Below are 61096 nucleotides of genomic sequence, written 5' to 3' on the forward strand. Positions count from 1 at the left end.
AGTGCTGTGCTCTACTGATGGTATGTCGATCAGGTTATTGAAAGGTTTCATCTATGAACTAAAATGTCTACCGAAGCTGACTCCAAGAGAGAACTACACCTAATTAGCTAGGTGCTCAGTCCTTGCCGAAACCCGGGATTGAACCAGGGACCTTTAGATCTTCAGTCTAACGCTCTCCCAACTGAGCTATTTCGGCCAGTTGTCAGAGAATACCTTCCTGATGATTCTTAATCATTGTAGGCAACAAGTGGGCATCTGATCAATCACTAGGAGGGTACATCTATGTGTTAAAGTATGCTGTATCCTTCTGCAGCTAACTGGGCACAATTAGTCAATTTATTTTTTATTGCGCAAGCTAGGTATTTCTTTTTTTCTAAACGCTAAATAGGCTAGCAATCTAATACACAGAAATGTGTGGCATGAGGAAGCAAGCTATATCATCTGACACTTTGGTCCAAAGTTAGATGGAAAATGATGCAGGCTACAGTTTACCCTAAAATCGAGATAGAAACGGCAAATAATGGAAGTCAAAGCTGAAGGCAAGAGAGGTGGAATCCATTTTGAAAGGAAGATAGAAAACAAGTACTGTCTTGTACTGATGGTCAATTAGGTTGATGAAAGGTTCTATTAATTAAATAAAACGTCCCCGGAAGCTGACTCCAAGAAAGAAACACGCCTAACAAGCTGTCTTCTGAGTCTTTGCCGAAACCCGGGATTGAACAAGGGACCTATAGATCTTCAGTCTAACGCTCTCCCAACTGAGCTATTTCGGCCACTTATTGCGGAGGTCCCTCCGTATTTTTCTTAATCATTGTAGACAAGACATACACCCCGAAATCATTCACTTTGAGGGTACAGCTATGTCTTAAACTTCCGGTATCCTTCTGCAGCTAACTGGGTGCAATTACTCATTTACTTTTTTGGTGCGCAACCTAGGTACTTCTTTTATTCCAAACTCTGAATAGGCACACAAATGTGTGGGATGAGTAAGCAAGCTATATCATCTGACAGCTTGGTTCATGGGAAAATGGAAGATGATGCAGCCTAAGCTTTACATTAAAATCAAGATAGAAACTGGAAATAATGGAAGTCAAAGCTGAAGGCAACAGAGGTGGAAGCCATTTTGAAAGGAAGATAGAACGCAAGTGCTGTGCTCTACTGATGGTATGTCGATCAGGTTATTAAAAGGTTTCATCTATGAACTAAAATGTCTACTGAAGCTGACTCCAAGAGAGAACTACACCTAATTAGCTAGGTGCTCAGTCCTTGCCAAAACCCAGGATTGAACCAGGGACCTTTAGATCTTCAATCTAACGCTCTCCCAACTGAGCTATTTCGGCCACTTATTTCAGAGGTCCCTCCGTATTCTTCTTAATCATTGTAGACAAGACATACACCTCGAAATCATTCAATTTGAGGGTACAGCTATGTCTTAAACTTCCGGTATCCTTCTGCAGCTAACTGGGTGCAATTACTCATTTACTTTTTTGGTGCGCAACCTAGGTACTTTTTTTTTATTCCAAACTCTGAATAGGCACACAAATGTGTGGGATGAGTAAGCAAGCTATATCATCTGACAGCTTGGTTCATGGGAAAATGGAAGATGATGCAGCCTAAGCTTTACATTAAAATCAAGATAGAAACTGGAAATAATGGAAGTCAAAGCTGAAGGCAAGAGAGGTGGAAGCCATTTTGAAAGGAAGATAGAACGCAAGTGCTGTGCTCTACTGATGGTATGTCGATCAGGTTATTAAAAGGTTTCATCTATGAACTAAAATGTCTACTGAAGCTGACTCCAAGAGAGAACTACACCTAATTAGCTAGGTGCTCAGTCCTTGCCGAAACCCGCGATTGAACCAGGGACCTTTAGATCTTCAGTCTAACGCTCTCCCAACTGAGCTATTTCAGCCAGTTGTCAGAGAATACCTTCCTGATGATTCTTAATCATTGTAGGCAACAAGTGGGCATCTGATCAATCACTAGGAGGGTACATCTATGTGTTAAAGTATGCTGTATCCTTCTGCAGCTAACTGGGCACAATTAGTCAATTTATTTTTTATTGCGCAAGCTAGGTATTTCTTTTTTTCTAAACGCTAAATAGGCTAGCAATCTAATACACAGAAATGTGTGGCATGAGGAAGCAAGCTATATCATCTGACACTTTGGTCCAAAGTTAGATGGAAAATGATGCAGGCTACCGTTTACCCTAAAATCGAGATAGAAACGGCAAATAATGGAAGTCAAAGCTGAAGGCAAGAGAGGTGGAATCCATTTTGAAAGGAAGATAGAAAACAAGTACTGTCTTGTACTGATGGTATGTCAATTAGGTTGATGAAAGGTTTTATTAATTAAATAAAACGTCCCCGGAAGCTGAATCCAAGAAAGAAACACGCCTAACAAGCTGTCTTCTGAGTCTTTGCCGAAACCCGGGATTGAACAAGGGACCTTTAGATCTTCAGTCTAACGCTCTCCCAACTGAGCTATTTCGGCCACTTATTGCGGAGGTCCCTCCGTATTTTTCTTAATCATTGTAGACAAGACATACACCCCGAAATCATTCACTTTGAGGGTACAGCTATGTCTTAAACTTCCGGTATCCTTCTGCAGCTAACTGGGTGCAATTACTCATTTACTTTTTTGGTGCGCAACCTAGGTACTTCTTTTATTCCAAACTCTGAATAGGCACACAAATGTGTGGGATGAGTAAGCAAGCTATATCATCTGACAGCTTGGTTCATGGGAAAATGGAAGATGATGCAGCCTAAGCTTTACATTAAAATCAAGATAGAAACTGGAAATAATGGAAGTCAAAGCTGAAGGCAACAGAGGTGGAAGCCATTTTGAAAGGAAGATAGAACGCAAGTGCTGTGCTCTACTGATGGTATGTCGATCAGGTTATTAAAAGGTTTCATCTATGAACTAAAATGTCTACTGAAGCTGACTCCAAGAGAGAACTTCACCTAATTAGCTAGGTGCTCAGTCCTTGCCAAAACCCAGGATTGAACCAGGGACCTTTAGATCTTCAATCTAACGCTCTCCCAACTGAGCTATTTCAGCCACTTATTTCAGAGGTCCCTCCGTATTCTTCTTAATCATTGTAGACAAGACATACACCTCGAAATCATTCACTTTGAGGGTACAGCTATGTCTTAAACTTCCGGTATCCTTCTGCAGCTAACTGGGTGCAATTACTCATTTACTTTTTTGGTGCGCAACCTAGGTACTTCTTTTATTCCAAACTCTGAATAGGCACACAAATGTGTGGGATGAGTAAGCAAGCTATATCATCTGACAGCTTGGTTCATGGGAAAATGTAAGATGATGCAGCCTAAGGTTTACATTAAAATCAAGATAGAAACTGGAAATAATGGAAGTCAAAGCTGAAGGCAAGAGAGGTGGAAGCCATTTTGAAAGGAAGATAGAACACAAGTGCTGTGCTCTACTGATGGTATGTCGAACAGGTTATTAAAAGGTTTCATCTATGAACTAAAATGTCTACTGAAGCTGACTCCAAGAGAAAACTACACCTAATTAGCTAGGTGCTCAGTCCTTGCCAAAACCCGGGATTGAACCAGAGAGCTTTAGATCTTCAGTTTAACGCTCTCCCAAATGAGCTATTTCGGCCAGTTGTCAGAGAATACCTTCCTGATGATTCTTAATCACTGCAGGCAACAAGTGGGCATCTGATCAATCACTAGGAGGGTACATCTATGTGTTAAAGTATGCAGTATCTTTCTGCAGCTAACTGGGCACAATTAGTCAATTTATTTTTTATTGCGCAAGCTACGTATTTCTTTTTTTCTAAACGCTAAATAGGCTAGCAATCTAATACACAGAAATGTGTGGCATGAGGAAGCAAGCTATATCATTTGACACTTTGGTCCAAGGTTAGATGGAAAATGATGCAGGCTACAGTTTACCCTAAAATCGAGATAGAAACGGCAAATAATGGAAGTCAAAGCTGAAGGCAAGAGAGGTGGAATCCATTTTCAAAGGAAGATAGAAAACACGTACTGTCTTGTACTGATGGTATGTCAATTAGGTTGATGAAAGGTTTTATTAATTAAATAAAACGTCACCGGAAGCTGACTCCAAAAAAGAAACTTGCCTGACGAACTAGCTCCTCAGTCTTTGACCAAACCAAGGATTTAACCAGGGACCCTTAGATCTAAAGTTTGACGTCCTCGCAACTGAGCTCTTTCAGCCCGTTTTTTCACAGTGCCTTCCTTATTATTGTTAATCATTGTAGACAAGAAATATAAGTCGCAATCATTCACTGTGAGGATACAGCTATGTGTTACACTTTGCTGTATCCTTCTGTAGCTAACTGGGGGCAATTACTCCTTTACTTTTTTGCTACGCGAGGTAGGTACTTCTTTTTTTCTAAACTCTGAATAGGCTACCACTCTCATAAACAGAAATGTGTGGCATGACCAAGCAAGCTATATCATCTGACAGTTTGGCTCATGGGAAAATGGAAGATGACGCCGGCTACGGTTTACATTAAAATCAAGATAGAAACGGGAAATAATGGAAGTCAAAGCTGAAGGCAAGAGAGGTGGAAGCCATTTTGAAAGGAAGATAGAAAATAAGTTCTCTTTTGTACCGATGGCATGTCGATCAGGTTGATGCAAGTTTTTATCAATGAAATAAAATGTCACTTGAGAGTGACTCCAAGAAAGAAACATGCCTAACAAGCTGAGTGCTTGGTCTTTGGCACAACCCAGGATTGAACCAAGGACCTTTTTTATCTTTAGTCTAACATTATCCTAACTGAGATATTTTAGCCTGGTGTCATGAAAAGCTTTCCGTATCATTTTTAATCATTGTAGACAAGACACAGAAGTCTAAATCATTCACTGTGAGGGTACAGCTATGTCTTAAACTTTGCTGTATCCTTCTCCAGTTAACTGGGTGTAATTAGGGAATTTGTTTTTTATTCTGCAAGCTAGGTATTTCTTTTTTTCTAAACTCTAAATAGGCTAGCAATCTAATGCACAGAAATGTGTGGCATGAGTAAGCAAGCTATTTCATCCGACACTTTGGTTCAAGGGAAGATGGAGACTGATGCAGACTGCGGGTTACCTAAAAATCAAGATAGAAACAGTAAATAATGGAAGTCAAAGCTGAAGGCAAGAGAGGTGGAATCCATTTTGAAAGGAAGATAGAAAACAAGTACTGTCTTGTACTGATGGTATGTCAATTAGGTTGATGAAAGGTTTTATCAATTAAATAAAACGTCACCAGAAGCTGAATCCAAGAAAGAAACACGCCTAACAAGCAGCCTTCTGAGTCTTTGCCGAAATCCGGGATTGAACCAAGGACCTTTAGATCTTCAGTCTAACACTCTCCCAACTGAGCTATTTCGGCCAGTTATTTCACACGTCCCTCCGTTTTCTTCTTAATCATTGTAGACAAGACATACACCTCGAAATCATTCACTTTGAGGGTACAGCTATGTCTTAAACTTCCGGTATCCTTCTGCAGCTAACTGGGTGCATTTACTCATTTACTTTTTTGGTGCGCAACCTAGGTACTTCTTTTATTCCAAACTCTGAATAGGCACACAAATGTGTGGGATGAGTAAGCAAGCTATATCATCTGACAGCTTGGTTCATGGGAAAATAGAAGATGATGCAGCCTAAGCTTTACATTAAAATCAAGATAGAAACTGGAAATAATGGAAGTCAAAGCTGAAGGCAAGAGAGGTGGAAGCCATTTTGAAAGGAAGATAGAACGCAAGTGCTGTGCTCTACTGATGGTATGTCGATCAGGTTATTGAAAGGTTTCATCTATGAACTAAAATGTCTACTGAAGCTGACTCCAAGAGAGAACTACACCTAATTAGCTAGGTGCTCAGTCCTTGCTGAAACGCGGGTTTGAACCCGGGATCTTTAGACCTTCAGTCTAACGCTCTCCCAACTGAGCTATTTCGGCCAGTTGTCAGAGAATACCTTCCTGATGATTCTTAATCATTGTAGGCAACAAGTGGGCATCTGATCAATCACTAGGAGGGTACATCTATGTGTTAAAGTATGCTGTATCCTTCTGCAGCTAACTGGGCACAATTAGTCAATTTATTTTTTATTGCGCAAGCTAGGTATTTCTTTTTTTCTAAACGCTAAATAGGCTAGCAATCTAATACACAGAAATGTGTGGCATGAGGAAGCAAGCTATATCATCTGACACTTTGGTCCAAGGTTAGATGGAAAATGATGCAGGCTACAGTTTACCCTAAAATCGAGATAGAAACGGCAAATAATGGAAGTCAAAGCTGAAGGCAAAAGAGGTGGAATCCATTTTCAAAGGAAGATAGAAAACACGTACTGTCTTGTACTGATGGTATGTCAATTAGGTTGATGAAAGGTTTTATTAATTAAATAAAACGTCACCGGAAGCTGACCCCAAAAAAGAAACATGCCGGACGAACTAGCTGCTCAGTCTTTGACCAAACCAAGGATTTAACCAGGGACCCTTAGATCTAAAGTTTGACGCTCTCGCAACTGAGCTCTTTCAGCCCGTTTTTTCACAGTGCCTTCCTTATTATTGTTAATCATTGTAGACAAGAAATATAAGTCGCAATCATTCACTGTGAGGGTACAGCTATGTGTTACACTTTGCTGTATCCTTCTGTAGCTAACTGGGGGCAATTACTCCTTTACTTTTTTGCTACGCGAGGTAGGTACTTCTTTTTTTCTAAACTCTGAATAGGCTACCACTCTCATAAACAGAAATGTGTGGCATGACTAAGCAAGCTATATCATCTGACAGTTTGGCTCATGGGAAAATGGAAGATGATGCAGGCTACGGTTTACATTAAAATCAAGATAGAAACGGGAAATAATGGAAGTCAAAGCTGAAGGCAAGAGAGGTGGAAGCCATTTTGAAAGGAAGATAGAAAATAAGTGCTCTTTTGTACCGATGGCATATCGATCAGGTTGATGCAAGTTTTTATCAATGAAATAAAATGTCACTTGAGAGTGACTCCAAGAAAGAAATATGCCTAACAAGCTGAGTGCTTGGTCATTGGCACAACCCAGGATTGAACCAAGGACCTTTTTTATCTTGAGTCTAATACTTTCCCAACTGAGATATTTTAGCCAGGTATCACGAAAAGCTTTCCGTATCTTATTTAATCATTGTAGACAAGACACAGAAGTCTAAATCCTTCACTGTGAGGGTACAGCTATGTCTTAAACTTTGCTGTATCCTTCTCCAGTTAACTGGGTGTAATTAGGGAATTCGTTTTTTATTGTGCAAGCTAGGTATTTCTTTTTTTCTAAACTCTAAATAGGCTAGCAATCTAATGCACAGAAATGTGTGGCATGAGTAAACAAGCTATTTCATCCGACACTTTGGTTCATGGAAAGATGGAGACTGATGCAGACTGCGGTTTACCTAAAAATCAAGATAGAAACAGTAAATAATGGAAGTCAAAGCTGAAGGCAAGAGAGGTGGAATCCATTTTGAAAGGAAGATAGAAAACAAGTACTGTCTTGTACTGATGGTATGTCAATTAGGTTGATGAAAGGTTTTATCAATTAAATAAAACGTCACCAGAAGCTGAATCCAAGAAAGAAACACGCCTAACATGCTGTCTTCTGGGTCTTTGCCGAAACCTGGGATTGAACCAGGGACCTTTAGATCTTCAGTCTAACGCTCTCCCAACTGAGCTATTTCAGCCATTTATTTCACAGGTCCCTCCGTTTTCTTCTTAATCATTGTAGACAAGACATACACCTCGAAATCATTCACTTTGAGGGTACAGCTATGTCTTAATCTTCCGGTATCCTTCTGCAGCTAACTGGGTGCATTTACTCATTTACTTTTTTGGTGCGCAACCTAGGTACTTCTTTTATTCCAAACTCTGAATAGGCACACAAATGTGTGGGATGAGTAAGCAAGCTATATCATCTGACAGCTTGGTTCATGGGAAAATAGAAGATGATGCAGCCTAAGCTTTACATTAAAATCAAGATACAAACTGGAAATAATGGAAGTCAAAGCTGAAGGCAACAGAGGTGGAAGCCATTTTGAAAGGAAGATAGAACGCAAGTGCTGTGCTCTACTGATGGTATGTCGATCAGGTTATTGAAAGGTTTCATCTATGAACTAAAATGTCTACTGAAGCTGACTCCAAGAGAGAACTACACCTAATTAGCTAGGTGCTCAGTCCTTGCCGAAACCCGTGACTGAACCAGGGACCTTTAGATCTTCAGTCTAACGCTCTCCCAACTGAGGTATTTCGGCCAGTTGTCAGAGAATACCTTCCTGATGATTCTTAATCATTGTAGGCAACAAGTGGGCATCTGATCAATCACTAGGAGGGTACATCCATGTGTTAAAGTATGCTGTATCCTTCTGCAGCTAACTGGGCACAATTAGTCAATTTATTTTTTATTGCGCAAGCTAGGTATTTCTTTTTTTCTAAACGCTAAATAGGCTAGCAATCTAATACAGAGAAATGTGTGGTATGAGGAAGCAAGCTATATCATCTGACACTTTGGTCCAAGGTTAGATGGAAAATGATGCAGGCTACAGTTTACCCTAAAATCGAGATAGAAACGACAAATAATGGAAGTCAAAGCTGAAGGCAAGAGAGGTGGAATCCATTTTCAAAGGAAGATAGAAAACACGTACTGTCTTGTACTGATGGTATGTCAATTAGGTTGATGAAAGGTTTTATTAATTAAATAAAACGTCACCGGAAGCTGACTCCAAAAAAGAAACTTGCCTGACGAACTAGCTCCTCAGTCTTTGACCAAACCAAGGATTTAACCAGGGACCCTTAGATCTAAAGTTTGACGTCCTCGCAACTGAGCTCTTTCAGCCCGTTTTTTCACAGTGCCTTCCTTATTATTGTTAATCATTGTAGACAAGAAATATAAGTCGCAATCATTCACTGTGAGGGTACAGCTATGTGTTACACTTTGCTGTATCCTTCTGTAGCTAACTGGGTGTAATTAGGGAATTTGTTTTTTATTCTGCAAGCTAGGTATTTCTTTTTTTCTAAACTCTAAATAGGCTAGCAATCTAATGCACAGAAATGTGTGGCATGAGTAAGCAAGCTATTTCATCCGACACTTTGGTTCAAGGGAAGATGGAGACTGATGCAGACTGCGGGTTACCTAAAAATCAAGATAGAAACAGTAAATAATGGAAGTCAAAGCTGAAGGCAAGAGAGGTGGAATCCATTTTGAAAGGAAGATAGAAAACAAGTACTGTCTTGTACTGATGGTATGTCAATTAGGTTGATGAAAGGTTTTATCAATTAAATAAAACGTCACCAGAAGCTGAATCCAAGAAAGAAACACGCCTAACAAGCAGCCTTCTGAGTCTTTGCCGAAATCCGGGATTGAACCAAGGACCTTTAGATCTTCAGTCTAACACTCTCCCAACTGAGCTATTTCGGCCAGTTATTTCACACGTCCCTCCGTTTTCTTCTTAATCATTGTAGACAAGACATACACCTCGAAATCATTCACTTTGAGGGTACAGCTATGTCTTAAACTTCCGGTATCCTTCTGCAGCTAACTGGGTGCATTTACTCATTTACTTTTTTGGTGCGCAACCTAGGTACTTCTTTTATTCCAAACTCTGAATAGGCACACAAATGTGTGGGATGAGTAAGCAAGCTATATCATCTGACAGCTTGGTTCATGGGAAAATAGAAGATGATGCAGCCTAAGCTTTACATTAAAATCAAGATAGAAACTGGAAATAATGGAAGTCAAAGCTGAAGGCAAGAGAGGTGGAAGCCATTTTGAAAGGAAGATAGAACGCAAGTGCTGTGCTCTACTGATGGTATGTCGATCAGGTTATTGAAAGGTTTCATCTATGAACTAAAATGTCTACTGAAGCTGACTCCAAGAGAGAACTACACCTAATTAGCTAGGTGCTCAGTCCTTGCTGAAACGCGGGTTTGAACCCGGGATCTTTAGACCTTCAGTCTAACGCTCTCCCAACTGAGCTATTTCGGCCAGTTGTCAGAGAATACCTTCCTGATGATTCTTAATCATTGTAGGCAACAAGTGGGCATCTGATCAATCACTAGGAGGGTACATCTATGTGTTAAAGTATGCTGTATCCTTCTGCAGCTAACTGGGCACAATTAGTCAATTTATTTTTTATTGCGCAAGCTAGGTATTTCTTTTTTTCTAAACGCTAAATAGGCTAGCAATCTAATACACAGAAATGTGTGGCATGAGGAAGCAAGCTATATCATCTGACACTTTGGTCCAAGGTTAGATGGAAAATGATGCAGGCTACAGTTTACCCTAAAATCGAGATAGAAACGGCAAATAATGGAAGTCAAAGCTGAAGGCAAAAGAGGTGGAATCCATTTTCAAAGGAAGATAGAAAACACGTACTGTCTTGTACTGATGGTATGTCAATTAGGTTGATGAAAGGTTTTATTAATTAAATAAAACGTCACCGGAAGCTGACCCCAAAAAAGAAACATGCCGGACGAACTAGCTGCTCAGTCTTTGACCAAACCAAGGATTTAACCAGGGACCCTTAGATCTAAAGTTTGACGCTCTCGCAACTGAGCTCTTTCAGCCCGTTTTTTCACAGTGCCTTCCTTATTATTGTTAATCATTGTAGACAAGAAATATAAGTCGCAATCATTCACTGTGAGGGTACAGCTATGTGTTACACTTTGCTGTATCCTTCTGTAGCTAACTGGGGGCAATTACTCCTTTACTTTTTTGCTACGCGAGGTAGGTACTTCTTTTTTTCTAAACTCTGAATAGGCTACCACTCTCATAAACAGAAATGTGTGGCATGACTAAGCAAGCTATATCATCTGACAGTTTGGCTCATGGGAAAATGGAAGATGATGCAGGCTACGGTTTACATTAAAATCAAGATAGAAACGGGAAATAATGGAAGTCAAAGCTGAAGGCAAGAGAGGTGGAAGCCATTTTGAAAGGAAGATAGAAAATAAGTGCTCTTTTGTACCGATGGCATATCGATCAGGTTGATGCAAGTTTTTATCAATGAAATAAAATGTCACTTGAGAGTGACTCCAAGAAAGAAATATGCCTAACAAGCTGAGTGCTTGGTCATTGGCACAACCCAGGATTGAACCAAGGACCTTTTTTATCTTGAGTCTAATACTTTCCCAACTGAGATATTTTAGCCAGGTATCACGAAAAGCTTTCCGTATCTTATTTAATCATTGTAGACAAGACACAGAAGTCTAAATCCTTCACTGTGAGGGTACAGCTATGTCTTAAACTTTGCTGTATCCTTCTCCAGTTAACTGGGTGTAATTAGGGAATTCGTTTTTTATTGTGCAAGCTAGGTATTTCTTTTTTTCTAAACTCTAAATAGGCTAGCAATCTAATGCACAGAAATGTGTGGCATGAGTAAACAAGCTATTTCATCCGACACTTTGGTTCATGGAAAGATGGAGACTGATGCAGACTGCGGTTTACCTAAAAATCAAGATAGAAACAGTAAATAATGGAAGTCAAAGCTGAAGGCAAGAGAGGTGGAATCCATTTTGAAAGGAAGATAGAAAACAAGTACTGTCTTGTACTGATGGTATGTCAATTAGGTTGATGAAAGGTTTTATCAATTAAATAAAACGTCACCAGAAGCTGAATCCAAGAAAGAAACACGCCTAACATGCTGTCTTCTGGGTCTTTGCCGAAACCTGGGATTGAACCAGGGACCTTTAGATCTTCAGTCTAACGCTCTCCCAACTGAGCTATTTCAGCCATTTATTTCACAGGTCCCTCCGTTTTCTTCTTAATCATTGTAGACAAGACATACACCTCGAAATCATTCACTTTGAGGGTACAGCTATGTCTTAATCTTCCGGTATCCTTCTGCAGCTAACTGGGTGCATTTACTCATTTACTTTTTTGGTGCGCAACCTAGGTACTTCTTTTATTCCAAACTCTGAATAGGCACACAAATGTGTGGGATGAGTAAGCAAGCTATATCATCTGACAGCTTGGTTCATGGGAAAATAGAAGATGATGCAGCCTAAGCTTTACATTAAAATCAAGATACAAACTGGAAATAATGGAAGTCAAAGCTGAAGGCAACAGAGGTGGAAGCCATTTTGAAAGGAAGATAGAACGCAAGTGCTGTGCTCTACTGATGGTATGTCGATCAGGTTATTGAAAGGTTTCATCTATGAACTAAAATGTCTACTGAAGCTGACTCCAAGAGAGAACTACACCTAATTAGCTAGGTGCTCAGTCCTTGCCGAAACCCGTGACTGAACCAGGGACCTTTAGATCTTCAGTCTAACGCTCTCCCAACTGAGGTATTTCGGCCAGTTGTCAGAGAATACCTTCCTGATGATTCTTAATCATTGTAGGCAACAAGTGGGCATCTGATCAATCACTAGGAGGGTACATCCATGTGTTAAAGTATGCTGTATCCTTCTGCAGCTAACTGGGCACAATTAGTCAATTTATTTTTTATTGCGCAAGCTAGGTATTTCTTTTTTTCTAAACGCTAAATAGGCTAGCAATCTAATACAGAGAAATGTGTGGTATGAGGAAGCAAGCTATATCATCTGACACTTTGGTCCAAGGTTAGATGGAAAATGATGCAGGCTACAGTTTACCCTAAAATCGAGATAGAAACGACAAATAATGGAAGTCAAAGCTGAAGGCAAGAGAGGTGGAATCCATTTTCAAAGGAAGATAGAAAACACGTACTGTCTTGTACTGATGGTATGTCAATTAGGTTGATGAAAGGTTTTATTAATTAAATAAAACGTCACCGGAAGCTGACTCCAAAAAAGAAACTTGCCTGACGAACTAGCTCCTCAGTCTTTGACCAAACCAAGGATTTAACCAGGGACCCTTAGATCTAAAGTTTGACGTCCTCGCAACTGAGCTCTTTCAGCCCGTTTTTTCACAGTGCCTTCCTTATTATTGTTAATCATTGTAGACAAGAAATATAAGTCGCAATCATTCACTGTGAGGGTACAGCTATGTGTTACACTTTGCTGTATCCTTCTGTAGCTAACTGGGGGAAATTACTCCTTTACTTTTTTGCTACGCGAGGTAGGTACTTCTTTTTTTCTAAACTCTGAATAGGCGACCACTCTCATAAACAGAAATGTGTGGCATGAGTAAGCAAGCTATTTCATCCGACACTTTGGTTCAAGGGAAGATGGAGACTGATGCAGACTGCGGGTTACCTAAAAATCAAGACAGAAACAGTAAATAATGGAAGTCAAAGCTGAAGGCAAGAGAGGTGGAATCCATTTTGAAAGGAAGATAGAAAACAAGTACTGTCTTGTACTGATGGTATGTCAATTAGGTTGATGAAAGGTTTTATCAATTAAATAAAACGTCACCAGAAGCTGAATCCAAGAAAAAAACACGCCTAACAAGCTGTCTTCTGAGTCTTTGCCTAAACCCGGGATTGAACCAGGGACCTTTAGATCTTCAGTCTAACACTCTCCCAACTGAGCTATTTCAGCCAGTCATTTGACAGGTCCCTCCGTTTTCTTCTTAATCATTGTAGACAAGACATACACCTCGAAATCATTCACTTTGAGGGTACAGCTATGTCTTAAACTTCCGGTATCCTTCTGCAGCTAACTGGGTGCATTTACTCATTTACTTTTTTGGTGCGCAACCTAGGTACTTCTTTTATTCCAAACTCTGAATAGGCACACAAATGTGTGGGATGAGTAAGCAAGCTATATCATCTGACAGCTTGGTTCATGGGAAAATGGAAGATGATGCAGCCTAAGCTTTACATTAAAATCAAGATAGAAACGGGAAATAATGGAAGTCAAAGCTGAAGGCAAGAGAGGTGGAAGCCATTTTGAAAGGAAGATAGAAAATAAGTGCTCTTTTGTACCGATGGCATGTCGATCAGGTTGATGCAAGTTTTTATCAATGAAATAAAATGTCACTTGAGAGTGACTCCAAGAAAGAAACATGCCTAACAAGCTGAGTGCTTGGTCTTTGGCACAACCCAGGATTGAACCAAGGACCTTTTTTATCTTTAGTCTAACATTCTCCCAACTGAGATATTTTAGCCAGGTGTCATGAAAAGCTTTCCGTATCATTTTAAATCATTGTAGACAAGACACAGAAGTCTAAATCATTCACTGTGAGGGTACAGCTATGTCTTAAACTTTGCTGTATCCTTCTCCAGTTAACTGGGTGTAATTAGGGAATTCGTTTTTTATTGTGCAAGCTAGGTATTTCTTTTTTTCTAAGCTCTAAATAGGCTAGCAATCTAATGCACAGAAATGTGTGGCATGAGTAAGCAAGCTATTTCATCCGACACTTTGGTTCAAGGGAAGATGGAGACTGATGCAGACTGCGGGTTACCTAAAAATCAAGACAGAAACAGTAAATAATGGAAGTCAAAGCTGAAGGCAAGAGAGGTGGAATCCATTTTGAAAGGAAGATAGAAAACAAGTACTGTCTTGTACTGATGGTATGTCAATTAGGTTGATGAAAGGTTTTATCAATTAAATAAAACGTCACCAGAAGCTGAATCCAAGAAAGAAACACGCCTAACAAGCTGTCTTCTGAGTCTTTGCCAAAACCCGGGATTGAACCAGGGACCTTTAGTTCTTCAGTCTAACGCTCTCCCAACTGAGCTATTTCGGCCAGGTATTTCACAGGTCCCTCCGTTTTCTTCTTAATCATTGTAGACAAGACATACACCTCGAAATCATTCACTTTGAGGGTACAGCTATGTCTTAAACTTCCGGTATCCTTCTGCAGCTAACTGGGTGCATTTACTCATTTACTTTTTTGCTGCGCAACCTAGGTACTTCTTTTATTCCAAACTCTGAATAGGCACACAAATGTGTGGGATGAGTAAGCAAGCTATATCATCTGACAGCTTGGTTCATGGGAAAATAGAAGATGATGCAGCCTAAGCTTTACATTAAAATCAAGATAGAAACTGGAAATAATGGAAGTCAAAGCTGAAGGCAAGAGAGGTGGAAGCCATTTTGAAAGGAAGATAGAACGCAAGTGCTGTGCTCTACTGATGGTATGTCGATCAGGTTATTGAAAGGTTTCATCTATGAACTAAAATGTCTACTGAAGCTGACTCCAAGAGAGAACTACACCTAACTAGCTAGGTGCTCAGTCCTTGCCGAAACCCGGGATTGAACCAGGGACCTTTAGATCTTCAGTCTAACGCTCTCCCAACTGAGCTATTTCGGCCAGTTCTCAGAGAATACCTTCCTGATGATTCTTAATCATTGTAGGCAACAAGTGGGCATCTGATCAATCACTAGGAGGGTACATCCATGTGTTAAAGTATGCTGTATCCTTCTGCAGCTAACTGGGCACAATTAGTCAATTTATTTTTTATTGCGCAAGCTAGGTATTTCTTTTTTTCTAAACGCTAAATAGGCTAGCAATCTAATACACAGAAATGTGTGGCATGAGGAAGCAAGCTATATCATTTGACACTTTGGTCCAAGGTTAGATGGAAAATGATGCAGGCTACAGTTTACCCTAAAATCGAGATAGAAACGGCAAATAATGGAAGTCAAAGCTGAAGGCAAGAGAGGTGGAATCCATTTTCAAAGGAAGATAGAAAACACGTACTGTCTTGTACTGATGGTATGTCAATTAGGTTGATGAAAGGTTTTATTAATTAAATAAAACGTCACCGGAAGCTGACTCCAAAAAAGAAACTTGCCTGACGAACTAGCTCCTCAGTCTTTGACCAAACCAAGGATTTAACCAGGGACCCTTAGATCTAAAGTTTGACGTCCTCGCAACTGAGCTCTTTCAGCCCGTTTTTTCACAGTGCCTTCCTTATTATTGTTAATCATTGTAGACAAGAAATATAAGTCGCAATCATTCACTGTGAGGGTACAGCTATGTGTTACACTTTGCTGTATCCTTCTGTAGCTAACTGGGGGCAATTACTCCTTTACTTTTTTGCTACGCGAGGTAGGTACTTCTTTTTTTCTAAACTCTGAATAGGCTACCACTCTCATAAACAGAAATGTGTGGCATGAGTAAGCAAGCTATTTCATCCGACACTTTGGTTCAAGGGAAGATGGAGACTGATGCAGACTGCGGGTTACCTAAAAATCAAGACAGAAACAGTAAATAATGGAAGTCAAAGCTGAAGGCAAGAGAGGTGGAATCCATTTTGAAAGGAAGATAGAAAACATGTACTGTCTTGTACTGATGGTATGTCAATTAGGTTGATGAAAGGTTTTATCAATTAAATAAAACGTCACCAGAAGCTGAATCCAAGAAAAAAACACGACTAACAAGCTGTCTTCTGAGTCTTTGCCTAAACCCGGGATTGAACCAGGGACCTTTAGATCTTCAGTCTAACACTCTCCCAACTGAGCTATTTCAGCCAGTCATTTGACAGGTCCCTCCGTTTTCTTCTTAATCATTGTAGAAAAGACATACACCTCAAAATCATTCACTTTGAGGGTACAGCTATGTCTTAAACTTCCGGTAATCTTCTGCAGCTAACTGGGGGCAATTACTCCTTTACTTTTTTGCTACGCGAGGTAGGTACTTCTTTTTTTCTAAACTCTGAATAGGCTACCACTCTCATAAACAGAAATGTGTGGCATGACCAAGCAAGCTATATCATCTGACAGTTTGGCTCATGGGAAAATGGAAGATGACGCCGGCTACGGTTTACATTAAAATCAAGATAGAAACGGAAAATAATGGAAGTCAAAGCTGAAGGCAAGAGAGGTGGAAGCCATTTTGAAAGGAAGATAGAAAATAAGTTCTCTTTTGTACCGATGGCATGTCGATCAGGTTGATGCAAGTTTTTATCAATGAAATAAAATGTCACTTGAGAGTGACTCCAAGAAAGAAACATGCCTAACAAGCTGAGTGCTTGGTCTTTGGCACAACCCAGGATTGAACCAAGGACCTTTTTTATCTTTAGTCTAACATTATCCTAACTGAGATATTTTAGCCAGGTGTCATGAAAAGCTTTCCGTATCTTTTTTAATCATTGTAGACAAGACACACAAGTCTAAATCATTCACTGTGAGGGTACAGCTATGTCTTAAACTTTGCTGTATCCTTCTCCAGTTAACTGGGTGTAATTAGGGAATTTGTTTTTTATTCTGCAAGCTAGGTATTTCTTTTTTTCTAAACTCTAAATAGGCTAGCAATCTAATGCACAGAAATGTGTGGCATGAGTAAGCAAGCTATTTCATCCGACACTTTGGTTCAAGGGAAGATGGAGACTGATGCAGACTGCGGGTTACCTAAAAATCAAGATAGAAACAGTAAATAATGGAAGTCAAAGCTGAAGGCAAGAGAGGTGGAATCCATTTTGAAAGGAAGATAGAAAACAAGTACTGTCTTGTACTGATGGTATGTCAATTAGGTTGATGAAAGGTTTTATCAATTAAATAAAACGTCACCAGAAGCTGAATCCAAGAAAGAAACACGCCTAAAAAGCTGTCTTCTGAGTCTTTGCCGAAACCCGGGATTGAACCAGGGACCTTTAGATCTTCAGTCTAACGCTCTCCCAACTGAGCTATTTCACAGGTCCCTCCGTTTTCTTCTTAATCATTGTAGACAAGACATACACCTCGAAATCATTCACTTTGATGGTACAGCTATGTCTTAAACTTCCGGTATCCTTCTGCAGCTAACTGGGTGCATTTACTCATTTACTTTTTTGGTGCGCAACCTAGGTACTTCTTTTATTCCAAACTCTGAATAGGCACACAAATGTGTGGGATGAGTAAGCAAGCTATATCATCTGACAGCTTGGTTCATGGGAAAATAGAAGATGATGCAGCCTAAGCTTTACATTAAAATCAAGATACAAACTGGAAATAATGGAAGTCAAAGCTGAAGGCAAGAGAGGTGGAAGCCATTTTGAAAGGAAGATAGAACGCAAGTGCTGTGCTCTACTGATGGTATGTCGATCAGGTTATTGAAAGGTTTCATCTATGAACTAAAATGTCTACTGAAGCTGACTCCAAGAGAGAACTACACCTAATTAGCTAGGTGCTCAGTCCTTGCCGAAACCCGGGATTCAACCAGGGACCTTTAGATCTTCAGTCTAACGCTCTCCCAACTGAGCTATTTCGGCCAGCTGTCAGAGAATACCTTCCTGATGATTCTTAATCATTGTAGGCAACAAGTGGGCATCTGATCAATCACTAGGAGGGTACATCTATGTGTTAAAGTATGCTGTATCCTTCTGCAGCTAACTGGGCACAATTAGTCAATTTATTTTTTATTGCGCAAGCTAGGTATTTCTTTTTTTCTAAACGCTAAATAGGCTAGCAATCTAATACACAGAAATGTGTGGCATGAGGAAGCAAGCTATATCATCTGACACTTTGGTCCAAGGTTAGATGGAAAATGATGCAGGCTACAGTTTACCCTAAAATCGAGATAGAAACGGCAAATAATGGAAGTCAAAGCTGAAGGCAAGAGAGGTGGAATCCATTTTCAAAGGAAGATAGAAAACACGTACTGTCTTGTACTGATGGTATGTCAATTAGGTTGATGAAAGGTTTTATTAATTAAATAAAACGTCACCGGAAGCTGACTCCAAAAAAGAAACTTGCCTGACGAACTAGCTGCTCAGTCTTTGACCAAACCAAGGATTTAACCAGGGACCCTTAGATCTAAAGTTTGACGTCCTCGCAACTGAGCTCTTTCAGCCGTTTTTTTCACAGTGCCTTCCTTATTATTGTTAATCATTGTAGACAAGAAATATAAGTCGCAATCATTCACTGTGAGGGTACAGCTATGTGTTACACTTTTCTGTATCCTTCTGTAGCTAACTGGGGGCAATTACTCCTTTACTTTTTTGCTACGCGAGGTAGGTACTTCTTTTTTTCAAAACTCTGAATAGGCTACCACTCTCATAAACAGAAATGTGTGGCATGACTAAGCAAGCTATATCATCTGATAGTTTGGCTCATGGGAAAATGGAAGATGACGCCGGCTACGGTTTACATCAAAATCAAGATAGAAACGGGAAATAATGGAAGTCAAAGCTGAAGGCAAGAGAGGTGGAAGCCATTTTGAAAGGAAGATAGAAAATAAGTGCTCTTTTGTACCGATGGCATGTCGATCAGGTTGATGCAAGTTTTTATCAATGAAATAAAATGTCACTTGAGAGTGACTCCAAGAAAGAAACATGCCTAACAAGCTGAGTGCTTGGTCTTTGGCACAACCCAGGATTGAACCAAGGACCTTTTTTATCTTTAGTCTAACATTCTCCAAACTGAGATATTTTAGCCAGGTGTCATGAAAAGCTTTCCGTATCATTTTTAATCATTGTAGACAAGACACAGAAGTCTAAATCATTCACTGTGAGGGTACAGCTATGTCTTAAACTTTGCTGTATCCTTCTCCAGTTAACTGGGTGTAATTAGGGAATTCGTTTTTTATTGTGCAAGCTAGGTATTTCTTTTTTTCTAAACTCTAAATAGGCTAGCAATCTAATGCACAGAAATGTGTGGCATGAGTAAGCAAGCTATTTCATCCGACACTTTGGTTCAAGGGAAGATGGAGACTGATGCAGACTGCGGTTTACCTAAAAATCAAGATAGAAACAGTAAATAATGTAAGTCAAAGCTGAAGGCAAGAGAGGTGGAATCCATTTTGAAAGGAAGATAGAAAACACGTACTGTCTTGTACTGATGGTATGTCAATTAGGTTGATGAAAGGTTTTATCAATAAAATGTCTCCAGAAGCTGAATCCAAGAAAGATACACGCCTAACAAGCTGTCTTCTGAGTCTTTGCCGAAACCCGGGATTGAACCAGGGACCTTTAGATCTTCACTCTAACGCTCTCCCAACTGAGCTATTTCGAACAGTTATTTCACATGTCCCTCCGTATTCTTCTTAATCATTGTAGAGAAGACATACACCTCGAAATCATTCACTTTGAGGGTACAGCTATGTCTTAAACTTCCGGTATCCTTCTGCAGCTAACTGCGTGCAATTACTCATTTACTTTTTTGGTGCGCAACCTTCTTTTATTCCAAACTCTGAATAGGCACACAAATGTGTGGGATGAGTAAGCACGCTATATCATCTTACAGCTTGGTTCATGGGAAAATGGAAGATGATGCAGCCTAAGCTTTACATTAAAATCAAGATAGAAACTGGAAATAATGGAAGTCAAAGCTGAAGGCAAGAGAGGTGGAATGCATTTTGAAAGGAAGATAGAAAACAAGTACTGTCTTGTACTGATGGTATGTCAATTAGGTTGATGAAAGGTTTTATCAATTAAATAAAACGTCATCAGAAGCTGAATCCAAGAAAGAAACACACCTAACAAGCTGTCTTCTGAGTCTTTGCCAAAACCCGGGATTGAACCAGGGACCTTTAGATCTTCAGTCTAACGCTCTCCAAACTGAGCTATTTCGGCCACTTTTTTCACAGGTCCCTCCGTATTCTTCTTAATCATTGTAGACAAGACATACACCCCGGAATCATTCACTTTGAGGGTACAGCTATGTCTTAAACTTCCGGTATCCTTCTGCAGCTAACTGGGTGCAATTACTCATTTACTTTTTTGGTGCGCAACCTAGGTACTTCTTTTATTCCAAACTCTGAATAGGCACACACATGTGTGGGATGAGTAAGCAAGCTATATCATCTGACAGCTTGGTTCATGGGAAAATGGAAGATGATGCAGCCTAAGCTTTACATTAAAATCAAGATAGAAACTGGAAATAATGGAAGTCAAAGCTGAAGGCAAGAGAGGTGGAAGCCATTTTGAAAGGAAGATAGAACGCAAGTGCTGTGCTCTACTGATGGTATGTCGATCAGGTTATTAAAAGGTTTCATCTATGAACTAAAATGTCTACTGAAGCTGACTCCAACAGAGAACTACACCTAATTAGCTAGGTGCTCAGTCCTTGCCAAAAACCAGCATTGAACCAGGGACCTTTAGATCTTCAGTCGAATGCTCTCCTAACTGAGCTATTTGGGCCACTTATTTCACAGGTCCCTCCGTATTCTTCTTAATCATTGTAGACAAGACATACACCTCGAAATCATTCACTTTGAGGGTACAGCTATGTCTTAAACTTCCGGTATCCTTCTGCAGCTAACTGGGTGCAATTACTCATTTACTTTTTTGGTGCGCAACGTAGGTACTTCTTTTATTCCAAACTCTGAATAGGCACACAAATGTGTGGGATGAGTAAGCAAGCTATATCATCTGACAGCTTGGTTCATGGGAAAATAGAAGATGATGCAGCCTAAGCTTTACATGAAAATCAAGATAGAAACTGGAAATAATGGAAGTCAAAGCTGAAGGCAAGAGAGGTGGAAGCCATTTTGAAAGGAAGATAGAACGCAAGTGCTGTGCTCTACTGATGGTATGTCGATCAGGTTATTAAAAGGTTTCATCTATGAACTAAAATGTCTACTGAAGCTGACTCCAAGAGAGAACTACACCTAATTAGCTAGGTGCTCAGTCCTTGCCGAAACCCAGGATTGAACCAGGGACCTTTAGATCTTCAGTCTAACGCTCTCCCAACTGAGCTATTTCGGCCAGTTGTCAGAGAATACCTTCCTGATGATTCTTAATCATTGTAGGTGATAGAGCGTTCCGTACTAATAATTTACCTGTACTTGGACGCTCTTTCGGCCGATGAATCTTTTGGCTAAGTGGGACTCTCTTCACCCGAGATCAGTCAATTTAATCAAATCAATAATCAATAACGAACATAAGCAATGCCCTGATCAACATAACACTTAACAATTAATCCAGAATACATTTCGGCGAACCATGACCTTTCGGTCATGAATAACCACACCAGTTTATTCAAAGTTAATGAATTTATTTTCCTATATTAACAAAGCTAGCACAATATAGATGTGTCTCAACACCAAATGATAAACGTAAATGAACATTAATAGCTGTCCATAACGACGAAACAGGTGCAATCTATGCAGCATTTGAATAACAAGGCATTCAATGATAGCAATGCAAATCACTAAAACTATAATCTGTAATGAGCTAATTGCATACATTTAGTCAGCATAACAAGGTCTCAAATTGCATCGTGCAACAAAAGGAATCCTCATCTAACCTCAAATTAGCATCGGCATGTGGGACTTCATGCAAAAACAATTTAGCAACATTAATTTAGAAAAACTCCTAACTAGGGCTCTTATCAAAAATCAGCAGTTGGTTACCTAAAAGAAACACAATGCAATTGTACAATTTCCTTTCATATTTACCAATTACAATCAGCATTCAAGGAAGTCTTCGTCTCACAGGTACCGTTTCTCGATCAGCATGGAACGGGGCAAAGGGGCAGGGGTGGACGGGGCAATTGCCTCACGGCGGCAAGATAAACTACTACTTCATGCGAAGGGATCAAAGTTAAAGTCTCTAGGGCAAGAATCATTTAAAGTCTCTTTCTCTCGATTAGAGAAAGCATCAAAGTCTCTTTCAAAATGGCGTCGCAGCAAGGTGGGCCATAATAGCTGCAATGTCCTGCAAAATGGCGGGATGTCCAATAATGGCCACTTTCCTCTCGTGCACCTGGTTTAAATAGACAACAGTTCAAATCCAGTAGGGTCTTCCATTGGACTGTTCATAGGTTGGCTTCAAATTGTCCAATCAAAAACAACAGTTCTCAAGCTTTTACTTAAGCATACATTAACCTTGGAGACGGGTACGCAAGTTGCAACATTTTATACCAATTAACTCACTTTCAGAGCTTCCATTGTCCACACCTGCAGATTGACCTTGGAGCAAAGAGAAAAATGCCAGGCTGGCACGAAACCTTAAGATAAGCATGTGAACGATCTCAGTGGAAAAGTACAGCTTCAAGCAAAAATACACGTTTATTAGCACATTGGAAAAATACGAGCATCTAAATCGTGAGACAAGGCAACTAGGCCGAAGCCTGCACTAAAGTTATGCTAAGCTAAAACATTTCAAACAAGCAAATCATAGCACACGTTTACGATTATGTCGGATTAGTGCACTTCTAATACATCACGTTATATAAAGCACGCTTATAAATGTTGGCAAACTACTCTGAGGGCACATTTTGTCCCCGTACAATCTTTATTAGTTCGATTAAAGTCACACTCGATTATTGCAGCACTACGTTTATGCGCTAATAAATGTAAAACCTTCATTTCTGCGTCATCAATCCCTCCTCTGATGACTACTTGTCATCACACAAACTACTGCCACAAATTTTATTCCATTAAAATTCTGTCAGTTCTCTTTTCCTTTTAGTTCCCCTAGTTTTCGCTTTGTATTCTTCTGCCATCCTTTTCATCATTTTCTCTTCCTTCCTTCTTTTAATTCTTGCCATAATCATTATTATTCCCCTTTTTATTCCCCAAATTCCAAATATACAAATCAGTACTATTAATATTCCCTGTATTATTTTTAGTAATATTCCATTCCAAATGCCACCAAGCCAATTTCCCACTGAAGCAAGTCCTTTTCCAACCTTCTCCCACACTCCTGGTTCTTTCAATTCCTTCAAGTCTGCACTCTCCTTTGTTAGATTAGCAAGCATAGTTTTAATTTTCACACTGTTGTCTGGAATATACGTGCAACAGTGGCGCGCACCAAGCATTTTGCAAACGCCGCCATCCTTTGCTAAAAGAATGTCTAAGGCAAGCCTATTTTGAAGAGTCATAGATCTTTCCGCTGCAAGTTCAGCATCTATCAGGATTATAGCACCTGAAAACTTTGTCAACATGTTATCCACTATAGTAGACAACTTTCTTATTTTGATGGAATTCAACACAACTCCCAATGAAGGAATCATGGCTCCAAATATATCTCCTATCACAGCAGCAGCGGTCTCTCTTTTCTGGATACAATGGGATCCAGATGTCTTTTGAATCATCGATAGGTCATCCAGCTGATAAACCTTTGGGAACACTATACCCAAATAACATCTCCCCCACCATCCCTTTGGAAGACGATAATAGGCATTATACCCACAAATGTAATATACACCTGGAATGACAGGGTCAAGTCCGTTCATCATGAATGTCCATTTGGCCTTAAAGATAAACGTATGTTTACACTCACTCGCTCCTACGAAAATGTTATCATAATAAGATTATGATCTGTATAGAATCAGAGAGCTAGAAGCACCTATAAAGAAACTATTTAGCAATTCAGTTACAAAGCTGAACGAGCGCAATGTTCACACAGTTTTCTTCAAGAGGCCAGTCACTTATCGGTTAGCAGCATTTGTCTCAATTCGGCAATAACTCAGTCTTTTATCAGTTCAGCAAGTGTCTTATCCGGTTTAGCAATGTCTCAGCTGGTTGTATCACGTTAGATTGTAGCAAGCAATATCATTTATTACCCTTTCAATCGACAGAGTCCATAAAACTTTTCTTTTCTATTGGTATCTCTTCTTCTTCGTTCTCGAGCCTAAGAGATACAAATTCGTCAGTCCAATCGTCATTGACTACATATGCCCATTCTGGACCGGAATATCTCCTGTTTGGTATCCTTTTCCTTTTCAATTTTGCTTCTCTTTTCGATTCTGCCTCACTGGTACTTTCCTCTTTGGCCAAGTCTTTTCCTTCACTTGAAGATGGTACCACGACAGACACTTCCTTTCTTTTCTCTTTCACTTTTGGCCTTTCTCTGTCGTTCAAATTTTCTCTATCTCTTAGTTTTATTGGTGATATACTTAGTCTCCTCTTTGCACCGTGTCCATTTGATGGACCTGCGATCTTTTCTGTGGAAGCTTGAACTGTTTCGTTCTGTTCTGCCTTGTCCCCTCCTTCTGGGGAATCAATCACGTTCTCTTTTTCTTTTTCTGTATCGTCTGCTTCTGGGAAAGCCCTCCTCTGATCAGGCTCTCCTGCTTTTTCACCTCTTTCGAGCCCTTCGTCACCGTTACTTTCGTCAGGCTCTTTATCACTTTCAGATGCTTCAGGTTCTTTGTCACCTTCAGCTGCTTCAGGCTCTTTGCTACCCTCAGCTGCTTCAGGTTCTTTGTCACCTTCCGCTGCTTCGTCGCTGTCTGAGGTTTCTCCTTGGTCTTCCCCAAGTGAGTCGGTTGCTTCGTCCTCAGAGAATATTTCTCTCTCTCCTGTTTCTGCCTGTTCGCTTTCAGTTCGGTTTTGCTCTGTCTCAGCGCTTAGCACTGTTTTATCAGGCACTGGCAGTTTCAGCGCTTCAACTTCCTCATCTGTGGGACACAACACTTTTTTTGTGTGACTGGGGTGAAACCAGTTGGGAACTCCCGCACACTTCACAGCGGTAGTTGTCGTCAGGATCACTTGGAAAGGGCCTTTCCAACGTGGTTCCAGACACGACTTCCTCACATGCTTCTTTATCACGACCCAGTCACCTGCTTTCAGTGTGTGTCCTGGACCTTGCATCGGTGGCAAGGTGGTCGCTTCCACCTGGTGAGAGAAAGAGCGAACCACGTCAGCCAGACCTTTGCAGTAGTCTAACATCATATCATCTGTAATATTCAAAAGCGCGTTTGCGGGAACTGCAGGAAGTCTCATGGCCCTGCCCATAAGAATTTTGTGCGGGGACAATCCAGTCTTTCTGTCAGGGGTGTTTCTCATTGACATTAACACCAAAGGCAATGCGTCAGGCCATTTCAAATTTGTCGATGCACATATTTTCGCCATTCTTGATTTCAGTGTACCATTCATCTGCTCCACCAGTCCTGAAGCTTCTGGGCGATAGCTACAATGCAGTTTTTGCTCAATGTTCAGCGCTGCGCAAAGTAACTTTATCACCTCGTTATTGAAGTGACTTCCTCTATCTGATTCTAAAGAGATCGGGAATCCGAAACGTGGTATTAGCTCCCTCAACAATAGTTTTGCAACTGTAAGGCTGTCATTTCTACGTGTGGGGTATGCTTCAATCCAGTGACTAAAAATGCACACAGTCACCAACACATACTTCAGACCTCCATGCACAGGCATCTCAATGAAGTCCATCTGCATTCTGCTGAACGGGCCACTCGCCCTACCAATGTGGCTCGCGTTCACAACCGTTCCCTTCCCTGGGTTCATCTGCTGACAAATGACACATCGATGGCAAACTGCTTCTGCAGCTTGACGAAATCTGGGGTTAAACCAATCAGTTTTGAACAATCTTATCATGGCATCTCTCCCGAGGTGAGCCTGCCCATGATAGAACCGCACAAGCTGTGATAAGAGACTATTTGGCAAAACAAATTTTCCCTCATTTGAAACCCATAACTCATCTGGTCTTTTTATACATTGTGATTTAATCCAGGAATCTCTTTCATCCTCCCTGACGTTATTCTGTAATGCTTTTAGTTCATCTATTGTATCTACGACCTTCAAGGCAAATGCTTCAGCTGGTTCGAGTTCTGGTTCACTTATCGAATTCCATTCATCCCTGAGTAATATACAGTTCAAGGCACAAAATCTTGCGACTTGATCCGCATATGCATTTCCCAGAGAAACATAGTCCTGTCCTTTTGTATGAGCACTACACTTTACCACTGCAACTTCGGCTGGCATTTGAATGGCGTGTAACAATTCCCTTATTCTCTCCCCGTTTTTCACTGGGGATCCTGAAGAAGTCAGGAAACCTCTCTGTGACCATAGTTGTCCAAAGTCGTGCACAATTCCAAACCCGTACTGACTATCAGTGTAAATGGTGACTTTCATCAATGCAGACAGTTGACATGCTCTTGTAAGGGCTACAAGTTCTGCTACTTGTGCGGAATAGACTCCTTGGAGCCAGGATGCTTCCAAGACACCTGTTACAGTACATACAGCATATCCTGCTTTCAAAATTCCCATCCCATCTCTTAGACATGAACCATCAACGAAAACAATTTGGTCATTTTCATCAAGCTTAGTATCCTTAATGTCAGGTCGAGGTTTTGTGCAAAATTCAGTCACCTGAAGGCAGTCATGCTCGACGTCTTCAGCGTTCTCAATTTCAGCATTTTCACCAGGAAGCAAGGTTGCTGGATTCAACGTAGTGCACCTTTTCAGCTGCACGTTCGGTGAGCCCAGAATTACCGTTTCATACCTTGTGAGTCTTGCTCCAGTCATGTGTTGCGTTCGGGAGCGGGTCAAAAGTATCTCAACTGAGTGAGGGACCATGACTGTTACTGGGTGTCCCATCACTATTCCTTCACTCTGAGTGAGGCTGATACCAACTGCTGCTACGGCGCGCAAACACCCTGGAAGTGCTGCTGCGACCGGATCCAAAGTAGCTGAAAAATACGCTACTGGTCTGTTTATGCCACCATGGGCTTGAGTCAAGACAGACAAAGAACATGCATCACGTTCATGACAAAACAGTGTGAAAGGTTTTGTGTAATCAGGCATACCTAAAGCTGGAGCCCTGCACATGCATTCCTTTAATTCAATAAAAGCATCCATCTCATCTCCTTTCCGCTCAATCTGATCCAAGGCATCCTTCTGGGTCAGTTTCAGTAAAGGCTTTGCTAGAGTTGAAAAGTTGGGAATCCACTGACAACAGTAGCTTACCATTCCCAAAAACTTCCTCACCTCCCTCCTCGTCTTTGGTGGACTCATTTGAAGTACACTTGTTATTCTTTCCTTCATTATTCTCCGTGACCCTTTCTCTATCTGGTGACCCAAGTATTTCACTTTCTTCTGACAGAACTGCAACTTGGAAGGAGGCACCTTGTGTCCATTCCTTCCCAAATGGTTCAACAGAGCAATGGTGTCGGCTGTGCAGCCACTTTCTGTCTTTGATGCAATCAGTAAGTCATCGATGTACTGTACTAGGGTTGACTCGAATGGCAATTCTAATGCTTCCAAGTCTTTCTTTAGAATCTGATTGAAAATTGACGGTGATTCAGAAAACCCTTGAGGAATTCGACACCAACTGTAAACTCTGTCTAAGAATTTGAAACAAAAGAGAAATTGGCTGTCCTCATGAAGAGGCACCGAGAAGAATCCTTGGGACAGGTCGATGACTGAGAACCACTCGGCATCGCAAGGGACTTGAAACATTATCACAGCTGGATTTGGTACGACAGGGCAACATTTAATTATAATGTCATTTATTTTCCTCAAGTCCTGTACGATTCGGACCTTTCCACTCGGCTTTATTAGTCCCATGATTGGTGAATTACATGGACTGCTTAACACTTCTTTCAGTACTCCCTGCTTTACAAATTCGTCAATGAGTTGGGCAACTTTCATGAGGGTGTCTTGTGCCATGTGGTATTGTGGGGTCTGGGGAAAGGTTGCATTGGGCTTTACAGTCACTTTCACTGGTTCCACTCCTTTCATCAATCCCACCTCTTTCCCTGTCATATCCCACACTTCCTTTCCGACTGTTTCCCGTAATTCAGCTGGAATATCTTCTTCAGTTATCATCGGGAAAAGACAAATCAGAGGATACTCTTCATCGACAGTTTCCATCTCATCCCCCTCTACACTGTCCTCTTCTTCCCCATCACTGCTCGTCTGAATTTTGATTCCATCGTTCGAACACATAATCGAACATTCCAATTTGCACAATAGGTCTCTCCCTAACAGTGCTATCGGGCTTGAGTCACATACCACAAATTTGTGTAACCCTTGATAGTTACCAATGCTGACTGGTACCGGATCTGTAATTGGGTTTGTCAGGTGCCTGTTTGCTACTCCCACCACTTGAACTGTTCTCCCTGAGAGTGGCAAATTTGGTACTTCAATGCTCTTAACAGTTGAACGTGTGGCTCCTGTGTCAACCAAGAATGAGACACGATGACCCATTACTCTTCCCTCCACGTACGGACCCTTTTGATCAACTTCCAAGGATGCTGCAAGCACATAATCTCCTTCCTCTCCTGAACTTTCACTCTCCCATACATTCTTTATTCCACTCTCACTGTGTAATGGGAACTGTTGTACGGTGCCATTTGTATTCATTACCTGACCCGAGACCTGTGGAGGAACCATCACTTGCTGCTGACTCATTGGTGCCAAAGGTATTTGCATTTGCTGATTAGGTACCATGGGAAACTGCTGTTGCATTGGCTGCATTTGCGTCATCTGCATACGGGGCATCTGCATCTGCTGCGGCTGCATAGGTTGTAATCCCTGCAGCTGATTTATGGTCTGAAAATTTGGGTTTGGACCTCTCATTTTCGGTCCCCTCATTGTCTGAAATGCATTGACATCATTGTTTTGCTGACCAACACCTGCACCTTCCTGCACCACCATCGGGCACTCGCGTTTCCAATGACCGACAATTCCGCACACGTGACATGGCATCACTTTTTTCAATGCCTGCACACCATTCGGAGTCACAACAGTGTTCAAATCCGGACCATTATTTCCAAAACCTCCTCTGCCTCTGCCTCTCGCCTGTGGCTGAAACATCATATTTCCCTGCAACTGCGGCTGCGGTTGAGGTACCTGCTGTTGGAACCCTTGCAACCCTTGCAAACCTTGCAGACCTGTCTGAGCTGCTTTAAGTTGCATCATCATCACTTTCTCCTTCAACTTTTTCTGTTTCACTTCAATTTCGTCGCTACAATATTTCGCATAATTCAACACCTCATCAATCGGTTTCGATTGCCAGCAAATCAAATGCGACTTTATCATCTGACTTATCTCTGGTCTCAGCCCTTCCACAAATCTAAACACAAAATGAAGCATGTCCTTCGCCTCTATTGTTTCCGTGCCACTGTAGTTCTTGAACGCCTTCAACAACCTCTCATAGTAGCTATGAATCGACTCTTTAGCCTCTTGGGCAGTTCGATCGATCTTCTGCCAATCCACATTTTTCGCGGCAACCTTCGTCTTCAAATGCTCAATCACCTTATAGTACAAGCTTATCACCATAGGTGATGGTGCACCCTAATCCCTGTCTCTCTCCGGTTCACTTGTCGGCCAACCTACAGCTCTTTTGCAATCCTCCCACAAATCTGCCGGAACCACAATCTCAAAGAGAGTGTTCAGGTCTTCCCAAAGACATTTTGCAAGTTTCACAAACCTATCAGTCTGTTGATACCATTCAATCGGTTTCTCTCTCAGTTTGGGAAAATCATCCGTAAAAGACTGAATGTCGCTTCTGTGCCATGGTACATGTATTAATTTTCCCCCTGCTGTCTCCCTCATTGGTAACATGGTTACTGCATCACTACTCTGTGGTCTTTTCTCGTTGAGCTCTGGGGCACTGTCCCTCCTCTTTTCCTTTCTCTTTACCCATCTGCTTTCCCATTTGTCTAAGCACCTCCACACTTGTGCACTCTGCAGCAATTCTCTAAGGTGCGCCTTCATGCCTGCTGACCTCATGTGTTCAAAGTCTGTGGTCACGAAATCCAATCTGTAGCTCCTGCTCAAGTGTTTTGTCTTGTCTATCTCAACCCCATTTTTGTCTGCTATTTCTTGCAACCTTCTATGTACCTTGTTCACTTCTCTCGTAATCCTGGGACATAGATACCTCAGCTCTTCTTCCGAGTAGGACTCTAACCTATTCACACCCATAGTCCCTTCCACCAATTCTTGTGCTTCCATGTTCAACCTGACCCTATTCAGATAGTCTTCTCCCTTCCCACTGGCTGAGCTTTGTGTGGAATTCAGACTGTTGAACCACTGTGTCAGCTGTTGCGCATTCAACCCCATCAGTGTAGCACTCACATCGACTGCCATTGATGGTTGCGGCAACTTTTCAGTGTTCGATGATAGCGGTATCATCAGTGGGGGACTCGACCTCACCACTGTTGACTGAGCACATATGGGACTAAACTCCATCAAGGACCCAGATCCAGTTGGCAGAGCCGCTATCGGAGTTGTCTCTGGAGTGTTTTGTATGCACCTCCTTTCCATCCCGCTCTGCACCATTGATCCTTGACTGCTCATACCTGAATTAGGCTGAATGTCAAAGGTACCGGTGGACCTACAGTAATGGGTAGGGATATCGCATCTGCGTTCTGTCCATTCCCCATGTTCTGAGACATGTTCATTCCCATATTATGGGTCATCATTGCCGGCATGCCCGTCTGACTCCCCGTCATCTGAGCATGTGCGTTTCCCCCCTGCATCTGCTTTTGAGGCATCAGAAACTGGGTTGATTCAGCTTGTGCCAATGTTGAGTTGCGACCATTCTGTCCTCCCATTATGGTTGGATCTAGAATCATTCCCGTACTGTTGTCACTGCTGTAGTACCTTGGGACCTGCGGCTGATAATTTTCTGCTGGTTTCAACATGGGCACATCTGGATATATTCTCCTAACCTGCGGTATCTGCGGGGTGAACAGTAAACTCGGGTCCTTAGATCCCGATGGCGTTTCTGAACTCTGAGTTTCATTATTCTGTACCGGTGCCGGAGGGGCAGAACTGGTACTTGGACCTTGTCCACTCTCTGCATAAGGTGGTGGACGGTCGTTCAGCAATTGCATGATTAACTCCTCATCCTCTAACTCCTCTTCTCTTCTCAACTTTTCCTCGTCCTCTCTATCCTTGGAACACCTCCTGTTTGTCTTACAGGTAGCTTTCTTACCTGTCTCCTCTTCTTCCTTAGTAATTGCGGGAAACAATTTTATCCCCTGCAATACATCTGACCTCCACACCTTCTGTGCATTATCCCACCTAGCGTCCGCTAGTGTCTTTTCTACCTTTCTTATCCTGGTCTCGAACTTATTTTGCTGTTGCTGTCTAGCCATCAGTTCCCAAATTGCTAGAGCCTCAAACTGTGCTGGCCTTGGAGGTACCTTCATGTCGTACATCGCGAATCTCAAATTCTCTAGGATCCTTATATTGAATGTCCCATGGACTGGGAACGTTAACGCTCCCATGTTTCTCTGTCAGCTTGTGCCATTGCTTTAGCCAAAGGCACGGAGCTACCCCTTTTTCCTCCATTACAATGTAAGCTGGTGTACCTTCGGGCGGCGTCTCCTCTCCTACGCTCGCTTTAATGTAAGACTCCCCCTTCATCGCACTCCTTAATGCTTTAAAAAATTTCATTTTCTCGTCTTTTATTTCACAAAGTTTGTAATCAATAGGTGACTTTAATTCCCGGAATACTCTTATCTTGCCTTTCCCCTTCCAATCGAGCCCCACGGACTGCGTCCAATCCGTGCACGACCCTTCTCTGCTACCAACCTATCCCAGCGCGGCTCCTAGTGACGTCACACTCACACACACTGCGGCTGACAAAGCCTCACGGCTAGTCCTCCTTCACCCAGCTCCTCTCGTAACAACTTCTGGCATGTATCGCGAGCTACCAAAAAAATAATAATAAAACAGATCTGTCGGTTTACTACAGGAAGGGTAACACAATCGCTTCAGGACCTTAGGGATTTTTCACTAGCCTCTGCAGTTATTCCATCTTTCTCGGTCCCCACGTTCGCAAGCAAATCTGACCCGCAGACTGCTCTCAACTTGTCAGTGATCTATTCTAGTGCACTTTAGAATTTTGTCAAAGCCCGAAGTCGAAGTTTTCTTTCACTCCCTTAACACACGCACCGACTCGTTGACCACGCCCGATCAACCTATTAAACCGACCAGACCACAACATAAAACAAGTGTCTCATACACTTTTCAACATACTCCGGAGTTTCTTGACCTCGCAGGGCCCGTCTCAACAACAACAACCACGTGGACCTTTTTCTGCACAAAGCGCCACATGCACATGAAGTTCGACGACTTCCCTACTCTCACACTCGGAGTCGCACCTCCGCTATTTTCTATGAAGTTCGACGACTTCCCTACTCCTACACTCGGAGTCGCACCTCCGCTATTCTCTAAAATCCTCGCAACCTTTTCACACAATCTGCGGCAATAAGCTGTGCAAGCGCAAAATCCTAACTTCACTCATACCATCACTAGTACCGCCAACGCTGATCTCACACCTCCATTCTCTTCATTCGCAAGCTCCGAGATCCCGGGAAAGTCGCGGTGGACTTAGCCCATCATCATTTTCTCAATCTGTTTTACCAAAGAAAATCTAATTCAACTTCTCGAGTGGGATCTCAAAAGTCGAAACCGTTAATTCAACACCATGTATGTCTCGAGTGGGGTCCCAAAAGTCTAAACCGTCCTCTGCTACCATCTACTGATAGAGCGTTCCGTACTAATAATTTACCTGTACTTGGACGCTCTTTCGGCCGATGAATCTTTTGGCTAAGTGGGACTCTCTTCACCCGAGATCAGTCAATTTAATCAAATCAATAATCAATAACGAACATAAGAAATGCCCTGATCAACATAACACTTAACAATTAATCCAGAATACATTTCGGCGAACCATGACCTTTCGGTCATGAATAACCACACCAGTTTATTCAAAGTTAATGAATTTATTTCCCTATATTAACAAAGCTAGCACAATATAGATGTGTCTCAACACCAAATGATAAACGTAAATGAACATTAATAGCTGTCCATAACGACGAAACAGGTGCAATCTATGCAGCATTTGAATAACAAGGCATTCGATGATAGCAATGCAAATCACTAAAACTATAATCTGTAATGAGCTAATTGCATACATTTAGTCAGCATAACAAGGTCTCAAATTGCATCGTGCAACAAAAGGAATCCTCATCTAACCTCAAATTAGCATCGGCATGTGGGACTTCATGCAAAAACAATTTAGCAACATTAATTTAGAAAAACTCCTAACTAGGGCTCTTATCAAAAATCAGCAGTTGGTTACCTAAAAGAAACACAATGCAATTGTACAATTTCCTTTCATATTTACCAATTACAATCAGCATTCAAGGAAGTCTTCGTCTCACAGGTACCGTTTCTCGATCAGCATGGAACGGGGCAAAGGGGCAGGGGTGGACGGGGCAATTGCCTCACGGCGGCAAGATAAACTACTACTTCATGCGAAGGGATCAAAGTTAAAGTCTCTAGGGCAAGAATCATTTAAAGTCTCTTTCTCTCGATTAGAGAAAGCATCAAAGTCTCTTTCAAAATGGCGTCGCAGCAAGGTGGGCCATAATAGCTGCAATGTCCTGCAAGTGAAGTTTTGCGCTTGCACAGCTTATTGCCGCAGGGTGTGTGAAAAGGTTGCGAGGATTTTTTTTCTTTTAGAGGATAGCGGAGGTGCGACTCCGAGTGTAGAAGTAGAGAAGTCGTCGAACTTCATAGAAATAGCGGAGGTGCGACTCCGAGGGTGAGAGTAGGGAAGTCGTCGAACTTCATGTGCGTGTGGCGCTTTGTGCATAAAAAGGTCCACGTGGTTGTTGTTGTTGAGACGGGCCCTGCGAGGTCAAGAGACTCCGGAGTATGTTGTTTTATGTTGTGGTCTGGGCGGTTTAGTAGGTTGATCGGGCGTGGTCAACGAGTCGGTACGTGTGTAAGGGAGTGAAAGAAACTTCGACTTCGGGCTTTGACAAGATTCTAAGTGCACTAGAACAGATCATTGACAAGTTGAGAGTAGGTCTGCGGGTCAGATTTGCTTGCGAACGTGGGGACCGAGAAAGATGGAATAACTGCCGAGGCTAGTGAAAAATCCCTAAGGTCCTGAAGCGATTGTGTTACCCTTCCTGTAGTAAACCGACAGATCTGTTTTAGTTTTTGGTAGCTCGCGATACATGCAAGAAGTTGTTACGAGAGGAGCTGAGTGAAGGAAGACTAGCCGCGAGGCTTTGTCAGCCGCAGTGTGTGTGAGTGTGACGTCACTAGGAGCCGCGCTGGGATAGGTTGGTTGCAGAGAAGGGTCGCGCACGGATTGGACGCAGTCCGTGGGACTCGATTGGAAGGGGAAAGGCAAGCGAAGAGTATTCCGGGAATTAAAGTCACCTATTGATTACAAACTTTGTGAAATAAAAAACGAGAAAATGAAATTCTTTAAAGCATTTAGGAGTGGAATGAAGGGGGAGCCTTACATTAAAGCGAGCGTAGGAGAGGAGATGCCGCCCGAGGGCACACCAGCTTACATTGTAATGGAAGAGAAGGGGGTAGCTCCGTGTCTTTGGCTAAAGCAATGGCACAAACTGACAGAGAAACATGGGAGCGTAGCGTTCCCGATACATGGGACATTCAATATAAGGATCCTAGAGAATTTGAGATTCACGATGTACGACATGAAGGTGCCTCCAAGGCCAGCCCAGTTTGAGGCTCTAGCGATTTGGGAACTAATGGCCAGGCAGCAACAGCAGAAGAAGTTTGAGACCAGGATGAGAAAGGTAGAAAAGACACTAGCGGATGCTAGGTGGGATAATGCACAGAAGGTGTGGAGGTCAGATGTATTGCAGGGGATAAAATTGTTTCCCGCAATTACTAAGGAAGAAGGGGAGGCAGGTAAGAAAGCTACCTGTAAGACAGACAGGAAGTGTTCCAAGAATAGAGAGGACGAGGAAAAGTTGAGAAGAGAAGAGGAGTTAGAGGATGAGGAGTTAATAATGCAATTGCTGAACGACCGTCCACCACCTTATGCGGAGAATGGACAAGGTCCAAGTACCAGTTCTGCCCCTCCGGCACCGGTACGGAACAGTGAAACCCAGAGTTCAGGAGCGTCATCGGGATCTAAGGACCCGAGTTTATTGTTCACCCCGCAGATACCGCAGGTTAGGAGAATATGTCCAGATGTGCCCATGTTGAAACCAGCAGAAAATTATCAGCCGCAGATGCCAGGGTACTACAGCAGTGACAACAGTGGAGGAATGATTCTAGAACAAACCGTAAGGGGAGTACAGAATGGTCACAACCAGACATTGGCACAAGCTGAATCAACTCAGTTTTTGATGCCCCAAAAGCAGATGCAGGGGGGAAACGCACATGCTCAAATGACGGGGAGTCAGATGGGCATGCCGGCAATGATGACCCATTGTGTGGGAATGAACATGCCTCAGAACATGGGAAATGGACAAAACCCAGATGCGATATCACTACCCATTACTGTAGGTCCACCGGTACCTTTGTATAGTCAGCCTAACTTAGGTCTGAGCGGTCAGGGATCAATGCTGCAGAATGGGACCGAAAGGAGGTGCATAGAAAACACTCCAGGGATAACTCCGATAGCGGCTCAGCCAAATGGATCTGGGTCCTTGATGGAGTTTAGTCCCATGTGTGCTCAGTCAACACTGGTGAGGTCGAGCCCCCCCCTGATAATACCTCTAACATCGAACACTGAAAAGTTGCCGCAACCATCAATGGCAGTCGATGTGAACGCTACACTGATGGGGGTGAATGCACAACAGCTGACACAGTGGTTCAACAGTTTGAATTCCACCCAGGGCTCAGCCAGTGGGAAAGGAGAAGATTATCTGAATAGGATGAGGTTAAACATGGAAGCACAAGAATTGGTGGAAGGGACTATGGGTGTGAATAGGTTAGAGTCCTACTCGGAAGAGGAGCTGAGGTATCTATGTCCAAAGATTACGAAGGAAGTGAACAAGGTACATAAAAGCTTGCAGGAAATAGCTGACAAAAACGGGGTTGACATAGACAAGACAAAACACTTGAGCAGGAGCTACAGGTTGGATATTGGGACCACAGATTTTGAACACATGAGGTCAGCAGGCATGAAGGCACACCTTAGAGAATTGTTGCAGAGTGCACAAGTGTGGAGGTGTTTAGACAAGTGGGAAAGCAGGTGGGTAAAGAGAAAGGAAAAGAGGAGGGACAGCGCTACAGAGCACAATGAGAAAAGACCACAGAGCAGTGATACAGTAACTATGTTTCCAATGAGGGAGACAGCAGGGGGAAAATTAATACATGTACCATGGCACAGAAGTGACATTCAGTCTTTTACGGATGATTTTCCCAAACTGAGAGAAAAACAGATTGAATGGTATCAACAGACTGACAGGTTTGTGAAGCTTGCAAAATGTCTCTGGGAAGACCTGAACACTCTCTTTGAGATTGTGGTTCCGGCAGATTTGTGGGAAGATTGCAAAAGAGCTGTAGGTTGGCCGACAAGTGAACCAGAGAGAGACAGGGATACGGGTGCACCATCACCTATGGTGATGAGCTTGTACTATAAGGTGATTGAGCATTTGAAGACGAAGGTTGCCGCGAAAAATGTGGATTGGCAGAAGATCGATCGAACTGCCCAAGAGGCTAAAGAGTCGATTCATAGTTACTATGAGAGGTTGTTGAAGGCATTTAAGAACTACAGTGGCACGGAAACAATAGAGGCGAAGGACATGCTCCATTTTGTGTTTAGATTTGTGGAAGGGCTGAGGCCAGAGATAAGTCAGATGATAAAGTCGCATTTGATTTGCTGGCAGTCTAAACCGATTGACGAAGTCTTGAATTATGCGAAATACAGTAGCGACGAAATTGAAGTGAAACAGAAAAAGTTGAAAGAGAAGCTGATGATGATGCAGCTTAAGGCAGCTCAGACAGGTTTGCAAGGTCTGCAAGGGTTGCAAGGGTTCCAACAGCAGATACCGCAACCGCAGCCGCAGTTACAGGGAAACACAGCGTTTCAGCCACAGGCCAGAGGCAGAGGAGGTTTTATGAATAATGGTCCGGATTTGAACACTGTTGTGAATGGTGTGCAGGCAATGAAGAAGGTGATACCGTGTCACGCGTGCGGAATAGAAGGTCATTGGAAACGCGAGTGCCCGATGGTGGTGCAGGAAGGTGCAGGTGCAGGTGTAGGTGTTGGTCAGCAAAACAATGATGTCAATGCATTTCAGACAATGAGGGGACTGAAAATGAGAGGTCCAAACCCAAATTTTCAGACCATAAATCAATTGCAGGGATTGCAACCTATGCAGCCGCAGCAGATGCAGATGCCTCGTATGCAGATGACGCAAATGCAGCCAATGCAACAGCAGTTACCCATGGTACCTAATCAGCAAATGCAAATACCCTTGGCACCAATGAGTCAGCAGCAAGTGACGGTTCCTCCACAGGTCTCGGGTCAGGTAATGAGTACAAATGGCACCGTGCAACAGTTCCCACTACACAGTGAAAGTGGAATAAACAATGTATGGGAGAGTGAAAGTTCAGAAGAAGAAGGAGATTGTGTGCTTGCAGCATCCTTGGAAGTTGATCAAAAGGGTCCGTACGTGGAGGGAAGAGTAATGGGTCATCGTGTCTCATTCTTGGTTGACACGGGAGCCACACGTTCAACTGTTAAGAGCAGTGAAGTACCAAATTTGCCACTCTCAGGGAGGACAGTTCAAGTGGTGGGAGTAGCAAACAGACATCTGACGAACCCAATAACAGATCCGGTACCAGTCAGCATCGGTAACTATCAAGGGGTACATCAGTTTGTGGTATGTGACTCAAGCCCGATAGCACTATTAGGGAGAGACCTATTGTGCAAATTGGGTTGTTCGATCATGTGTTCGAACGAAGGAATAACAATACAGACGAGCAGTGATGGGGAAGAAGAGGACAGTGTAGAGGGGGATGAGATGGAAACTGTAGATGAAGAGTATCCTCTGATTTGTCTCTTCCCGATGATAACTGAAGAAGATATTCCAGCTGAATTACGGGAAACAGTCGGAAAGGAAGTGTGGGATATGACAGGGAAAGAGGTGGGATTGATGAAAGGAGTGGAACCAGTGAAAGTGACTGTAAAGCCCAATGCAATCTTTCCCCAGACCCCACAATACCACATGGCACAAGACACCCTCATGAAAGTTGCTCAACTTATTGACGAATTTGTAAAACAGGGAGTACTGAAAGAAGTGTTAAGCAGTCCATGTAATTCACCAATAATGGGACTAATAAAGCCGAGTGGAAAGGTCCGACTCGTGCAGGACTTGAGGAAAATAAATGACATCATAGTCAAATGCTGCCCAGTAGTACCGAATCCAGCTGTGATAATGTTCCAGGTCCCTTGCGATGCTGATTGGTTCTCGGTCATCGATTTGTCACAAGCATTCTTCTCGGTGCCTCTTCATGAGGACAGCCAATTTCTCTTTTCTTTCAAATTCCTAGACAGAGTGTACAGTTGGTGTCGAATTCCTCAAGGGTTTTCTGAGTTACCGTCAATCTTCAATCAGATTCTAAAGAAAGATTTGGAAGCATTAGAATTGCCATTCGAGTCAACCCTAGTACAGTACATTGATGACTTACTGGTTGCATCAAAGACAGAAAGTGGCTGCACAGCCGATACCATTGCTCTGTTGAATCATTTGGGAAGGAATGGACATAAAGTGTCTCCTTCCAAATTGCAGTTCTGTCAGAAGAAAGTGAAATACTTGGGTCACCAGATAGAGAAGGGGTCACGGAGAATAATGAAGGAAAGAATAACGAGTATACTTCAAATGAGTCCACCAAAGACAAGGAGGGAGGTGAGGAAGTTTTTGGGAATGGTGGGTTATTGTCGCCAGTGGATTCCCAACTTCTCGACTCTAGCAAAGCCTTTACTGAAATTGACCCAGAAGGATGCCTTGGATCAAATTGAGCTGAAGGGAGATGAGATGGATGCTTTTGTTGAACTCAAAGAATGCATGTGCAGGGCTCCAGCTTTAGGTATGCCTGACTACACAAAGCCTTTCACATTGTTTTGCCATGAACGTGATGCATGTTCTCTGTCTGTCTTGACTCAAGCCCATGGTGGCGTAAACAGACCAGTAGCGTATTTTTCAGCTACTTTGGATCCGGTCGCAGCAGCACTCCCAGGGTGTTTGCGCGCCGTAGCAGCAGTTGGTATCAGCCTCACTCAGAGTGAAGGAATAGTGATGGGACACCCAGTAACAGTCATGGTCCCTCACTCAGTTGAGATACTTTTGACCCGCTCCCGAACGCAGCACATGACTGGAGCTAGACTCACAAGGTATGAAACGATAATTCTGGGCTCACCGAATGTGCAGCTGAAAAGGTGCACTACGTTGAATCCAGCAACCTTGCTCCCTGGAGAAAATGCCGAAATTGAGAACGCTGAAGACGTCGAGCATGACTGCCTTCAGGTGACTGAATTTTGCACAAAACCTCGACCGGACATTAAGGATACTAAGCTTGATGAAAATGACCAAATTCTTTTTGTTGATGGTTCATGTCTAAGAGACGGGATGGGGATTTTGAAAGCAGGATATGCTGTATGTACTGTAACAGGGGTCTTGGAAGCGGGATGGCTTCAAGGAGTCTATTCTGCACAAGTAGCAGAACTTGTAGCCCTTACCAGAGCATGTCAACTGTCTGCATTGATGAAAGTCACCATTTACACTGATAGTCAATACGGGTTTGGGATTGTGCATGACTTTGGACAACTATGGTCACAGAGAGGTTTCCTGACTTCTTCAGGATCCCCAGTGAAAAACTGGGAGAGAATAAGGGAATTGTTACACGCCATTCAAGTGCCAGCCGAAGTTGCAGTGGTAAAGTGCAGTGCTCACACGAAAGGACAGGACTATGTTTCTCTGGGAAATGCGTATGCGGATCAAGTCGCGAGATTTTGTGCCTTGAACTGTATATTACTCAGGGACGAATGGAATTCAATAAGTGAGCCAGAACTAGAACCAGCTGAAGCATTTGACTTGAAGGTCGTAGATACAATAGATGAATTAAAAGCATTACAAAATAATGTCAGGGAGGATGAAAGAGATTCCTGGATTAAATCACAATGTATAAAGAGACCAGACAAGTTATGGGTTTCAAATGAGGGAAAATTTGTTTTGCCAAACAGTCTCTTATCACAGCTTGCGCGGTTCTATCATGGGCAGGCTCACCTAGGGAGAGATGCCATGATAAGATTGTTCAAAACTGATTGGTTTAACCCCAGATTTCGTCAAGCTGCAGAAGCAGTTTGCCATCGATGTGTCACTTGCCAGCAGATGAACCCAGGAAAGGGAACAGTTGTGAACGCGAGCCACATTGGTAGGGCAAGCGGGCCTTTTAGTCGTACGCAGATGGACTTCATTGAGATGCCTGTGCATGGAGGTCTGAAGTATGTGTTGGTGATTGTGGGCATTTTTAGTCATTGGATTGAGGCATACCCCACACGTAGAAATGACAGCCTTACAGTTGCAAAGCTATTGTTGAGAGAGTTAATACCACGTTTCGGATTCCCGATCTCTTTAGAATCAGATAGGGGAAGTCACTTCAATAACGAGGTGATAAAGTTACTTTGCGAAGCGCTGAACATTGAGCAAAAACTACATTGTAGCTATCGCCCTGAAGCCTCAGGACTGGTGGAGCAAATGAATGGTACACTGAAATCAAGAATGGCGAAAATATGTGCATCGACAAATTTGAAATGGCCTGACGCATTGCCCTTAGTGCTAATGTCAATGAGAAACACCCCTGATAGAAAGACTGGATTGTCTCCGCACGAAATTCTCATGGGCAGGGCTATGAGACTTCCTGCAGTTCCCGCAAACGCGCTTTTGAATATTACAGATGATATGGTGTTAGACTACTGCAAGGGTCTGGCTGACGTGGTTCGCTCTTTCTCTCACCAGGTGGAAGCGACCACCTTGCCACCGATCCAAGGTCCAGGACACGCACTGAAAGCAGGTGACTGGGTCGTGGTAAAGAAGCACGTGAGAAAGTCGTGTCTGGAACCCCGTTGGAAAGGCCCTTTCCAAGTGATCCTGACGACAACTACCACTGTGAAGTGTGCGGGGGTTCCCAACTGGATTCACGCCAGTCACACAAAGAAGGTGTTGTGTCCCACAGATGAGGAAGTTGAAGCGCTAAAACTGCCAGTGCCTGACAAAACAGTGCTGAGTGCTGAGACAGAGCAAAACCGAACTGAAAGCGAACAGGCAGAAACGGGAGAGAGGGAGATATTCTCTGAGGACGAAGAGACCAATTTGCTTGGGGGAGACCAAGGAGAAAGTTCAGACAGCGACGAAGCAGCTGAAGGTGACAAAGAACCTGAAGCAGCTGAGGGTAGCAAAGAGCCTGAAGCAGCTGAAGGTGACAAAGAACCTGAAGCAGCTGAAAGTGATAAAGAGCCTGACGAAAGTAACGGTGACGAAGGGCTCGAAAAAGGTGAAAAAGCAGGAGAGCCTGATCAGAGGAGGGCTTTCCCAGAAGCAGACGATACAGAAAAAGAAAAGGAGAACGTGATTGATTCCCCAGAAGGAGGGGACAAGGCAGAACAGGACGAAAAAGTTCAAGCCTCCACAGAAAAGATCGCAGGTCCATCAAATGGACACGGTGCAAAGAGGAGACTAAGTATATCACCAATAAAAGAAAGGACTAAAGAAAGTTTGAACGACGGAGAAAGGCCAAAAGTGAAAGAGAAAAGAAAGGAAGTGACTGTTGTGGAACAATCCTCAAGTGAAGAAAAAGACTTGACAAAAGAGGAAAGTACCAGCGAAGCAGAATCAAAAAGAGAAGCAAAATTGAAAAGGAAAAGGATACCAAACAGGAGATATTCCGGTCCTGAATGGGCATATGTAGTCAATGACGATTGGACTGACGAGTTTGTATCTCTAAGCATCGAGAACGAAGAAGAAGAAGAGATACCAATAGAAAAGAAAAGTTTTATGGACTCTGTCGATTGAAAGGGTAATAAATGATATTGCTTGCTACAATATAACGTGAAACAAACAACCAGCTGAGACATTGCTAAACCGGATGAGACTTGCTGAACTGATAAAGACTGAGTTATTGCCGAATTGAGACAAATGCTGCTAACCGATAAGTGACTGGCCTCCTGAAGAAGACGGTGTGAACATTGTGCTCGTTCAGCTTTGTAACTGAATTGCTAGATAGTTTCATTTACAAGTGCTTCTAGCTCTCTGATTCTATACAGATCATGACGCAAAACAATAGAAAGAAATATTGTAAATATGTGTGTATAGGCTTGATAATTGCATGTGTACTAATAATAATGGCAATTGTGCTTGGAATACATGGTAAGACTGAGAATGAGAGAATTGATGCTTCTACTCTTGCTCCTGTTACTGTCACCGAACTAACCGCATTGAAAAGACTAGCATTGGATGAGAGGCTCTTGCACGATAAGAAAGAGCTTTCGTATATCGTTTTCTATCGCTTGCTAACAGAATATGTTGAGACTATGGATGCAAAGGATTGTTATGTGTGTACACAGATACCGACATCAGTGAAGGAAGGGGTGACATATCACCACATGCCTCTTACATACGGGATTACATGTAGTATAGTAATGTCTAGATTTTATGGTCAAACTAACATGCAGTATTTTTACTCAAATTATGATGTTACCTTTGCATATGTTCCTATAATAGCGCAGCTAAGCCAGATTGCTAAAGATTGGGACGCTAAAATAATGAGGGAATTTTTCGAGCCAATGCAACCTTTTGAAACGGCTCACGCTCATAGGGAAAACCTTACCTGCTCGCTCTCTGCAATAGAAATAAGCTTTTTAGATCGCACAGATGATAGAAGGGCACAAATGAATGCGAAATTAGAAAAGGAGTTACATAAGAGGACTTCAGTAGATAATTATGATTTTGCTGCAATAAAGACACAAGGGAAAATAGCTTTAGATGCTTGGCATGTAGGGAAATTTTGTATATATCGAGGTGAATCTTATTATGACAACATTTTTGTAGGAGCGAGTGAGTGTAAACATACGTTTATCTTTAAGGCCAAATGGACATTCATGATGGACGGACTTGACCCTGTCATTCCAGGTGTATATTACATTTGTGGGTATAATGCCTATTATCGTCTTCCAAAGGGATGGTGGGGGAGATGTTATTTGGGTATAGTGTTCCCAAAGGTTTATCAACTGGATGACCTATCGATGATTCAAAAGACATCTGGATCCCATCGTATCCAGAAAAGAGAGACCGCAGCTGCTGTGGTAGGAGATATATTTGGAGCCATGATTCCTTCGTTGGGAGTCGTGTTGAATTCCATCAAAATAAGAAAGTTGTCTACTATAGTTGATAACATGTTGACGAAGTTTTCAGGTGCTATAATCCTGATAGATGCTGAACTTGCAGCGGAAAGAGCTATGACTCTTCAAAATAGGCTTGCTTTAGACATTCTTTTAGCAAAGGATGGTGGCGTTTGCAAAATGCTTGGTACACGACACTGTTGTACATATATTCCTGACAATAGTGTGAAAATTAAAACTATGCTTGCTAATCTAACAAAAGAGAGTGCAGATTTGAAGGAATTGAAAGAACCAGGAGTGTGGGAGAAGGTTGGAAAAGGTATTGTTTCAGTGGGACATTGGATTGGGGGAATTTGGAATGGAATATTGTTAAAAATAATAGAGGGAATTTTAATAGTGATAATTTGCATATTTGGAATTTGGTGAATAAAAAGGGGAATAATAATGATTATGGAAAGAATTAAGAGAAGAAAAGAAGAGAAAATTATGAAAAGAATGGCAGAAGAATACAAAGCGCAAACTAGGGGAACTAAAAGGAAAAGAGAGCTGACAGAATTTTAATGGAATAAAATTTGTGGGCATGGTTTGGTGTGATGACAAGTAGTCATCAGAGGAGGGATTGATGAAGCAGAAAATGAAGGTTTTACATTTATTAACACGTAAACGTAGTGTGAAATAATCATGTGTGACTTTAACCGAACTAATAAAGATTGTACGGGGACAAAATGTGCCCTCAGAGTAGTTTGCCAACATTTATAAGCGTGCTTTATATAACGTGGTGTATTAGAATTGCACTAATCCGACATAATCGTAAACGTGTGCTATGATTTGCTTGTTTGAAATGTTTTAGCTTAGCATTACTTTAGTGCAGGCTTCGGCCTAGTGGCCTGGTCTCACGGTTTAGATGCTCGTATTTTTCCAATGTGCTATTAACGTGTACTTTTGCTTGAAGCTGTACTTTTCCACTGAGACCGTTCACATGCTTATCTTAAGGTTTCGTGCCAGCCTGGCATATTTTCTCTTTACTCCAAGGTCGATCTGCAGGTGCGGACAATGGAAGCTCTGAAAGTGAGTTAATTGGTATAAAATGTTGCAACTTGCGTACCCATCTCCAAGGATAATGTATGCTTAAGTAAAAGCTTGAGAACTGTCGTTTTTGATTGGACAATTTGAAGCTAACCTATGAACCCTCCAATGGAAGACCCTACTGGATTTGAACTGTTGTCTATAAAACCCAGGTGCACGAGAGGAAAGCAGCCATTATTGGACATCCCGCCATTTTGTAGACTTTGCAGCTATTATGGCCCACTTTGCTGCGACGCCATTTTGAAAGAGACTTTGATTCTTTCTCTAATCGAGAGAAAGAGACTTTAGATGATTCTTGCCCTAGAGACTTTAACTTTGATTTAATCCCTTGCATGAAGTAGTAGTTTTACCTTGCCGCCGTGAGGCAATTGCCCCGTCCACCCCTGCCCCTTTTGCCCCGTCCCATGCTGATCGAGAAACGGTACCTGTGAGACGAAGACTTCCTTGATTGCTGATCGTAATTGGTAAATATGAAAGGAAAATTGTAAAATTGCATTGTGTTTCTTTTAGGTAACCAACTGCTGATTTTGATAAGAGCCCTAGTTAGGAGTTTTTCTAAATTAATGTTGCTAAATTGTTTTTGCATGAAGTCCCACATGCCGATGCTAATTTGAGGTTAGACGAGGATTCCATATGTCGCACGATGCAATTTGAGATCTTGTTATGCTGACTAAATGTATGCAATTAGTTCGCTACAGATTATCGTATTAGTGATTTGCATTGCTATTATCGAATGCCTTGTGATTCAAATGCTACATAGATTGCACCTGTTTCGCCGTTATGGACAGCTATTAATGTCCATATATGTTTATCATTTGGTGTTGAGACACATCTATATTGTGCTAGCTTTGTTAATATAGGGAAATAAAATTCACTAACTTTGAATAAACTGGTGTGGTTATTCCTGACTGAAAGGTCAGGGTTCGCCAAAATGTATTCTGGATTAATTGTCAAGTGTTATGTTGATCAAGGTATTGCTTATGTTCGTTATTAATTATTGATTTAAGGAAGTTGACCGATATAGAGTACAGAGAGTCCCACTTAGTCAAAAGATTCATCGGCCTAAAGAGCGTCCGAACACAGGTAAAATTATTAGTACAGACCGCTCTATCACTTCTGAGTCTTTGGCGAAACCCGGGATTGAACCAGGGACCTTTAGATCTTCAGTCTAACGCTCTCCCAACTGAGCTATTTCGGCCAGTTGTCAGAGAATACCTTCCTGATGATTCTTAATCATTGTAGGCAACAAGTGGGCACCCGATCAATCACTAGGAGGGTACATCTATGTGTTAAAGTATGCGGTATCCTTCTGCAGCTAACTGGGCACAATTAGTCAATTTCTTTTTTATTGCGCAAGCTAGGTATTTCTTTTTTTCTAAACGCTAAATAGGCTAGCAATCTAATACACAGAAATGTGTGGCATGAGGAAGCAAGCTATATCATCTGACACTTTGGTCCAAGGTTAGATGGAAAATGATGCAGGCTACAGTTTACCCTAAAATCGAGATAGAAACGGCAAATGATGGAAGTCAAAGCTGAAGGCAAGAGAGGTGGAATCCATTTTCAAAGGAAGATAGAAAACACGTACTGTCTTGTACTGATGGTATGTCAATTAGGTTGATGAAAGGTTTTATTAATTAAATAAAACGTCACCGGAAGCTGCCTCCAAAAAAGAAACATGCCTGACGAACTAGCTGCTCAGTCTTTGACCAAACCAAGGATTTAACCAGGGACCCTTAGATCTAAAGTTTGACGCTCTCGCAACTGAGCTCTTTCAGCCCGTTTTTTCACAGTGCCTTCCTTATTATTGTTAATCATTGTAGACAAGAAATATAAGTCGCAATCATTCACTGTGAGGGTACAGCTATGTGTTACACTTTGCTGTATCCTTCTGTAGCTAACTGGGGGCAATTACTCCTTTACTTTTTTCCTACGCGGGGTAGGTACTTCTTTTTTTCTAAACTCTGAATAGGCTACCACTCTCATAAACAGAAATGTGTGGCATGACTAAGCAAGCTATATCATCTGACAGTTTGGCTCATGGGAAAATGGAAGATGATGCAGGCTACGGTTTACATTAAAATCAAGATAGAAACGGGAAATAATAGAAGTCAAAGCTGAAGGCAAGAGAGGTGGAAGCCATTTTGAAAGGAAGATAGAAAACACGTACTGTCTTGTACTGATGGTATGTCAATTAGGTTGATGAAAGGTTTTATCAATTAAATAAAACGTCACCAGAAGCTGAATCCAAGAAAGAAACACGCCTAACAAGCTGTCTTCTGAGTCTTTGCCAAAAAACGGGATTGAACCAGGGACCTTGAGATCTTCAGTCTAACGCTCTCCCAACTGAGCTATTTCGGCCACTTCTTTCACAGGTCCCTCCGTATTCTTCTTAATCATTGTAGACAAGACATACACCTCGAAATCATTCACTTTGAGGGTACAGCTATGTCTTAAACTTCCGGTATCCTTCTGCAGCTAACTGGGTGCAATTACTCATTTACTTTTTTGGTGCGCAACCTAGGTACTTCTTTTATTCCAAACTCTGAATAGGCACACAAATGTGTGGGATGAGTAAGCAAGCTATATCATCTGACAGCTTGGTTCATGGGAAAATGAAAGATGACGCAGCCTAAGCTTTACATTAAAATCAAGATAGAAACTGGAAATAATGGAAGTCAAAGCTGAAGGCAAGAGAGGTGGAAGCCATTTTGAAAGGAAGATAGAAAACAAGTACTGTCTTGTACTGATGGTATGTCAATTAGGTTGAAGAAAGGTTTTATCAATTAAATAAAACGTCACCAGAAGCTGAATCCTAGAAAGAAACACGCCTAACAAGTTGTCTTCTGAGTCTTTGCCGAAACCCGGGATTGAACCAGGGACCTTTAGATCTTCAGTCTAACGCTCTCCCAAATGAGCTATTTCGGCCACTTATTGCACAGGTCCCTCCGTATTTTTCTTAATCATTGTAGACAAGACATACACCCCGAAATCATTCACTTTGAGGGTACAGCTATGTCTTAAACTTCCGGTATCCTTCTGCAGCTAACTGGGTGCAATTACTCATTTACTTTTTTGGTGCGCAACCTAGGTACTTCTTTTATTCCAAACTCTGAATAGGCACACAAATGTGTGGGATGAGTAAGCAAGCTATATCATCTGACAGCTTGGTTCATGGGAAAATGGAAGATGATGCAGCCTAAGCTTTACATTAAAATCAAGATAGAAACTGGAAATAATGGAAGTCAAAGCTGAAGGCAAGAGAGGTGGAAGCCATTTTGAAAGGAAGATAGAACGCAAGTGCTGTGCTCTACTGATGGTATGTCGATCAGGTTATTAAAAGGTTTCATCTATGAACTAAAATGTCTACTGAAGCTGACTCCAAGAGAGAACTACACCTAATTAACTAGGTGCTCAGTCCTTGCCGAAACCCAGAATTGAACCAGGGACCTTTAGATCTTCAGTCTAACGCTCTCCCAACTGAGCTATTTCGGCCAGGTGTCACAGAATACCTTCCTGATGATTCTTAATCATTGTAGGCAACAAGTGGGCAACTGATCAATCACTAGGAGGGTACATCTATGTGTTAAAGTATGCTGTATCCTTCTGCAGCTAACTGGGCACAATTAGTCAATTTATTTTTTATTGCGCAAGCTAGGTATTTCTTTTTTTCTAAACGCTAAATAGGCTAGCAATCTAATACACAGAAATGTGTGGCATGAGGAAGCAAGCTATATCATCTGACACTTTGGTCCAAGGTTAGATGGAAAATGATGCAGGCTACAGTTTACCCTAAAATCGAGATAGAAACGGCAAATAATGGAAGTCAAAGCTGAAGGCAAGAGAGGTGGAATCCTTTTTTAAAGGAAGATAGAAAACACGTACTGTCTTGTACTGATGGTATGTCAATTAGGTTGATGAAAGGTTTTATTAATTAAATAAAACGTCACCGGAAGCTGACTCCAAAAAAGAAACTTGCCTGACGAACTAGCTGCTCAGTCTTTGACCAAACCAAGGATTTAACCAGGGACCCTTAGATCTAAAGTTTGACGTCCTCGCAACTGAGCTCTTTCAGCCGTTTTTTTCACAGAACCTTCCTTATTATTGTTAATCATTGTAGACAAGAAATATAAGTCGCAATCATTCACTGTGAGGGTACAGCTATGTGTTACACTTTGCTGTATCCTTCTGTAGCTAACTGGGGGCAATTACTCCTTTACTTTTTTGCTACGCGAGGTAGGTACTTCTTTTTTTCTAAACTCTGAATAGGCTACCACTCTCATAAACAGAAATGTGTGGCATGACTAAGCAAGCTATATCATCTGACAGTTTGGCTCATGGGAAAATGGAAGATGACGCCGGCTACGGTTTACATCAAAATCAAGATAGAAACGGGAAATAATGGAAGTCAAAGCTGAAGGCAAGAGAGGTGGAAGCCATTTTGAAAGGAAGATAGAAAATAAGTGCGCGTTTGTACCGATGGCATGTCGATCAGGTTGATGCAAGTTTTTATCAATGAAATAAAATGTCACTTGAGAGTGACTCCAAGAAAGAAATATGCCTAACAAGCTGAGTGCTTGGTCTTTGGCACAACCCAGGACCTTTTTTATCTTGAGTCTAATACTTTCCCAACTGAGATATTTTAGCCAGGTATCACGAAAAGCTTTCCGTATCTTATTTAATCATTGTAGACAAGACACAGAAGTCTAAATCCTTCACTGTGAGGGTACAGCTATGTCTTAAACTTTGCTGTATCCTTCTCCAGTTAACTAGGTGTAATTAGGGAATTCGTTTTTTATTGTGCAAGCTAGGTATTTCTTTTTTTCTAAACTCTAAATAGGCTAGCAATCTAATGCACAGAAATATGTGGCATGAGTAAACAAGCTATTTCATCCGACACTTTGGTTCATGGAAAGATGGAGACTGATGCAGACTGCGGTTTACCTAAAAATCAAGATAGAAACAGTAAATAATGGAAGTCAAAGCTGAAGGCAAGAGAGGTGGAATCCATTTTGAAAGGAAGATAGAAAACAAGTACTGTCTTGTACTGATGGTATGTCAATTAGGTTGATGAAAGGTTTTATCAATTAAATAAAACGTCACCAGAAGCAGAATCCAAGAAAGAAACACGCCTAACAAGCTGTCTTCTGAGTCTTTGCCGAAACCTGGGATTGAACCAGGGACCTTTAGATCTTCAGTCTAACGCTCTCCCAACTGAGTTATTTCGGCCAGTTATTTCACAGGTCCCTCCGTTTTCTTCTTAATCATTGTAGACAAGACATACACCTCGAATTCATTCACTTTGAGGGTACAGCTATGTCTTAAACTTCCGGTATCCTTCTGCAGCTAACTGGGTGCATTTACTCATTTACTTTTTTGGTGCGCAACCTAGGTACTTCTTTTATTCCAAACTCTGACTAGGCACACAAATGTGTGGGATGAGTAAGCAAGCTATATCATCTGACAGCTTGGTTCATGGGAAAATAGAAGATGATGCAGCCTAAGCTTTACATTAAAATCAAGATACAAACTGGAAATAATGGAAGTCAAAGCTGAAGGCAAGAGAGGTGGAAGCCATTTTGAAAGGAAGATAGAACGCAAGTGCTGTGCTCTACTGATGGTATGTCGATCAGGTTATTGAAAGGTTTCATCTATGAACTAAAATGTCTACTGAAGCTGACTGCAAGAGAGAACTACACCTAATTAGCTAGGTGCTCAGTCCTTGCCGAAACCCGCGATTGAACCAGGGACCTTTAGATCTTCAGTCTAACGCTCTCCCAACTGAGCTATTTCGGCCAGTTCTCAGAGAATACCTTCCTGATGATTCTTAATCATTGTAGGCAACAAGTGGGCATCTGATCAATCAATAGGAGGGTACATCCATGTGTTAAAGTATGCTGTATCCTTCTGCAGCTAACTGGGCACAATTAGTCAATTTATTTTTTATTGCGCAAGCTAGGTATTTCTTTTTTTCTAAACGCTAAATAGGCTAGCAATCTAATACACAGAAATGTGTGGCATGAGGAAGCAAGCTATATCATTTGACACTTTGGTCCAAGGTTAGATGGAAAATGATGCAGGCTACAGTTTACCCTAAAATCGAGATAGAAACGGCAAATAATGGAAGTCAAAGCTGAAGGCAAGAGAGGTGGAATCCATTTTCAAAGGAAGATAGAAAACACGTACTGTCTTGTACTGATGGTATGTCAATTAGGTTGATGAAAGGTTTTATTAATTAAATAAAACGTCACCGGAAGCTGACTCCAAAAAAGAAACTTGCCTGACGAACTAGCTCCTCAGTCTTTGACCAAACCAAGGATTTAACCAGGGACCCTTAGATCTAAAGTTTGACGTCCTCGCAACTGAGCTCTTTCAGCCCGTTTTTTCACAGTGCCTTCCTTATTATTGTTAATCATTGTAGACAAGAAATATAAGTCGCAATCATTCACTGTGAGGGTACAGCTATGTGTTACACTTTGCTGTATCCTTCTGTAGCTAACTGGGGGCAATTACTCCTTTACTTTTTTGCTACGCGAGGTAGGTACTTCTTTTTTTCTAAACTCTGAATAGGCTACCACTCTCATAAACAGAAATGTGTGGCATGAGTAAGCAAGCTATTTCATCCGACACTTTGGTTCAAGGGAAGATGGAGACTGATGCAGACTGCGGGTTACCTAAAAATCAAGACAGAAACAGTAAATAATGGAAGTCAAAGCTGAAGGCAAGAGAGGTGGAATCCATTTTGAAATGAAGATAGAAAACATGTACTGTCTTGTACTGATGGTATGTCAATTAGGTTGATGAAAGGTTTTATCAATTAAATAAAACGTCACCAGAAGCTGAATCCAAGAAAAAAACACGACTAACAAGCTGTCTTCTGAGTCTTTGCCTAAACCCGGGATTGAACCAGGGACCTTTAGATCTTCAGTCTAACACTCTCCCAACTGAGCTATTTCGGCCAGTCATTTGACAGGTCCCTCCGTTTTCTTCTTAATCATTGTAGAAAAGACATACACCTCAAAATCATTCACTTTGAGGGTACAGCTATGTCTTAAACTTCCGGTATCCTTCTGCAGCTAACTGGGGGCAATTACTCCTTTACTTTTTTGCTACGCGAGGTAGGTACTTCTTTTTTTCTAAACTCTGAATAGGCTACCACTCTCATAAACAGAAATGTGTGGCATGACCAAGCAAGCTATATCATCTGACAGTTTGGCTCATGGGAAAATGGAAGATGACGCCGGCTACGGTTTACATTAAAATCAAGATAGAAACGGGAAATAATGGAAGTCAAAGCTGAAGGCAAGAGAGGTGGAAGCCATTTTGAAAGGAAGATAGAAAATAAGTTCTCTTTTGTACCGATGGCATGTCGATCAGGTTGATGCAAGTTTTTATCAATGAAATAAAATGTCACTTGAGAGTGACTCCAAGAAAGAAACATGCCTAACAAGCTGAGTGCTTGGTCTTTGGCACAACCCAGGATTGAACCAAGGACCTTTTTTATCTTTAGTCTAACATTATCCTAACTGAGATATTTTAGCCAGGTGTCATGAAAAGCTTTCCGTATCATTTTTAATCATTGTAGACAAGACACAGAAGTCTAAATCATTCACTGTGAGGGTACAGCTATGTCTTAAACTTTGCTGTATCCTTCTCCAGTTAACTGGGTGTAATTAGGGAATTTGTTTTTTATTCTGCAAGCTAGGTATTTCTTTTTTTCTAAACTCTAAATAGGCTAGCAATCTAATGCACAGAAATGTGTGGCATGAGTAAGCAAGCTATTTCATCCGACACTTTGGTTCAAGGGAAGATGGAGACTGATGCAGACTGCGGGTTACCTAAAAATCAAGATAGAAACAGTAAATAATGTAAGTCAAAGCTGAAGGCAAGAGAGGTGGAATCCATTTTGAAAGGAAGATAGAAAACAAGTACTGTCTTGTACTGATGGTATGTCAATTAGGTTGAGGAAAGGTTTTATCAATTAAATAAAACGTCACCAGAAGCTGAATCCAAGAAAGAAACACGCCTAAAAATCTGTCTTCTGAGTCTTTGCCGAAACCCGGGATTGAACCAGGGACCTTTAGATCTTCAGTCTAACGCTCTCCCAACTGAGCTATTTCAGCCAGTTATTTCAAAGCTCCCTCCGTTTTCTTCTTAATCATTGTAGACAAGACATACACCTCCAAATCATTCACTTTGATGGTACAGCTATGTCTTAAACTTCCGGTATCCTTCTGCAGCTAACTGGGTGCATTTACTCATTTACTTTTTTGGTGCACAACCTAGGTACTTCTTTTATTCCAAACTCTGAATAGGCACACAAATGTGTGGGATGAGTAAGCAAGCTATATCATCTGACAGCTTGGTTCATGGGAAAATAGATGATGCAGCCTAAGCTTTACATTAAAATCAAGATAGAAACTGGAAATAATGGAAGTCAAAGCTGAAGGCAAGAGAGGTGGAAGCCATTTTGAAAGGAAGATAGAACGCAAGTGCTGTGCTCTACTGATGGTATGTCGATCAGGTTATTGAAAGGTTTCATCTATGAACTAAAATGTCTACTGAAGCTGACTCCAAGAGAGAACTACTCCAAATTAGCTAGGTGCTCAGTCCTTGCCGAAACCCGGGATTGAACCAGGGACCTTTAGATCTTCAGTCTAACGCTCTCCCAACTGAGCTATTTCGGCCAGTTGTCAGAGAATACCTTCCTGATGATTCTTAATCATTGTAGGCAACAAGTGGGCATCTGATCAATCACTAGGAGGGTACATCTATGTGTTAAAGTATGCTGTATCCTTCTGCAGCTAACTGGGCACAATTAGTCAATTTATTTTTTATTGCGCAAGCTAGGTACTTCTTTTTTTCTAAACGCTAAATAGGCTAGCAATCTAATACACAGAAATGTGTGGCATGAGGAAGCAAGCTATATCATCTGACACTTTGGTCCAAGGTTAGATGGAAAATGATGCAGGCTACAGTTTACCCTAAAATCGAGATAGAAACGGCAAATAATGGAAGTCAAAGCTGAAGGCAAGAGAGGTGGAATCCATTTTCAAAGGAAGATAGAAAACACGTACTGTCTTGTACTGATGGTATGTCAATTAGGTTGATGAAAGGTTTTATCAATTAAATAAAACGTCACCAGAAGCTGAATCCAAGAAAGAAACACGCCTAACAAGCTGCCTTCTGAGTCTTTGCCGAAACCCGGGATTGAACCAGGGACCTTTAGATCTTCAGTCTAACACTCTCCCAACTGAGCTATTTCAGCCAGTTATTTCACAGGTCCCTCCGTTTTCTTCTTAATCATTGTAGAAAAGACATACACCTCAAAATCATTCACTTTGAGGGTACAGCTATGTCTTAAACTTCCGGTATCCTTCTGCAGCTAACTGGGTGCATTTACTCATTTACTTTTTTGCTGCGCAACCTAGGTACTTCTTTTATTCCAAACTCTGAATAGGCACACAAATGTGTGGGATGAGTAAGCAAGCTATATCATCTGACAGCTTGGTTCATTGGAAAATAGAAGATGATGCAGCCTAAGCTTTACATTAAAATCAAGATAGAAACTGGAAATAATGGAAGTCAAAGCTGAAGGCAAGAGAGGTGGAAGCCATTTTGAAAGGAAGATAGAACGCAAGTGCTGTGCTCTACTGATGGTATGTCGATCAGGTTATTGAAAGGTTTCATCTATGAACTAAAATGTCTACTGAAGCTGACTCCAAGAGAGAACTACACCCAATTAGCTAGGTGCTCAGTCCTTGCCGAAACCCGGGATTGAACCAGGGACCTTTAGATCTTCAGTCTAACGCTCTCCCAACTGAGCTATTTCGGCCAGTTGTCAAAGAATACCTTCCGGATGATTCTTAATCATTGTAGGCAACAAGTGGGCATCTGATCAATCACTAGGAGGGTACATCTATGTGTTAAAGTATGCTGTATCCTTCTGCAGCTAACTGGGCACAATTAGTCAATTTATTTTTTATTGCGCAAGCTAGGTATTTCTTTTTTTCTAAACGCTAAATAGGCTAGCAATCTAATACACAGAAATGTGTGGCATGAGGAAGCAAGCTATATCATCTGACACTTTGGTCCAAGGTTAGATGGAAAATGATGCAGGCTACAGTTTACCCTAAAATCGAGATAGAAACGGGAAATAATGGAAGTCAAAGCTGAAGGCAAGAGAGGTGGAATCCATTTTCAAAGGAAGATAGAAAACACGTACTGTCTTGTACTGATGGTATGTCAATTAGGTTGATGAAAGGTTTTATTAATTAAATAAAACGTCACCGGAAGCTGACTCCAAAAAAGAAACTTGCCTGACGAACTAGCTGCTCAGTCTTTGACCAAACCAAGGATTTAACCAGGGACCCTTAGATCTAAAGTTTGACGTCCTCGCAACTGAGCTCTTTCAGCCCCTTTTTTCACAGTGCCTTCCTTATTATTATTAATCATTGTAGACAAGAAATATAAGTCGCAATCATTCACTGTGAGGGTACAGCTATGTGTTACACTTTGCTGTATCCTTCTGTAGCTAACTGGGGGCAATTACTCCTTTACTTTTTTGCTACGCGAGCTAGGTACTTCTTTTTTTCTAAACTCTGAATAGGCTACCATTCTAATAAACAGAAATGTGTGGCATGACTAAGCAAGCTATATCATCTGACAGTTTGGCTCATGGGAAAATGGAAGATGACGCCGCCTACGGTTTACATCAAAATCAAGATAGAAACGGGAAATAATGGAAGTCAAAGCTGAAGGCAAGAGAGGTGGAAGCCATTTTGAAAGGAAGATAGAAAATAAGTGCTCTTTTGAACCGATGGCATGTCGATCAGGTTGATGCAAGTTTTTATCAATGAAATAAAATGTCCCTTGAGAGTGACTCCAAGAAAGAAACATGCCTAACAAGCTGAGTGCTTGGTCTTTGGCACAACCCAGGATTGAACCAAGGACCTTTTTTATCTTTAGTCTAACATTCTCCCAACTGAGATATTTAAACCAGGTGTCATGAAAAGATTTCCGTATCATTTTTAATCATTGTAGACAAGACACAGAAGTCTAAATCATTCACTGTGAGGGTACAGCTATGTCTTAAACTTTGCTGTATCCTTCTCCAGTTAACTGGGTGTAATTAGGGAATTCGTTTTTTATTGTGCAAGCTAGGTATTTCTTTTTTTCTAAACTCTAAATAGGCTAGCAATCTAATGCACAGAAATGTGTGGCATGAGTAAGCAAGCTATTTCATCCGACACTTTGGTTCAAGGGAAGATGGAGACTGATGCAGACTGCGGGTTACCTAAAAATCAAGACAGAAACAGTAAATAATGGAAGTCAAAGCTGAAGGCAAGAGAGGTGGAATCCATTTTGAAAGGAAGATAGAAAACAAGTACTGTCTTGTACTGATGGTATGTCAATTAGGTTGATGAAAGGTTTTATCAATTAAATAAAACGTCACCAGAAGCTGAATCCAAGAAAGAAACACGCCTAACAAGCTGTCTTCTGAGTCTTTGCCAAAACCCAGGATTGAACCAGGGACCTTTAGATCTTCAGTCTAACGCTCTCCCAACTGAGCTATTTCGGCCAGTTATTTCACAGGTCCTCCGTTTTCTTCTTAATCATTGTAGACAAGACATACACCTCGAAATCACTCACTTTGAGGGTACAGCTATGTCCTAAACTTCCGGTATCCTTCTGCAGCTAACTGGGTGCATTTACTCATTTACTTTTTTGGTGCACAACCTAGGTACTTCTTTTATTCCAAACTCTGAATAGGCACACAAATGTGTGGGATGAGTAAGCAAGCTATATCATCTGACAGCTTGGTTCATGGGAAAATGGAAGATGATGCAGCCTAAGCTTTACATTAAAATCAAGATAGAATCTGGAAATAATGGAAGTCAAAGCTGATGGCAAGAGAGGTGGAAGCCATTTTGAAAGGAAGATAGAAGGCAAGTGCTGTGCTCTACTGATGGTATGTCGATCAGGTTATTGAAAGGTTTCATCTATGAACTAAAATGTCTACTGAAGCTGACTCCAAGAGAGAACTACACCTAATTAGCTAGGTGCTCAGTCCTTGCTGAAACGCGGGTTTGAACCCGGGATCTTTAGACCTTCAGTCTAACGCTCTCCCAACTGAGCTATTTCGGCCAATTGTCAGAGAATACCTTCCTGATGATTCTTAATCATTGTAGGCAAAAAGTGGGCATCTGATCAATCACTAGGAGGGAACATCTATGTGTTAAAGTATGCTGTATCCTTCTGCAGCTAACTGGGCACAATTAGTCAATTTATTTTTTATTGCGCAAGCTAGGTATTTCTTTTTTTCTAAACGCTAAATAGGCTAGCAATCTAATACACAGAAATGTGTGGCATGAGGAAGCAAGCTATATCATCTGACACTTTGGTCCAAGGTTAGATGGAAAATGATGCAGGCTACAGTTTACCCTAAAATCGAGATAGAAACGGCAAATAATGGAAGTCAAAGCTGAAGGCAAAAGAGGTGGAATCCATTTTCAAAGGAAGATAGAAAACACGTACTGTCTTGTACTGATGGTATGTCAATTAGGTTGATGAAAGGTTTTATTAATTAAATAAAACGTCACCGGAAGCTGACCCCAAAAAAGAAACATGCCGGACGAACTAGCTGCTCAGTCTTTGACCAAACCAAGGATTTAACCAGGGACCCTTAGATCTAAAGTTTGACGCTCTCGCAACTGAGCTCTTTCAGCCCGTTTTTTCACAGTGCCTTTCTTATTATTGTTAATCATTGTAGACAAGAAATATAAGTCGCAATCATTCACTGTGAGGGTACAGCTATGTGTTACACTTTGCTGTATCCTTCTGTAGCTAACTGGGGGCAATTACTCCTTTACTTTTTTGCTACGCGAGGTAGGTACTTCTTTTTTTCTAAACTCTGAATAGGCTACCACTCTCATAAACAGAAATGTGTGGCATGACTAAGCAAGCTATATCATCTGACAGTTTGGCTCATGGGAAAATGGAAGATGATGCAGGCTACGGTTTACATTAAAATCAAGATAGAAACGGGAAATAATGGAAGTCAAAGCTGAAGGCAAGAGAGGTGGAAGCCATTTTGAAAGGAAGATAGAAAATAAGTGCTCTTTTGTACCGATGGCATATCGATCAGGTTGATGCAAGTTTTTATCAATGAAATAAAATGTCACTTGAGAGTGACTCCAAGAAAGAAATATGCCTAACAAGCTGAGTGCTTGGTCTTTGGCACAACCCAGGATTGAACCAAGGACCTTTTTTATCTTGAGTCTAATACTTTCCCAACTGAGATATTTTAGCCAGGTATCACGAAAAGCTTTCCGTATCTTATTTAATCATTGTAGACAAGACACAGAAGTCTAAATCCTTCACTGTGAGGGTACAGCTATGTCTTAAACTTTGCTGTATCCTTCTCCAGTTAACTGGGTGTAATTAGGGAATTCGTTTTTTATTGTGCAAGCTAGGTATTTCTTTTTTTCTAAACTCTAAATAGGCTAGCAATCTAATGCACAGTGTAGGAAGTTGGCTCTGTATGTGCTATTTCAAAGTAAGGAATAGCAGGCACAGAGTCCAAGGGTTCCCCTTAGAGGTAAAATAGTGGTAAAAAGAGATAATACTAATGCTCTATTTTGTGGTAGTGTGGTCGAGCAGTAGGCTTATCCAAGGAGTAGTGTTAAGCATTTGTTGTACATACACATAGACAATAAATGAGGTACACACACTCAGAGACAAATCCAGCCAATAGGTTTTTGTATAGAAAAATATCTTTTCTTAGTTTATTTTAAGAACCACAGGTTCAAATTTAACATGTAATATCTTGTTCGAAAGGTATTGCAGGTAAGTACTTTAGGAACTTCAAATCATAAAAATTGCATGTATACTTTTCAAGTTATTGACAAATAGCTGTTTTAAAAGTGGACACTTAGTGCAATTTTCACAGTTCCTGGAGGAGGTAAGTTTTTGTTAGTTTTACCGGGTAAGTAGGACACTTACAGGGTTCAGTTCTTGGTCCAAGGTAGCCCACCGTTGGGGGTTCAGAGCAACCCCAAAGTCACCACACCAGCAGCTCAGGGCCGGTCAGGTGCAGAGTTCAAAGTGGTGCCCAAAACACATAGGCTAGAATGGAGAGAAGGGGGTGCCCCGGTTCCGGTCTGCTTGCAGGTAAGTACCCGCGTCTTCGGAGGGCAGACCAGGGGGGTTTTGTAGGGCACCGGGGGGGACACAAGTCCACACAGAAATTTCACCCTCAGCGGCGCAGGGGCGGCCGGGTGCAGTGTAGAAACAAGCGTCGGGTTCGCAGTGTTAGTCTATGAGAGATCTCGGGATCTCTTCAGCGCTGCAGGCAGGCAAGGGGGGGGTTCCTCGGGGAAACCTCCACTTGATCAAGGGAGAGGGACTCCTGGGGGTCACTCCTCCAGTGAAAGTCCGGTCCTTCAGGTCCTGGGGGCTGCGGGTGCAGGGTCTCTCCCAGGTGTCGGGACTTTGGATTCAAAGAGTCGCGGTCAGGGGAAGCCTCGGGATTCCCTCTGCAGGCGGCGCTGTGGGGGCTCAGGGGGGACAGGTTTTTGTACTCACAGTCTTAGAGTAGTCCTGGGGTCCCTCCTGAGGTGTTGGATCGCCACCAGCCGAGTCGGGGTCGCCGGGTGCAGTGTTGCAAGTCTCACGCTTCTTGGGGGGAGCTTGCAGGGATCTTTAAAGCTGCTGGAAACAAAGTTGCAGCTTTTCTTGGAGCAGGTCCGCTGTCCTCGGGAGTTTCTTGTCTTTTCGAAGCAGGGGCAGTCCTCAGAGGATGTCGAGGTCGCTGGTCCCTTTGGAAGGCGTCGCTGGAGCAGGATCTTTGGAAGGCAGGAGACAGGCCGGTGAGTTTCTGGAGCCAAGGCAGTTGTCGTCTTCTGGTCTTCCGCTGCAGGGGTTTTCAGCTAGGCAGTCCTTCTTCTTGTAGTTGCAGGAATCTAATTTTCTAGGGTTCAGGGTAGCCCTTAAATACTAAATTTAAGGGCGTGTTTAGGTCTGGGGGGTTAGTAGCCAATGGCTACTAGCCCTGAGGGTGGGTACACCCTCTTTGTGCCTCCTCCCAAGGGGAGGGGGTCACAATCCTAACCCTATTGGGGGAATCCTCCATCTGCAAGATGGAGGATTTCTAAAAGTCAGAGTCACCTCAGCTCAGGACACCTTAGGGGCTGTCCTGACTGGCCAGTGACTCCTCCTTGTTTTTCTCATTATCTTCTCCGGCCTTGCCGCCAAAAGTGGGGCCTGGCCGGAGGGGGCGGGCAACTCCACTAGCTGGAGTGTCCTGCTGGGTTGGCACAAAGGAGGTGAGCCTTTGAGGCTCACCGCCAGGTGTGACAATTCCTGCCTGGGAGAGGTGTTAGCATCTCCACCCAGTGCAGGCTTTGTTACTGGCCTCAGAGTGACAAAGGCACTCTCCCCATGGGGCCAGCAACATGTCTCGGTTTGTGGCAGGCTGCTAAAACTAGTCAGCCTACACAGATAGTCGGTTAAGTTTCAGGGGGCACCTCTAAGGTGCCCTCTGTGGTGTATTTTACAATAAAATGTACACTGGCATCAGTGTGCATTTATTGTGCTGAGAAGTTTGATACCAAACTTCCCAGTTTTCAGTGTAGCCATTATGGTGCTGTGGAGTTCGTGTTTGACAGACTCCCAGACCATATACTCTTATGGCTACCCTGCACTTACAATGTCTAAGGTTTTGTTTAGACACTGTAGGGGTACCATGCTCATGCACTGGTACCCTCACCTATGGTATAGTGCACCCTGCCTTAGGGCTGTAAGGCCTGCTAGAGGGGTGTCTTACCTATACTGCATAGGCAGTGAGAGGCTGGCATGGCACCCTGAGGGGAGTGCCATGTCGACTTACTCGTTTTGTCCTCACTAGCACACACAAGCTGGCAAGCAGTGTGTCTGTGCTGAGTGAGAGGTCTCCAGGGTGGCATAAGACATGCTGCAGCCCTTAGAGACCTTCCTTGGCATCAGGGCCCTTGGTACTAGAAGTACCAGTTACAAGGGACTTATCTGGATGCCAGGGTCTGCCAATTGTGGATACAAAAGTACAGGTTAGGGAAAGAACACTGGTGCTGGGGCCTGGTTAGCAGGCCTCAGCACACTTTTAATTGTAAACATAGCATCAGCAAAGGCAAAAAGTCAGGGGGCAACCATGCCAAGGAGGCATTTCCTTACACAACCCCCCCCCAAACGAAAGAGGATGAGACTAACCTTTCCCAAGAGAGTCTTCATTTTCTAAGTGGAAGAACCTGGAAAGGCCATCTGCATTGGCATGGGCAGTCCCAGGTCTGTGTTCCACTATAAAGTCCATTCCCTGTAGGGAGATGGACCACCTCAACAGTTTAGGATTTTCACCTTTCATTTGCATCAG

At 42.1% G+C, this 61096-nt stretch overlaps 4 non-coding genes across 4 annotated transcripts; all 4 read right to left on the bottom strand.

The window, feature by feature from the left end:
* Positions 1-123: 123 nt before the first annotated feature.
* Positions 124-196, bottom strand: TRNAF-GAA (transfer RNA phenylalanine (anticodon GAA)). Its single transcript has one exon. It is a non-coding gene; the product is annotated as a tRNA-Phe (tRNA).
* Positions 197-15100: 14904 nt separating this feature from the next.
* On the bottom strand, positions 15101-15173 carry TRNAF-GAA (transfer RNA phenylalanine (anticodon GAA)). The gene has a single exon. It is a non-coding gene; the product is annotated as a tRNA-Phe (tRNA).
* A 38132-nt stretch (positions 15174-53305) lies between these two features.
* Positions 53306-53378, bottom strand: TRNAF-GAA (transfer RNA phenylalanine (anticodon GAA)). Its single transcript has one exon. It is a non-coding gene; the product is annotated as a tRNA-Phe (tRNA).
* Positions 53379-54453: 1075 nt separating this feature from the next.
* TRNAF-GAA (transfer RNA phenylalanine (anticodon GAA)) lies at positions 54454-54526 on the bottom strand. Its single transcript has one exon. It is a non-coding gene; the product is annotated as a tRNA-Phe (tRNA).
* Between the last annotated feature and the right edge of the window lie 6570 nt (positions 54527-61096).

The sequence above is a fragment of the Pleurodeles waltl genome, chromosome 8 (assembly GCF_031143425.1).
Source record: "Pleurodeles waltl isolate 20211129_DDA chromosome 8, aPleWal1.hap1.20221129, whole genome shotgun sequence".
In the NCBI taxonomy this organism is placed as follows: Eukaryota; Metazoa; Chordata; class Amphibia; order Caudata; family Salamandridae; genus Pleurodeles; species Pleurodeles waltl.